This window comes from Theobroma cacao, chromosome 9 (genome assembly GCF_053813885.1).
Source record: "Theobroma cacao isolate CCN51 chromosome 9, ASM5381388v1, whole genome shotgun sequence".
Lineage (NCBI taxonomy): Eukaryota > Viridiplantae > Streptophyta > Magnoliopsida > Malvales > Malvaceae > Theobroma > Theobroma cacao.
In genome coordinates this window covers 40,706,913-40,779,001 of record NC_142647.1, presented here as the reverse complement: position 1 = coordinate 40,779,001, position 72,089 = coordinate 40,706,913, and the positions used below count along the sequence as shown (strand labels likewise).

At 32.3% G+C, this 72,089-nt stretch overlaps 3 protein-coding genes across 7 annotated transcripts; 2 read left to right on the top strand and 1 right to left on the bottom strand.

The window, feature by feature from the left end:
- Positions 1–28,367: 28,367 nt before the first annotated feature.
- LOC18589820 (Tetratricopeptide repeat (TPR)-like superfamily protein) lies at positions 28,368–31,475 on the bottom strand. Its single transcript, XM_007014963.3, has one exon. The coding sequence runs from the start codon at positions 30,818–30,820 to the stop codon at positions 28,595–28,597; it is 2,226 nt and encodes a 741-aa protein (XP_007015025.3). The 5' UTR covers positions 30,821–31,475; the 3' UTR covers positions 28,368–28,594.
- Positions 31,476–39,336: 7,861 nt separating this feature from the next.
- LOC18589817 (xanthine dehydrogenase 1-like) lies at positions 39,337–54,795 on the top strand. Of its 5 annotated transcripts, XM_007014956.3 has the most exons (15): positions 39,345–39,503; positions 39,648–39,810; positions 42,263–42,362; positions 42,477–42,585; positions 43,266–44,771; positions 45,235–45,477; positions 46,557–46,871; positions 47,839–48,078; positions 48,392–48,676; positions 48,766–48,987; positions 49,931–50,092; positions 50,852–50,986; positions 52,312–52,548; positions 53,132–53,305; positions 54,311–54,795. In XM_007014956.3, exons 2-15 carry the CDS (start codon positions 39,675–39,677, stop codon positions 54,551–54,553), a joined length of 4,107 nt encoding a protein of 1,368 aa, XP_007015018.3. In that variant the 5' UTR covers positions 39,345–39,503; positions 39,648–39,674; the 3' UTR covers positions 54,554–54,795. The 5 variants fall into 5 exon arrangements, with proteins under 5 accessions (XP_088665921.1, XP_088665920.1, XP_007015021.3 ...); XM_088809795.1 differs by lacking the exons at positions 52,312–52,548; positions 53,132–53,305; positions 54,311–54,795 and adding an exon at positions 51,083–51,294 and having other exon boundaries at positions 39,337–39,503; positions 50,910–50,986; XM_088809794.1 differs by lacking the exons at positions 53,132–53,305; positions 54,311–54,795 and having other exon boundaries at positions 39,338–39,503; positions 50,910–50,986; positions 52,312–52,484.
- Positions 54,796–66,524: 11,729 nt separating this feature from the next.
- LOC148760968 (uncharacterized) lies at positions 66,525–68,026 on the top strand. Its single transcript, XM_088810130.1, has one exon. The coding sequence runs from the start codon at positions 66,593–66,595 to the stop codon at positions 67,571–67,573; it is 981 nt and encodes a 326-aa protein (XP_088666256.1). The 5' UTR covers positions 66,525–66,592; the 3' UTR covers positions 67,574–68,026.
- Positions 68,027–72,089: the final 4,063 nt, after the last annotated feature.

The window sequence follows — 72,089 nt, the reverse complement described above, 5'->3', positions numbered from 1 at the left end:
CGAAATTTGTGTTATGAACATTATTGAGATATAACGTTTTTATATTATCTCCATCTACTCGGCTTTAGATGCTTTTGATGGTAATTGTTTACTCACTGAGATTATTTAATCTCACCCCTCTTCCTATCTATTTTTCAGGCTCAAGACAGTTTGTTGATAGTTGATTAAGACGAGAATTAATCTCGAAGTTGCATCATAGGAAGTAAGGGTTCGTAGCTCTACACCTTCTTGGTTAGTTGGGGGCCCACGTGTCACTGTAAACGAAATTTCATACTTTAATTATCTTTATTACTATATGAATAAATTTATTTTACTCTGACGCTACAAAAGTTATTTTAGGAAGACTTTGAAAATATTGTGTTTTAAGAAAATAGAATATTTTATTTAATGTTTTTATTATATTCAAATAGCTATAATTTTACTTTAAACGAATGTTTTAGACTTCAAAATTTAATTTAAATAATGAAATACGTGTTTCCACTTACATATTACATTTTTACGGATTTCAAAATTTCAAAAAAAAATGACGAAAATGCCCTAGTGAGCTAGAAAATAATATTTTTATTGTTTTGAGTTGGAAACAACTTATGATTACTTGAAATGCGAGATTTAATAACTGTCACTCACTGGGGAGATGCGGAAGTTGATGCTAAGCCTTGCGGGGTTTCGATCGACATTCGGGGTAATGAGTGCTTATCGGGACGTCACGGCGGTTGTCACGGGCCCGATGGGAGTTCCGGGTCGTGACAGTACCTCCAAGTTACATGATCATAAAAAAGTTTCGGAGAAACACCTAGAGTAGGAAAACCCATTTTACTGCTTCAATTTTGATGCTACGGTGAAATAAATATTCCCTACTATTACATTGATAGTGAAAATGATAGTGTAATGACATTGTTTATATAATAAACAAACGTATACATCTTTCAATGTAAAGAATTGTTTCGTTTCATAATATAACTATTCAAATAATTGTTTCCTTTCATAATATAACTATTCAAAGAGTTATATTTAATAAGGTAACTATTCATAACTCTTCAACCACAATTTTTAATTAATAAGCATATGGTTTATTCAATCTAAAAATTAAAATAATAAAAATTAATTCTTTATTAATATTTTATTTCAAGAGTCCAAATACCATCATTTTCAAACTATCTAACAATCTCTCACTAGTTTGAAATGTTAGTTTTTTTCTATAAAATATATTTTTTATTTCTGCCTTTTACACAAACGAATACTACGCATATAAGAAAGTATCTCTCGATTTGAACCATCAATTAGCAAATGCATCTCAAAACCCTAACGAAGTAAATGGTGTCCATAGATTGAACGTTGACTCCTAGAGTTAGAATTGAAGGTACACTACACATAGTATTCATTTATATTTCTATAAATGGTCATTCACTTTTATCACCATAACGACCATGTGCTTATCCTGTTCATAATAAATATTTACAAGAGAATCTCCTAAATTCTTCTTGTTGAAGCAGCACCACTCCTTATGTTTATGTAGATAGAGTTTTCATTAATGTCCCTATTGCTTTAGACATTTTCTTTCCATAATATAATATTCAAACTCCATTAAGATTATAATGTCAACCTCTATACGCAATGGACTGCACTATCTTTAAACAAGATTTTGAGGAATGGGTTATATTAGTGCATCATAGACACATAGTAATAACTTGTATTTACCCATTGAATTCTGTAATTAGAGGTTACTACTTAAAAGTTAGGTTTCGGCTATTGGTGTCTAATAGGGGTCTTAAACCCATCCTTTTATAGTACTACTCAAATCCCTTGGTAAACCTTCTATTAAAGGATTTGCCAAATTACTTGTAGGTTTAACATATGTTATGGTCATTACTCCACTAGAAATTAATTCTATAATATAATCATGTCTTATACTGATATGTTTAGATTTTCCATTATAGACATCACACACACATAACAATAACTTGTTTTTACCCATTGAACTTTGTAATTAAAGGTTATTAATTAAAAATTGGGTTCCCACTATTGGTGTGTAATAGGGGTCTTAAACCCATTCTTTTTGTAGTACTACTCAAATCCCTTGATAAACCTTTTGCCAGAGGATTCGCCAAATTGCTTGTAGATTTAACATATGTTATGGTAATTACCTCACTAGAAATTAATTCTCTAATGTAATGATGTCTTATACTAATATGTCTAGATTTTCCATTATAGACATCACTATATGTTCTAGACATTGTAACAATATTATCACAATATAAGGAAATGGCTCGCATCGGTTGTGGCCAAAACTCTATATCTAATAACAAAATTTTCAACCATTCAACTTCCTTTGTTATTGCAGTTAAAGCTATAAACTCAGACTCCATTGTTGAATATAAGATGCAAGTTTGTTTCTTAGATACCTAACTAATGGCACCACCTTTTAGTGTAAATATCCATCCTGAAGTGGACTTATTATCAATTGCACTGGTAATCCAACTTGCATCAAAATGTCCTTCTAACACTCCTAGATAGTCTGAATAATGTAAGCCAGAATTTTTAGTTCTTTTAAGATATCCAATAACTCTCTCAATGTCTTTCCAATAAATTTTACTAGGTTTACTTGTATATCTTGATAATTTGCACATTGCAAATGCAATATCTAATCTAATGCAATGCATAGCATACATAATGCTTCCAATAGCACTAGCATATTCAAGTTGTGCAATTATTGTCATCATTCTCATTTATTTTCCTACTTAAGTCATAAGGAGTACTAAATTCTTTTATATTAAGATGTTTAAATTTATTAATCAATTTCTCAATATAGTGACTTTGATTAATAACATAACCATTATTATGTTTCTTAATTTTAATACCCAAAATAATATCCACCTTATTCAAATCCTTCATTTTAAAAACAAAGCTTAAATATTTCTTTGTTTCATTTATGCCAATCATATTATTGCTAAATGTTACAATATCATCAACATAAAGACATATTATTACTCCATAATCTTTGGTAAATTTTGAGTACACACACTAGTCAACCCCATTATGTTTAAAACCATAAGACAATATGGATGAGCCAAATTTCTTATGTCATTATTTAGTAGCTTGCTTTAGCCCAAAAGTTGTTTTAACATCCATTTGATGTATATGCAACTTATAAATCGAAGCTAGTGCTATAAGTATTTTAATGGATGTCTTTCTAGCCACTAGAACATATTTTCTTCTAAAGATCCATTTATATCCAATTAGTTTAGAACCTAAAGGTAAATCAACTAAAACCCATGTATTATTAGACATTATTGAGTCTATTTCATCATTTACAACTTTTTTCCAAAAGGTTACATCTCTTAAAGACATTGCTTCACTAAAAGTTTTAGGGTTTTCATCTATACTTAGTAGAATTGGTGTTTTATTTAGTATATTAGTTCTATCTCCTTCAACTAAAAAAACGATTGTGTCTAGAAAAACATAACAATAATCTTAATGTTTCTCTTTTTTCAATCTTTGACTTCTTCTTAAGATTCATCAATTTCTTGTCTTTTTTCATCAATTGTTGGAGCCATTTTAACTCTCTTTTCCTTTTCAAAATTAACCGAGTAATAAACAAATTTATTTTCAAAAAAATCAACATGTATAGTTTTGACTATAATATTAGAATTTAAATCAAGCAATCTATATGCTTTTGAATTTTGTGCATAACCAATAAGAATACTTTTGATGCCTCTAAGTCCTAATTTCATCTTATGAGGATTTGTGACTTTATAATAAGCTATACACCCCATACTTTAAAATAATTCAAATTTGGTTTTCTGCTACTTTTCCATAATTTATATAGTGTCATAAGTAATTTCTTCAAAGAAACTCTATTACTTATATGACATGCTATCAAAAGTGCTTTTCCTTAAAGATTAAAAGGAACCTTTGCACTTAACAACATATTATTTACCATATTTACCAAAATTCTATTGTTTCTTTATGCTAATCCAGTATGTTAGGGTGCATAAGGAGTTGTTCTTTGATGAATTACTCCATTCTCTTTACAAATGGAGAAAATGAGTCTGAAAAATATTCTCCTCCTCTATCATTTCGAAGAATTTTAATCTTCTATTCTTTTTGATTTTCAACTACAGTTTTAAATTCCTTTAATTTGTCAAATGCTTCATTTTTTGTTTTCATTAAATAAGCATGAATGAAGCGAGAATAATCATCAATGAATGTTATAAAATACCTTTTCCCTCTTCTTATTAGTAAACCATTTAGTTCACAAATATTAGAATATACAAGTTATAATAATTTTGATTTTTTTTTCAACTTTTAAAAGGGTTTCTTAGTTATTTTTGTCTCAACACAAATTTCACATTTTTCAAAACTATCTTTTTGACATGAAATATAGCCATGCTTTGACATAAATTTTGAAGATTGAAAATTTAAATGACCTAATCTAGCATGCCATAAATCAAAAAAATACTCAATAGTATAAGCAAAAAAAGTATTCATTTCATTGATACTGAGTTTGAACATTCTATCACAGGAATATCCTTTTCCAACAGATACAACATTTTTCGATACTCCAACCTTATTAGATTCTAGTACAATCTTAAAATCACTCTTACATTATAGATGTGTGGATATAAGATTTTTTCTAATTTCAAGAACATGGAATATGTTAAGTAAAGTTAATTTTTGCCCTAAGATAAATTTTAACTCAATTGTTCCTTTGCCTTGAACTTTAACAGGAATATAATTCCTCATTAGAATTTTTTCTAGTCTCTTGAGTTCTTCATTACTCTGAAACTGCCTTTTGTCATTGCAAACATGAATAATAGCATCTAAATCTAGCCACCATTATGAATGTTTTGTTACAGTAGTCATGTACACTTCGATAATCATTCCAATATACATCTCAGTCACCATCACAACAAGTTCTTTGACATCATGTTTAATAAGGTTTACTTTGTTTCTAGAACTACAAGTAGCGATCTTTGTTTTCAAGATTTGTAAAATTTTTAAACTTGCACTTTTTGATAAAATTTCCTTTCTTTCCATAATGATAACACATTTTATCACTTTCAAATTTCTTGAACTTCTTGAAGTCATTTTTCTAGACTTTATTTCTTTTCATTTTTCTAAAACCCTTTTCTTTTTCACAGGCGAGGTTTACATTTTATCCAAGAATGAGTGCATCTTTAGCACGAATTTCTACCTCAATATGAAAACAAGTTTAAAACTCATAAATTGTAAAACTTTTTGGAGAATGAAAAATTTTCTTCCTATATCTATTCCAAGGAGGTGAAAGTTTGGACAGAATTGCTCCCACTTGAAGTGAATCAAGGATTTTGATTTCCAGTTCACTTAATTTAAAAGCCATAATTTGTAATTCATGTGTTTGATCCATAATTGGTTTGGTATCCGTCATGGTAAACTTAAAGTATCTCAATGCAAGAAATTTATTCATACCTTTTTTTTCTTTTTTGTATGTTTTCTCAAGTGCAATCTAGATTTCCTTTGCTGAAGTTTTATGTCTAAAAAGATCATACAATCGATCAATAAGAGAATTAAGAATGTATTCATGACATATAAAACTCATCATGTTTTCGTTTCTCCATGTTAATATCAGCAGTGGTTGTGGCAGCAGTAATGGTTGTAGTAGTTGTGGATGGAGCAGCAATTGTAATTGTTGTGGTTGCGACAGCAGCTGTTGTTGCAGTAATGTTTCTATAAGGTATTATCTGTGTTCTTTTTGCTAACATGATCTTTTCTAAAATTGATGGTTGATCCATCCCAAAAACATAATAAATCTTTTATTGGTCCCAATGGAGTGCTAGAGGGTGGGTGAATAACATTAAAAAATTTTCTTAAAGGAAACTCCTATGTTTGAAAACCTTTTGAATAAATTTGAAAAGGAGAGTTTGAAACTTGTTGAGGTTAAAAGGCACCAAGTAAAGAGAAGGTAGAGAGAAGTAGACAAAACACAAATATTTATAGTAGTTCAGTTCTTTTAACCTACATCCACTACTTTGATCTCCCAATCAAAGATTTTCAACCCAACTTCACTAAACCAGTGAAATTAACAACTTTCACCAAGTTTTTACAAAGTGAGCTTGTAACCAAGCTCTAAACACTTACAACAATCCCTAAGCTTTTCCAAGCTTAGTTTATTCTCTAAAGTGTCTCGCACACTCTAAGAAACTAACGAATTAGAATAAAATGAAATACAATTGATCACCTAGCTGATTTAAGGTGTACAAGTTTAAGCTCAAACACTTTTACAGAGAATAGAACTGAAGTACACTTGAAAAGATAAGTTTTTGGCTCTTCTTGGCTCAATCTAGCTCTTAGGTGTTTCTTTAATGCATTTATGGTCGTTTGAATTCCTATTTATACTTGGAGAGTGAAATTTGATTGTTGAAAATAGTTTAGGAAGAATCTGGTTGTTATTTTGTCTTTTAGTAGTTTTGAATTCAACTCTGTTTGGCCTTTTAATCGATTATAATGGATTTAACTGATTAAAATCTTTCTGTCTATCTTCCTATACTTCAGGTTAATCAATTAAAGTTGGCTTTAATCGATTAAAACCACTCGGTCTAATCCCATTACTTCATTTTAATAGGTTAAACTTATCTGTAATCGATTAAAAGCTTTCTGTTTCCTCTTTAACTTATTAATCTGATTATTTATCAATTAAAATCACATTGGGATCAAATTTCTTCACTTGGCACCCTTTAATGGTCAACTTAAATTTGAATCTTCACTTTTTGGCACTAAAGTACCTTCTCTTTTAATTTTGATTGATTAAACCCTATGGTTAATCGATTAACATTATGTGCAGCATCTTCCAATACCATTTTAATTTATTAAACCTTGTGTTAATCGATTATAATCTCTTTGCTTGTCTCAGTATGCATTTTAGTGTTGTTTTACTCGATTAAAATCTTATGTTAATTGATTAAAACCTTTTTGTCTTTCTCAAAGTCCATTCCAATGTTATTTTAATCGATTAAAATGTAGGTTAATCGATTAAAATCTTTTTGTGAAACTTTAAGTCCTTCTTTTTTGACTTGTTTGATTGATTAAAATGATATGTTGATCAATTCATCTTTATGGAACATCTTTTATCTTCTTTCAATCACTTTGTTTGGACTTGGGACTTATCGTGGGGAATTTGAGGTGTGAGATAAACAATAATATATCAAATTTACTGCTACACACTCAAGTAACATGGTTAGACTCAAAAAATGAAGAATGTTTTGTGTTCATAAAAAACACATGGTATCAACATCTTTAATGTGGTTGATAGGAATATCATCTTATCCCTCTATCTAGTGAAATTAGTTCCATTGAATTTGTCCAGTTTGATTACTTCTTGATTTTAGAAATGAACTTTCATACTTGAATCCTACCAGTCTCCATCATAAAACAATTGCGAAAAGTTTTAGATAATACCTTAAGAATGTTAAAAAAAATTTAGAATAAGAAGAATATGACTTTAAGGGCGTGAATAAACACTTTCCTTAAGGTATTTTTAAAACTTACAAGATACAACAAAATCCTTAACACACTTATCAGAATCGTGAAAATGACAGTGTAATAATGTTGTTTATATAATAAATGAACGTAGACATCTTTCAATGTAAAGAGTTGTTTTCTTTCATTATATAACTATTCAAACAGTTGTTTTCTTTCACAATATAACTATTTAAAGAGTTATGTTCAATAAGGGAACTATTCATAAGTCTTCAACCACAACTTTTCATCTTAAAATAATAAAAATGAATTGCTCATTAAATTTTATTCCATGAGTTCAAGTACCATCATTATCAAACTATCTAACACTTTCATCTTAGGATTTTTCTAAGAGTTTGGCTTAGTGGCTTAAATATAGAGGTAGTTAAGAAGTCCTTCTCTTATAACCTTTTTCTGAAGTATAAGTATTTCCTCCTCTTACCTTGTTCTCTTGTACCTATTCACGTACACATTTTTCTCTTAACTTGTTCTCATATAACTTTTCACGTATACCTCTTCTCTATTACCTTCTACTAAAAAATAAGTCTTATTACACCCAATTACTTCAATGGTCACATAATGAGTTTCCAACTGTTATTCATTAAATGCAATAAAATCATCATTTTAATATCCACAGAATGGGTTACAGTTGCTGCGATTCAACCTCATGCTCAAATAAGAAAATAATCAAAAATTAAAAATATAACGCAACGAAAAAATAAAATAATATTTAATCAGAGAAATAGTCGAATCCTACAGAATCAATGTTTGTGCTTTTATGTAACTTTTAAATTAATTATAAACACTCATAAGTTTAATAGTTGCATACCTTACTCTAGATATCGTAATCAAGAGCCAATTAAATCTAAAATATTTGCTTCTTCACCTTTAGGATTTGTCAAATCTTTAGCCACCTAAGTGTTTCGCCTCTAACAGTAATTCACACAATGACTAAATAAGACCTTCTCAAAGGTAGGATTTTACTTGTGCTAGCAAGTTTTGTTTCTAAAACCAAAGACCAAAAGTTTTTGCCAAATCTTATTGTTGTCAGATAAAGAAAACTATTTTTTCTTTTCTTATTTTATGGAACAACTGAGAATTGGTTGGAGGCTTAGAGTTTTAGTTTTCTAACATAACATATTTGTATAGTCAAACTAATTTGTAACCCTAAATACAATAGTTGTATTTTAATTTAATTAAGTCTCTAAGAACTTAATTAATTTCCCACTTTATTTTGTTTTTTTCAATTAAGTCCAACTTAATTAATTATCCTTATTTAATCTTAATTATGTCACTTAATGTGCATGACCCATTAGGCTTCCAACATGTTAGCAATAAATATAAATCATAATCAAATATCAATTTGATAATTAATTTATATTTATAGATCATGAGCAGCATCTAGCAATACATCATGACCACCCAAATGTTAGAGAGTCAATTAAAGAATTTGACAAAGCCCTTCAGTGATAAGCCTCTCAGTGCAAGACGGTCCTTTCATTAAATATCCTGGATATGTCATTAAGTATGGCTCAGTGTGCGCTTATGACATTCCATATTAGTTTTCATACTTCATGACTAACTTTAAGAATTTACGAAACTAACTTTCCTCAAATTCATCATGCTTTGGCCAAAGATTTTATACAAGTTAATCAAGAATTAAGAACAAGTGAGATACATCCCCTCATTGGGGTGATGAACCCTCTCTTGACCACTCATTCACCTTCGCATGCTTCATGGCATATGCAAAAATACCTTGTTTAGGCATCTGGTCACCTCCAGACCCGTAAGGGCGAAATCAAAGTATGTCATTCCCCATACAAGATGACCTAGTGTCTCAAGTCCAAGCACTAGTTGCACGACTATCACATGAGAACATTTTCCATAGACACTTGAGTGAAATACCAAAAGGAGTTCTCATAGCGGGTCATGTTTAGTGAACTTGTTCTTTAACAAGCACCTACATGTTATCCTCAAGTATCCCATATACTTCAATCTATGAGATTGATTGCTTACTTCCCAAGTAAAGAGGCTTAACATGTACCAGTCTTTGAGTATTGTCAATGCCCTATCTTGACAATACAATGACTCTGAACAATTTAAGGAATATGGCTTTGATGCATAGTGATCTCATGATTGTAACAACTTTACGATTCTCTTGCAAAGGCTTTATGTTCCATGGGCTTCATCCAATTAGTACTTAATAACTCCTTATTATTGTACTAACATGAAGGAAAATCTCTATCACATATAATTATGTGATTAAATATGCATTAAATGACAATATATATTCCTTGATCAATCCAATTGGCTCAAGGGCATGTACCAACAATCTCCGACTTACACTTGAGTCAATTGCTAACATATCCAATATCAAACTCTTTCGCTTGGCAATTGTGTCTCTACTAGGACAACTCAAATTGCAATATTTGAGAATATGTTAACTTATATGTTTGACAATCTCCATTGTCATAATCGAAATATTAATTTAGATCATAACGAGACCTTGATTCCATTATTATGGCTCTTGTTCTTACTTTAACAACTCAGAATCATTTATTGGTTCATTAAACCAATGATCCAAATATCTCTTCTTTTATAGCCTAAACAAAATATTTGTATCCGATTATAGATATAATAATGCAGTTATCTCTTGTTTTGGAACTGGTCCAATAAAACTACTCAATCATGACTTTATATCACTTTTAACATTTAGGATTTTGTCTATGTTAAACTCCTTTAACATGTAATCCTAAATTCTTTTGTTGAATCCCTTTTTAGGCTCTATCTCTTTCGTCCCATTTTGTTTTTCTTAGACTGGTAAATGTATCTTATACACTTTTAATGAGTAACTTATCTTACTCCCACTAACCTTATGATGTGCACAAAATATGTTTATCTTTTTCAATGTATTCAACTATTTTGAATTTATTACATTGAATAGAGATTATTATCCAATCATTCATGTTGGATTGTTTAATAGACTCATTTTACATGAGTAGTGGATTAATATGCATCTTGCTAATGGCTTGTATTTAATGGATTTATCTCATGAATTATGCATCTTTATGCATCCTATTAAATCAATTTTTGTGCATAGATCTTATCTATTGGATTTCATAATTTCATAACCTTTGACTTTTAAAGTGTCATTAGCTCCCACTATTTCTATCATGTATAGAAATCTTGCCAAGTAAACTTATTTACTTTCCTTTGGGGTGTTATATCCATAACTTTTATGTATAGTTACATGTCATTAGTCATTCATCATTGGTTATGGGATGAAATCCTCTCAAAGGTTAGTTCATGATTTTAATTGGGTTTGGAATGCTTTGTGATTCATCTCTTATGAATTCAATATGACAATCAATTGCTATTTAGTTCTAAGCAATCTCAATTTAGATTGAAGATTTCATTAAGAATGCTCTTTGACTAAATATGTTCATAATCCTATTATGAATTCATTGAGTTATGACTCAATTTTATCTAAGTCAACTCATTAATTTCTTTTTTGATTAATAATCAAAAGAAAAATAATATCACAATAATCTTATCATTATGACTTAGTATTGATTGTCATCTATGCAAGATTATACTTAAGGATAAAAAATTTAGAACAATTCAAAAATAAAATGAGATGTAATGTAAATATATAAATATATATATAAGCTAAGCATCTTATACTAGCAAAATATAAATCTATGTTTCCTAAACATAAAATAAAATATTTAACCATAGGTCCAAAACCAAAAACATCTCATCTTGACAATCATGCCATGAAAACATTCAATGTCCTAAAATTATTTATTGTTCCACAATCTAATTTAGGTCGACAAGCTTAATCACCATCAACTAAGGTGGTCACCTTCACGGTTCTATTCTTCACTGCTCCTTGTCATTTGCTCCTTCAATATGTTATACATATTAAAACCATTAATAAAGAGTAAGGTATCATATACGAAGTAGTGAAAAATAAATCATCATATGATTCATACCTGATATGGAAGCTTCCTTTTGTTTCTTCCCTTTGATGGATTCAAGAAAATCCTTGCAATTGTGCCTCCAATGCCCTAGTTTGCCGTAGAAATGGTATTTGTCGGTGTCCTTGTCCTTCTTCACTCCTCCAGTAGGCTTTTTACCTTTTGAAGTTGATGCCTTTTCATCTTTGTCTTTCTTAGAAAATTTTTTTTTAAAGTAGGAAACTATTTCCTATGAATTTTTCAAATTAAAATACTATCCTTAATTTTAGGAATTTCTTTTAAAGTAGGAAACAATTTTCTATTTTTTTATGAATCACCCAAAATTAAATTCTATCCTTAATTTTAGGAATTGCTTTTAAAGTACGAAACAATTTCTTATTTTTTATGGATCACCCAAAATTAAAATAGATGGTATTTAAGTGCTCTTAAAACTCCATAAATCATGAGTCAAACTCATGAAAAAACTGTTGAAAATTTTCAGCAAGTGTGTTTAACAATTAAACATAAAATTCATGAAGAATTAAACCACCAAAACCGATCATAGCTGTCCAAAATTTTCAGCATTGAATCTTTGTTGTTTTGGAACTTCAAAACATGATTTTTATGAACTTTTTTCATACTAAATCAAGTTTGGCCGAAACATGCAGTAATTTAATTTGATAAAACTAATTTTTAACAATAAAAAACTACTCATAACATTTACCTAATGTTAGTTAAAAAATAATTGGCACATTAGTCCCCAAAACATCTCAAAACTATTTAGTTTTAACTTGGCTTCGTAAGCCTTTTAATCCATTTATTAATTATTCAACTAAACATGATTTTAAACCTTTTAAAACATATTTTAATGCATTAATTACATGCTGTCCAAATTTAAATTAAAGCAAAAAAAAATTTAAAAAACCCTTTAAAATTGATATATACCAAATCAACACACAAATCAATCTTATTGATTATCATCAAGAATCAAGCATGCAAATTACATGAAAAATATCAAACAAAGTGTTGGTCCCAATTATATGTGCTAGAGGGGGGTGAATAGCACAAATCAGCTCTTGACAAGATGAGGAACTAATTTTCAGAACAAAGAAAATAAAAACAGGGTAGACAATGTGCAGGAATTTAGAGTGGTTCGGTCTAAGACCTACATCCACTACCTAGATTATCCAACCAAGGATTTTCCAAACAATTCCACTAAGAACCGGTGAAATTCACAAGCTTTCACCAAGCTTTACAATGGCTTTTACCAGGCTCAGCCAAAACCTTTCACAATAGTTTTTCACTGGCTAAACTAAAACCCAACACCTAACTTTTCGAGGCTAAGTTAGAACCTTAACACATTCAAGCAAACCTAGCTTGAAACAATCACTTAGAGTGACTCCCTCACTCTAAGAATACAAGAAGAGAAGTAAAAGAAAGTACTTATGATCACAAGATTGATCTAAATGGTACAAGGTTGAGTGCAGAATACAAATACAAAAGATTGGCGTTTAAGTGCAGAAAGGTGTAGAGAAGATTTTCTGGTTTTTTAGCTCTATATGACTCAAATCTCTTCCAAAACTTCCAAAGAACTAATTTTTAACAGTTGGAAGACCCTTTTATGCTTGGAGAAACAGCTCTGATGGCAGTTTGGCAGTTTATGACTGTTGAAAACAGATGAGAGTTGGTTCTAACTGTTAATCTATCTTCTAGTGCTCTAGTTCAAATTGTAGACAGAGAGCATTTAGTCGACTAACTTACATCTTGGTCGGCTAAGTTAGTTTTGTCTTGAAGTCCAGATTTTGGCAAAGAGCATCTAGTCGACTAACTCACATCTTGGTCGACTAAGTCAGTTCTGTTTTTTAATATTCTTCAACCCGCCATTTCTCCAATTTAAATCTTAGCCAACCAACATTCTTTTTTATTCAACTAAGGACCTTCCTTCTCATTAATCGATCATGTCTCCTTATTTTTATCCCTTTTTTTTTATATACACTTTGAAAGATTGATTTATTAATTCATACATTATTTGTCCTGCACACTCAAGTAGAAAAATTAGACACAAATAAATGGGAATGTTTTATTATCATCAAAAACTAATGGAGCCAACAATCTCCCCCTTTTTTATGATGACAAAACATTCCTTGATTAACAGCACAGTGTCCTTATATTCTTTTTAGTATCTGTAGAAAATGAGGATTGCTCCCCCTAAGTATGTGTTCCTCCTTAATGTGTGCATATTTTGCTTATTTATTTCAGCAAATTTTATTCATGTCATATAGAAAATGACACTGTACATATTTATATGTAGAACTTTAAAGTGATTTACAGCAAGAGAATGTTGACAGATTATCATAAAAAATTCAGCAGAGTCTGTCAACAGCATATTGTCATCAAATTTTGTCTATACCATTCATGATTCAACTGATACACTATACACAGCATCCATATTTATTTCTAGGCACAATTTATTTACAATGTCATAACAAAAATAAGTTTTCAGCATACAATCCCAACATCAAATTTTTATCAACAGCAGTCAAAATATCATAGACAGTAAAATATCAGCAAATATTCAATTTTCAGCAGTCAAATACCATAAACATATCAACATCCATTTTTCATACAACCATATAATCAATAAAATTAAATTCAAGTGTTCAAAATGCCATCATGGCACAAATAGCACATAACCACAAATTTATCAGTTGATGTTCTGAAACTGCCTTTATAGAGTTTTTACTTCCTATCTCCCTAAGTTTTCCATAATTTCTCCTCTAAGATCCTACCATTTCCTATTTATCCCCCTACTACTATCTTTTAATTCTCTCCCCTTTTTTGTCATCATCAACCTTTAATCTTCTTCATATGATGAAGTTGAGGAGGAGGATTCTTCAGTGGCGTTTTTGAAATCTAAGGGTTGAAGAGAAGATTCTGGAGGTAATTCTTGGGTAAGGGGATCAAGCAAGGGTGTGTCAGACACTTCAAGTGGTTCTTGTGGAGAAGAAGCTGTTGTTGGCTTGGACTTTTCTGCCAATTTGGAGGACTTCCTTCTTTTGAGGAATGTTGTTTTTGTTGCCATTATTTTCTTTTCTTTGGCAGGTGGTTTTGTCTTTGTTTGTGGTGCTGTAGTGATTTTTTCTTTCCCTTTTCTAGATTTTGCTTTCACTCTAGGGGCTGGTGCAGATGTATCTTGCTGAGCTTCTACCTTGGCAGCTTCTTTTTCAGCCTGTTCTTCCCTAACCATTTGGTGGACGACATCCATAATGGATATCTCTTCTAAATTTGGAAGGAAGGGCTGTTGTTTCTCAGGTTCTGAAGGAGCATTTTCATCCGGTGAACCTAGCACTTCTTTTCCTTGTTCTAATTTATCTTTGCTTTGATGTTTAGGTGATGGGGCCTTAGTTGGTTGATCAACACCAAGGTGAGAGTCCTCTGTCTAAAGGACAGTGTTGGCAGTTTTGTAAATGGAGCCTTCAGCTTGAACACCATAACTTGCTCCATGAAAAGCAAACCCTTCAGCTTGCAAAGCTGAACCCTCAGCACCTTGTTGTGCTGGTGCAATACTTGGTGTTACAGAGGTATCTGCAGCAATAGGTTTTGATGACATTTTTCCTTTTCCCTTCAGTTCATTTTCCAGTTCAACAATTTTTTCTTTAATTTTCTGCATTCTAGCTCCTTGGTCTGTGAGCTTTCCATCAATTCTCATAAGGAGATTGAAGATTACCTCATTCGAGAATCGGGATGGTACTCCTTCTGGTTGAGTAGGTAAGGTGGATTCTTTTCCTAAACCAGCCTTGGGGGTTTTAATGAATTTTTCTTCATCAAGCTTGTACCCCATTTTGGACAAACTACCAAAGTAAATGGATTGGTCTCTGGTCTTTACCATGTCCAGTTCATATCTTTTGGACCAGACTCTTTTTTTCTGCACTAAGGATGTGATACAATTTCCATAAGGCAGATTAATTTTCTCAAGCTTGCATACTCCTCTCATCTTTTCAATCATGAATCTGCCTAAGTTCAGAGCAACCATATTAAAAGCATGTTCCATCAGCCAAAGATCCTAAAGGCTAATGTAGCTTAAACTCCCCCTTCTGCCATGGATATTTGCTACAACAAAGTAATGCATAATTCTTATCTAGGGACTGGTTATCAAACCAGCATTGCTCTTTGATGAGTGCTTCTCTTTTCTCCCAATATGATTTCCCACAAAGAGAGTGGGTTATATTTTCCTGGGAATTCTAACTCTCCCTCATCACATTCAACTTTCAACAAATTACCAAGATCATTAGCAGTAACCACAAATTCTTTACCATTCAAAAATACATTTAGTCCATTTTCAATGTAGTCATCAAAATCATCTAGTTCTTCCTCTCCTAATGCTATTCTAGCATAAAATTCTTTCACCAAGTTGGCACTGTAGGATCTATTCTTAAATGTGCTATACTCCTTCAGTTTCAATTCATCAAAATAATTTGATAGACTAGTCTAAATTTTTGGATTTTCATTAAAACTTTCCTAGTCAATATATTTCCCGCAAGTGATAGGAGCATTCTCTATTTTCCTAAACCTCTCTTCATGTATTTTATTTCTGAATTTAGAAGAAGAGGTAGTACCTTTCTTGGGCGTTGTATCCTCGTTCTTCTTCTTCTCTGATTTCTGCTTCTTTTCTTTCTATGATTTCCTAGATTTCTCAGTCATTGAAGCAAACATAATTTCCTATTTCTTCTTCTATATTTCTGCTTCTAACCCTTCTTCCAGTGGCCTTTTTCCTTTTTTCTTTTCAATAATTTCTTCGCTTTGAGAGGTTTTTGCCATTTCGATTTGAGAGATTTCTGATAGAGGTTTTGAGGTTCTAAGTGGCAAGGATTTCAGTTATATGAGAGTCGGTTTCAGAGGAGAAAATGTAAAGGAAATGGGTTTCAATTTTCAGATGATCAATTTTTAGAGGAGAGAGAAATTGTCAGCAGTTTTATTTCCTCTTAGAAAATTGTCCGCCTCCCCCTTAAATATTGCCTCATATCATATGCTTAAAATTTCAAAAATTCCCTCTAAATTTTGGTTATTCACTTAAGCAGTTTTTCTCTTTTCTTTATTACCCGGTAAACACATTCTTTTCATTATTTTATTCCTTCTTCATTTTATTGACTGAGTCTTACTATTTAATGCTAACAAAACACTCTTAGTTGACTAAGATTCACCTTAGTCGACTAAATGCATTCTTTTTTATGTGCATGAGCCAAAAATTTCCTCACAACTCCTACAGACTAATCATTCTTAAATTCCTTCTAATTTCATAGAATCTATCTTTATTTAGAGGTTTGGTAAAAATATCTACAAATTGATGCAAAGTATTCACAAATTCAATCTTAATATCACCTTTCACTACATGGTCTCTAAGAAAATGGTGCCTAATCTCAATGTGCTTAGTCCTAGAATGCTGCATAGGATTTTTTGAAATATTAATTGCACTTGTATTATCACAATATATTGGTATGTTATGCATTGATAACCCATAGTCCTTTAGTTGTTGTTTAATCCATAATATTTGGGCACAGTAACTTCCTAGTGATACATACTCTACCTCTGCTATTGATAAAGCCATTAAATTTTACTTTTTGCTGGACCATGACACAAGCATACTACCTAAAAATTGGCAGGTTCCACTAGTGTTTTTCCTATCGATTTTGCTGCTAGCAAAATCAGCATCCGAATATCTAACTAATCTAAGGATTGATTCTCGAGAATACCATATGCCTAAAGTTTGAGTTTCTAAGAGGTATCTAAAAATTATCTTAATAGTTGTTAAGTGTGATTCTTTAGGCTGTGACTGAAATTTAGCACACAAATACACATTAAACTGAATATCTATTCTACTTGCTATTAAGTTAAGTACTGAACCGATCATACCTCTATAGAGCTTTTGATCTACATTCTTTCCTTTTTCATCTAGATCAAGTTTGGTGGATGGACTCATTGGTGTGGATATTGGTTTTAGCTTCAGCATATCGAACTTTTTGAGCATATCTTGAGTGTATCTTTCTTGGTTAATAAAGATTCCTTCCTTACTATGCTTAATTTGAAGACCAAGAAAGTACTTTAACTCTCCCATCATGCTCATCTCAAATTCACCCTGCATTTCTTTAGCAAAGTTATTGTATAAAACCTCATTAGTTGCACCAAATACAATGTCATCCATAGATATTTGTACAATAATTAATTCATTTAAGTATCTTTTAATGAACAATGTAGTATCAATATTGCCTCTAACATAACCTTTTTCAACTAGAAATTTTGAAAGCCTCTCATACCAAGCTCTAAGAGCTTGTTTTAATCCATACAAGGCTTTATGAAGTTTGAAAAAATGATCAAGTTTTTCAAAATCTTCAAAACCTGGTGGTTGTTCAACAAACACTTCCTCTTGAATGAATCCATTTAAAAATGCACTTTTTACATCCATTTGGTACAATTTGAAATTCATGAAGCATGCAAAAGCTAACAATAACCTTATGGTTTCAATTCTAGAAATCGGTGCAAAGGTTTCATCACAGTTTATTCCTTCATCTTAGTTGTATCCTTGGGCTACTAACCTAGCTTTATTTTTAACTACATTTCCTTGCTCATCTACCTTATTTCTAAACACCCATTTTGTGCCAACAATAGGATGATTTGAAGGTCTAGGTACTAGTGACCATACATGATTTCTTTTGAATTAGTCAAGTTCCTCTTGCATGGTCATTATCCAACTTTCCTCTTTTTCAGCTTCTTCAAAGTTTTTAGGCTCAATTTGAGATATGAAAGCTGAAAAATCAAAAGTCTCTCTTGTTACTCTCCTAGTTCTAACTCCTTGAGAAATGTCACCTATGATTTGATCTTGTGGATGGTCTCTTACAAATCTCCAACTCCTTGGAAGGTCATTATGCTGATTTTCTGTTCTTTGCAAATTTTCTAAAGGTGGAGTTTCATTTTCTCTTCTAGGTGAGCTTTCTTCATTATTCTTGTTGTTTTCTAAGCTCATTTCTTCCATTTGTTTTTCTATGATTTCTACATCATCATCATCAACATGAATTTCCTTTTATAAAGCATTTGACTCATCAAAAACTACATGGATTGATTCTTCAACAGTTAAAGTCCTTTTGTTAAAAATCTTATAAGCCTTTGAGTTTAATGCATATCCTAAAAAGCCTCATCGCTTTTTGCATCAAACTTTCCTAAGGGCTGTTTTCCATTGTTCAATACCAAAAATTTACAACCAAAACTCCTAAGGTGAGAAATATTTGGTTTCCTACCCTTGTAAAGCTCATATGGTGTCTTAGATATCATGGGTCTTATTGAGACTCTATTAAATATATAAGCTGTTGTGTTCACTACCTTAGCACAAAAATATTTTGATAGGTTATTCTCACATAGCATAGTCCTAGCCATTTCTTTTAAGGTTCGATTTTTCCTCTGTACAACTCCATTTTGCTAGGGTGTTCTAGGTGCAGAGAAATTGTGATCCAACCCCTTTTCATTGTAAAATTTCTCAAATTCATCACTTTCAAATTCTCCTCCATGATCACTCCTTATGCTAACTATGGCTAGTCCTTTTTTCATTCTCTACTTTCCTATAATGACTTATAAAAGCTAATAGAGCATCATTCTTATGAGCAAGAAATAAATCCAAGTATATCTAGAGTGGTCATCAACTATTACAAAGCCATAAGATTTTCCTCCTAAGCTAGTTATACTTATTGGACCAAATAGATCAATATGTAACAATTCAAGAGGTCTAGATGTTGACACAATCTTCTTAGTCTTGAAGGATGTTCTAACTTGTTTTCCTAGTTGACAAGCATCACATATTTTGTCACTTTCAAATTTTATGTCTGGTAGTACAACAACTAAATTTTTCTTGATTAGTTTTGACATAGTATACATGCTTACATGTCCTAATCTCCTATGCCATAACCAACTATCATTTTCAGCATTTGCAACAAAACATATTTCACTATTTATTTCAAGATCCTCAAGAAAAACAATATACATATTCTTCAATCTCTTTCCTATAAATGAGACTTTGTTTGTACCTATATCTATTACTTCACACTTATTTGAATCAAAACATACTTTAAATCCTTTGTCACATAATTGACTAATGCTCAATAAATTATGCTTCAAACCCTTAACCAATAACACATGTCTGATTTGAGTTTGGAAGTTTTTACCAACAGTACCTATCCCATGAATTCTACCTTTTGATTCATCACCAAAGGATACGGTACCTCCCTTTCTTTTGTTCAACTGAGCAAATAACATTTCATCTCCTGTCATGTGTCGTGAGTAGCCACTGTCCATGCACCAAGGCTGTTTCTTCTTAAGTTGAGCTCTTGAACATGTCTCATTTAAGTGCAACTCAATCTACAAAACAGATTTTCAGTTTTTCTTTATAGGTACCCATACTTTGATGGGTCCTTGAGTGTTAGTTGCAATATAGGATCCTTTTGGAACCCAAATTTTTCTAACTTTCTAAATGTTACTTTTCTTAAAATAGTCATATGACAAATGTTGTCACGACTCGAAACTCCCATTGAGCCTGTGACAACCACCGCGAAGCCTCGACAAACATTCTTCCCCCGAATGCCTTTCGAGACCTCGCAAGGCTTTTGTACCAGTTTTTCCATTCCTCTCTTTTTTTTTCTTTTTTTTTTGAATAATAAAATAAAATAAAAATATTAATTAAAATAATCTATTTTAATGTAAAACAATATATATATTTGAAACATCAAAAATTAATTTTTTGCACATAAAAAAAATAAATTTATACATACTGTAATATAGAAAATTGGAGTATGTAATTTAAATTACAATGACACGTGGGCCTCCAAATAACTGAGAAGGTTTAAGTCTATAACCTTGCTTTCTAGGATGCAACTTCGAAATTTACTTCTCGATACAATTGACAGTCTACTACCTATTCTGAGGCTGAAAAATGTATAGGAATAATGGGTGAGATTATAAAATCTCAATGAGTAGACAGACATCATCAAAATAATCTAAAGCCGAGTAATAGAAGACAATTAAAATAATTCATCCCAACCCATATAAATAATTGGATTTCATCCAATTACTCAACATGGCTTATGTACTTTTCAAAAACTTGGCCCTTGCCAAAAATCCATTCTCGGGGATACCCCGTGAAGGCATCTTACCGAGACCACCAAGGCTGCTTATTGTCACACACACAAACACATTTCACCTCTAACAACACAACCGTTCCTCGACGTTGGTTGAGTCCCAGTTTCACGTGCTGGCCAGCGTGAAGTGTACTCAAATCCTACTTCGAGAGTTATCCTACGCGCCTCTCCAATCGAGATAAGCTCAATAATTGAGAACCGTGCCCCTCTAATTAGGCTGGCCCATGGAACCCCCGTCACTGCAGTGCCCACTTTATAATCCACCAACTAATAAAATCACAATAGTATGACATGGCTCACTTAACACATTCAAAGCAAATCAAAGCAGTTCACATATTTTTTAAATCATAAAAATAACCAGTCATACCCACATTTATCATAAGCCATTTAATATAAAATCATGGATAAACAACACAATCATAGTATAGGTCTCCAATTACTCTATTTTTGAAATCATTATTAAATTTTCAAAAATTTTATAAAGTTATTTTATAAAATCTCATTTTCTCATAAAACACAATAATTTTCCAATTAAACCATTTTTTCATAAAATCACACAATTAAATAAATCTACTCTAGATAATTAAGACGATAGTAAGTTTACTCACTGTACTAGGAGTAGATATACTCCTATTCTCGATCCTCGAGTGTAGTCTTTTACCCGTATTAGATAGCTCACCACCTATCCACAATACATGACACAAAAAATTCAATAATTTGTGTCAAATCAATATATATTATTTCAAGCTCTTATCCATACGTATGTACTAGATAGGGTGTGAAATATTTGGACAATCGCTTAATCACAGTGTCCGACCTAACTCGCCTATACACGGTGTAAATTTCTAAAATCTCCAATTCAACTCCAATTCCATCCATTTCAATTTCAATTATCCAATTATATCCACAATACCTCAATGACTGTGAATGTGGTCCAGTTATCAGTTCGGACCATAAATTATGCTTTTACCCCTAGTGGGCAAAAATTTTAATTTTTTTGCACAAAAAATTCCCATTTAATTTCTAACCTCATAATTCATCATTTTTCCATCTAATTCTCTTAAAATAAAGTCAACCTCATCCTCACACACCATTGGTTAGATTCGGTCTAGAGAAATTCATGGAGAAAATGAATAGTTTTCTTCTTGTTTTACTCATAAACATGTTAAACTAACACTAAACACTAACATAGTTCAAAATCAAATTAATCTAACAACTTTCTCTCTCTAAACCCATATGATCAGATTTGAATCCATCATCAAAACACATAATTTAAACATGGAAAATAAGGAGAAATGCATGAAAATGATAAATCTTAAGCTAAGCTTGAAAAATCATACCTTTAAACACTTGATTCCTTGAAAAATCACACTTTTTCTTTGAATTTTCTCACTCTAGGGTTTGTTCTTATTTCTCTCTCTCTCCTGCTGGTTTTAGCTGACCCTCCCAATGAAGAATTCTGGAATTTTCAAGCCTTTTAATAGGCTTAATAAAATATTATTATTTTATTTACCTTTTAAATATTTTATTATTTTATTTTTTTCTAGCCATCTTTTTGACTTTCTTTTTCTACCACTCAATCCTCTTCACTTATACATGTCTTCCATGAAATTTTTAGACTTTTTCAAAGTTTTGGTGAAGCAAATTTTTAAAAATTACACTTTTACCCCCGTAAAGTGAAAAATTACATTTTTGCTCCAAAAATTGAAAAATTGCCCATAGACATATTTTTCATCCCTTATACTCATACCATTCTCCAATTTGTCAAATGTGATCTAAATTCTCTCAAAATCTCAAATTTTGTCCGTAAGTGGAAAAATTACGATTTTGCCCCTAGATAGTGAAAATTTTGGTTTGACTCGGAATTGATCATCGAACTCTGAATTACCATTTTGAGTTATCCCTGAACTGTGAAACTCTTAATTTCAGCTTAAAATTCCTATTTGAACTAGTTCGAGGCTTAATCCACTCAATGATACCATTAGGGGCAATATCTTCTTTTAACGATTTCTTGAACTTCCTAAATATACAAACATTCTATCGAGCATGTGAATGACATTATAATTATTTTACAAAGTAGGGTTTGACAAATGTCCATGTTTTCCACAGCTATAACATCTAGATGAGGCATTACGGGAATTTTTCCTAAAATATGAGTTCTTACTTAATGTTTCCCTTTTTGAACATTTGAGAGTTGTGTTTTCATCAAGTGTTTTTTACAAAGCTTCAAATTTATTGTCCAGCTCTAATTTTAAAATTTCAAAATTTGTTTTTGAGTGTTCTAACTCAATTTGTAGAAAATTTATTTGCTCAAAAACAAAATTGAACTCTTGTCTCATCTTTTAGAAATCATTTTCAAGAAACGCAGCCTTTTTCTTTAATGTTTTGTATTTTGAAAAAAGTTTTTCAAATTCATCATCAAGGTTGTCATACTTATCTTGCAAATCATAAATGGTAATATCACAAGGGGATGAGGTTACCTCAGTTTCATCATCTTGTGCCATCAGACAAAGGTTTGCTCTTTTCTCAGATTTTTCATCTTCAGCTTCAGAGCTTGATGTGTCACTGTCCGATCATGCAACTACCACCATTGCTTTCTTGGAGTTCTTGTTTTTCTTTAGAGTCTCATCTTTCAACAATGGACATTCGGTCTTGAAGTGGCTAGGTTTCTTGCACTTGTAGCAGATCAACTCTTTCTTTTTGTTAGAGTCATTTTTGTTTCTGATTTTCCGTGAAGCACCTTGATCTTTTCTGAACCCTCTTCTAGCTAGTCTCCAGTTTCTTCTACCCATAAGCTTTTTGAATTTTCTTGCAACCAGAGCTAACTCTTCATCATAATCACATGACAACTCTTCCAGCTTTTCTTCAAGGATGTTCGCTTTAAGTGCAATGCTCTTTTTCTTTTCCTTTGCTTCCCTCCTATCTACTTCTTCTTCTTCTTTAAGCTCCAACTCATGAGTAAGGAGAGAACCACAAATATCATCTAAGGTAATAACATTTAAGTCCTTGGCCTCTCGGATTACAGTCACTTTAGGCTTTCAATTTTTTAGTAGGCTTCTAAGAAGTCTTTTAACTATTTCATGCTCGGGTATTGGTTTGCCTAGCTGACTCAATTTATTTGTGATGCTTGTGAATCTATCTAGCATGCTAATAATGTCTTCACCAGGCTCCATTTTGAACATTTCATAGTTATGTGTCAAGAGGGCTATTTTGGATTCATTGACTTGAGAAGTCCCTTCATGGATTATTCTAAGTTTATCCCACACTTGTTTAACTGTTGTACAGCTTGAGACTTTGTTGAATTCAGTTGGAGTCAAGGCACAATGCAATGTATTAATGGCCTTAAATTTTGTTTGGACTCCCGGTCCATTCAGACCTTGGTTTAGGCATCAACTCATTGGTTACTACATTCAAAGTTGAGGGAATAAAGGTTCCATCAGTTATAATGTCCCACATTTCATAATCTATAGCTCTAATGTAAATTGGCATCCTAGTGCTCCAATAAGGATAGTTAAAGCCATTAAACAGAGGTGGTTTGTTTGTTGATTGTCCCTCAGTAACAAAGGATTTTTGAAAAGCCATTTGGATCCTCCCAAAGGGTGTTAAACCTTAAGAACAGGAAACTAGCTCTGATACCACTTGTTGGTCCCAATTATATGTGCTAGAGGGGGGTGAATAGCACAAATCGGCTTTTGACAAGATAAGGAACTAATTTTTAGAACAAAAAAAATAAAAACAGAGTAGACAATGCGCAGGAATTTAGAGTGGTTCGGTCTAAGACCTACATCCACTACCGTGATTATCCAACCAAGGATTTTTCAAACAATTCCACTAAGAACAGGTGAAATTCACAAGCTTTCACCAAGCTTTACAATGGCTTTTACCAGGCTCAGCCAAAACCTTTCACAATAGTTTTTCACGAGCTAAACTAAAACTCAACACCTAACTTTTTGAGGCTAAGTTAGAACCTTAACACATTCAAGCAAACCTAGCTTGAAACAACCACTTAAAGTGACTCCCTCACTCTACGAATACAAGAAGATAAGTAAAAGAAAGTACTTATGATCACAAGGTTATCTAAATGGTACAAGGTTGAGTGTAGAATACAAATACAAAATATTGGCATTTAAGTGTAGAGAAGATTTTCTGATTTTTCAGCTCTATATGACTCAAATCTCTTCCAAAACTTTCAAAGAACTAATTTTTAACCATTGGAAGACCCTTTTATGCTTGGAGAAACAGCTCTAATGGTAGTTTGGCAGTTTATGACCGTTGAAAATAGTTGAGAGTTGGTTCTATCTGTTAATCTGTCTTCTAATGCTCTGGTTCAAATTGCAGACAGAGAGCTCTTAGTCGACTAACTTTCTTCTTGGTCGACTAAATTGGTTCTGTCTTCTTATCGCAGATTTTGGCATAGAGCATTTAGTCGACTAACTTACATCTTGGCTGACTAAGTTGGTTCTGTCTTGAAGTCTAGATTTTGGCATAAAGCATCTAGTCGACTAACTCACATCTTGGTCGACTAAGTCGGTTTTGTTTCTCAATATTCTTCAGCCCGTTATTTCTCCAATTTGAATCTTAGCTAACCAACATTCTTCTTTATTCAACTAAGGAGCTTCCTTCTCGTTAATCGATCATGTCTCCTTATTTTTATCCCTTTTTGTTATATACACTTTAAAAGATGGATTTATTAATTTCATACATTATTTGTCCTACACACTTAAGTAGAAAAATTAGACACAAATGAATGAGAATGTTTTATTATCATCAAAAACTAATGGAGCCAACACAAAGGCTTTGATACCACTATTGGGATTCAACCTCATGCTCAAATAAGAAAATAATCACAGATTAAAAATATAATGCAACGAAAAAATAAAATAATACTTAATCAAAGAAACAGTCGAATCTTAGAGGATCAATGTTTGTGTTTTTCATATAAATTTCAAATTAATTACAAACACTTATAAGTTTAATTGCTATACACCTTGCTCTTGATATCGTAATCAAGAGCCAATTAAATCCAAATTATTTGCTTCTTCACCTTTAGGATTTGTCAAATTTTCAGCAACCCAAGTGTTTGGTCTTAATAGTAATCAACACAATGACTGAATAAGACATTTTCAAAGGTAGGATTTTACTTGTGCTAACAAGTTTTGTTTCTAAAACAAAAGACCAAAAGTTTTTGCCAAATCTTATTTTTGTCAGACAAAGAAAACTATTTTTTCTTTTCTTATTTCATGAAATGGTTGAAAAGTGGTTGGAGGCTTAAAGTTTTAGTTTGCTAACATAACATATTTATATAGCCAAACTAATTTGTAACCTTAAATACAATAGTTGTATTTTAATTTAATTAAGTCTTTGAGAACTTAATTAATTTCTCACTTTATTTTGTTCTTTTCAAGTAAGTCCAACTTAATTAATTATCTTTATTTAATCCCAATCATGTCACTTATGTGTGTGACCCATTAAGCTTCTAACATGTTAGTAATAAATATAAATCATAATCAAATATTATAGATCATGAGCGGCATCTAGCAATACATCATGACCACCCAAATGTTAGAAAGTCAATTAAAGAATTTAACAAAGCCTTTCAGTGATAAGTCTCTCAGTGCAATATGGTCCTTTCATCAAATATCCCGGATATGTTATTAAGCATGGCCCAGTGTCTACTTATGACATTCCATATTAGTTCTCAATTGCTCATAATTCATGACTAACTTTATGAATTTAGAAAACTAACTTTCCTCAAATTCATCATGCTTTGGCCAAAGACTTTATACAAGTTAATCAAGAATTAAGAACAAGTGAGATACATCCCCTCATATCACTTGGAGTGATAAATCCTCTCTTGACCACTCATTTACCTTTGCATGCTTCATGGCATACCCAAAAACACCCTGTGTAGGCATCTGGTCGCCTCTAGACCCGTAGGGATGAAATCAAAGTATGTCATTCCCCATACAAAATGATCTGGTGTCTCAAGTCCAAGCACTAGTTAACGACTATTAGATGAGAACATTTTTCATAGACACTTGAGTGAAATACCAAAAGGGGTTCTCATAGCGGGTCATGTTCAGTGAACTTATTCTTTAACAAGCACTTACATGTTATTCTCGAGTATCCCATATACTTCAATCTATGAGATCAATTGCTTACTTCACAAATAAAGAGACTTAACATGTACCAGTCTTTGAGCATTATCAATGCCTTGTTTTGACAACATAATGACCAGGAACAATTTTTGGAATATGGCATTGATGCATAGTGATCTCATAATTGTAACAACTTTACGCATTGATGCATAGTGATCTCATAATTGTAACAACTTTACGATTCTCTTGCAAGGCCTTTATGTTCCATAGGCTTCATCTAATTAGTACTTGATAACTCCTTATTATTGCACTAACATGAAGGAAAATTTCTATCATATATAATTATGCGATTAAATATGCATTAAATAACAATATATATTCCTTAATCAATCCAATTGGCTCAAGGGCATATACCAACAACAGTAATGGTTACTGACATTATAGCTTTTCGTAATAATGTCATTCATTACATACATTAAAACCTATTCTTAATTAACAGTCACTTTTGACACTATATATAAAGACTTCACAAATCATTTGAAGGATTCTTTTCCAAGGCTAGAACATTTTCACCTAAAGCTTTTCTCTCAAATTCTTTAATTATTTTGCTTGCTACGACACTCAGTATTTTAAAAACTGCTCCGATCTTCCTCTCCATCGCTTTTTGATGCATCTTTTTTACTTGTTTGCAATGCTTTCTCTCCCTATCACAATAACCCCTTTACAAAGATCACGTTGAACAAAACAGCGCAACTAAAAATGTCAAGTTACAGATATGTTTAGAAAAATTATCAGGATTAATAGATTTTGATGAAAGTTGAACCCAATCCAAGATAGGATTAGATAACGCATTGCTTATTGGATCTTACTTCTCTCTCTTTTCTTATTTTCTACATTTTTTAATTTTATGTTTTAAATTTTCTTTTATTTTCTAAATTTTTTAATTTTTAATTTTTAATTTTATTTTTTTATACATTTTTTAATTATATAAAAATTTTAATTCCAAAATTAATGAAAATCGGACAAAATAAAGTGTCCACAATCATCATATTGAAACAAACTATAGTGTCCTTAATTATTGAAGAATAACATCTTTGTAGTATGACTTCAAGGCTCATACCTTTAAAGAGCCATCTCTAAACATATACATAGTAATTGTGGATTACGAATTAAATAATTCTTATTAATTTTTATACTAAAAATATTTAAAATGAGTGTTTAGATATATATATATATATATATATATATATATTGAATAAATATGCGCAAGAAATAATTTTTAATAAAAGTTATTTAATGTTATTAAAATTTTTATTTGGCAGATGACAATTTAGAACTTGATTTGAATTTCAAATATTATGTGATGTTACTATGTACAATTATTTAACATGGTAAATTTAGAATTATAATGAATAAAAATGTCCGACTTCGTTAAACAAAAAGTTTTTCAATATCTTTACTTCTATATATATATATATATATATATATATATATATTAAGTAATTCATTTTTTCCATAAATAAATTTGAATATTATATATTATTTCGGATTAGTTAATGAAAAGCTTGAATATTAGAATCTGTAACAAATATATAGTACAATCTGAAACGGATAATTACCATTTCAAATTTGAGGAAGAATTGGAAATGGAAAACTTTTGTTTCAATTTGAAAACGAAATTTGAAACAGAAAAGCTGCGAGCAGCTCTTCACGGACGGAATTTCCGTTTCAATTGAGTAGCAGTGCATCCTTTGGTTTCAACCCAATCTGCCACCACAGTGCAGTTTAATGCTCTCACAGAGTGAGAAACATGCAGGGTGAAAAACTGAATCAAGGCAGGTGTGTTTAATCGACTAGTGCTAGTTTGTCACCAATAATCATTACAAGAGCAGACCTTATTTTTAAAATGGTGGAAACGATTTGAATCCCTGACAATAATCTCTTTTTGAAGAAGATCTGACGCTAACTTCATGAAGTTATGGCAGTCAACACAAATTCGGATGTTCTTCATAATCCTTATCACACTCCCACGGCAATGCAAATTCCCTTCATTCATTATGGCAAATACCAATGCCATCTTCTCACTGTGGTGGAATAATTGCTCCTGTTTGTGCTCCTCCTCTATGTCCTGCAAGGCCAAGCTTATTTCTGGTACATAACCAATCTCCTTTAACCGCCCAATCAATCCCTCAAGCCTGGTGCATATAGCCTCTCTTTGAGGATGATGTCTGCCTCCAGAGGCAAACTCATGCACCTGGTTTCCAACCTCAATCCAGCTTAGACCAGGTTCCTTTTTAACTCCTGACCCATTCATTTCTTTTCTAATTGTTCCTGCTTCATTGAAACTGCCACCTGAACTATATATATTTGACATTTGTACGTAACCTAATGAATTTTTAGGCTCCATCTTCTTCAGTTTAGCTGCAGCAATTTTAGCCAACCGGGTTTCACCATGCTTCCTACATGACCCAAGTAGTGCACTCCAAACCACAGAATCAGGCTCCATAGGCATTCTACTTATAAGCTCCTCAGCCTCAATGATTCGCCCTGCTCGTCCAAGGATGTCTACCATGCAAGCGTAGTGATCTAATTGAGGAATAATGCCATGATTCTTGAACATGGAGTCGAAGATTCTGATCCCTTCTTCCACCAGTCCAGAATGACTGCAAGCCGAAAGAAGAGCAACAAAGGTAGCAGTATCAGGTTTAACGTCCATTTGTGGAAAGAGTTGCAGCGCTTCCTTAGCTTTTCCATGCAAACCATAGGCCTTAAGCATAGAGTTCCAAGACACCAAATCACGACATCCCATTTCTTCAAAAACTTGCTTAGACAAAGCAACGGAGCCACATCTTGCATAGGCATGGATCAGGGCATTTTTTAGCACCGTTTCATCCTCAAAGCCAGCTTTAATCACTTGTGAATGAATGGCCGACGCTTGGTGCTCAGTTACAAAGCCTGCAGAAGCTTTTAGTACAATTGAAAAAGTATACCAGTCAGGAGTCAAGTCCTCCCGAAGCAATCGTCGGTAGAGGAAGAAAGCTTCAACTGGGTCATGTTCTGCAAATGTTGTGATCATGCTAGTCCAGAAAACGATATCTTGACCGCAAGTTGTCTCCAAGAAGAGTTGATAAAATTCAGAAACATCTCCTCCAAGATCTGAATAAGCTTTCATAAATGCAGTTGCCACTTCAACTTCAGAAATAAACCCAGTCTTAACACTGAGACAGAACAATTGAAAACAAAACTTAAGACCCAAATCTACATCAATGCCACTGCTTCCACATAACGAAGAAAAGACACTGAGCAGTGTGGCACGATCAAAGCCAATGCCCACGTCATGCATTTTGGCAAAAACACCAATACCTTGCATCCCGAGCTTTGCTAACTGAAACCCAGCGATCATTGAATTCCAAGAAACTAGACTCCAATAGTGCATACTCTTAAACAATGTCCAGGCCTCCTCTATCTTATAACTCTTGCTATACATGGTAATAAGAGCATTTGCTACGTAAACAGAAGCGTCCAATCCCATCTTTGACTCGAGTGCATGCACTTGCTTACCACGAAAGCAATCACACGAACTAAGCACGCTTGTAACCGCAAATTCATTTGGCCGACACTCAACCAACATGCCCAAAAAGAGACGGAAACACTCCAGACCCCTACCGCGTTGCGCATACCCTGAAACGAGCGCTGTCCAAGAAACAACATTCCTTTCACGCATTGCATCAAATAGTTGCTGAGCATAAGATAAGTAGCCACATTTTGAGTACATGTTGATGAGATGGTTAGCGACAAAGAGGTCGGACGTGTTGTTGGGAAAATGGGCAAGCATGAAATGATGCAAATGAAGGCCTTGTTGAAGATATCCATGGCGAGCGCATTCGTGGAAGAGACTGGCATATGTTTGTCGGGAGTGAAGTTCTGGTGGTGTATTGTAGAAGAGTGAGAGAGCTTCCTGGAGTTGGCCGCGCGATGCCAGCAAGCGCACCTTGTTGAGAAGATTGTTGGGTTCGTTGCTTGCTGGGAGAAGATTGGAAGAGCTCAAGCTTCGGAATGAGATAAAACACGCGCGCGTACTTGGGCATGACATCACATAATTGGAAGAGTGACTGAGTTAACAACACTAAAAAGTCTATTGTCACCTTGCATAGAGTAAATTGGAAACAAGTCTATGTTCACTTTAAAGCTGAAAGGCGTGAAAACCGCATTGCAAACTGCAGTATTGTTGATCAGTACACGTAACGTAAAAATATGCTCACGTTTTATCAGTAGGAAAAAAATGCATTTGCTTCGAGAAAAACTCAAGGCATGGAAAAGACCGAAACATCTCAATCAAATGAAAATTAAATAGCAAACGAAGCTCGAATTGGGCCTTTGTTTCTGGGACATTTGAGGAAAAAGAAATTTTTCAGATGATCAATAGTTGAATATAAACAATTGGCCAATTAAAACACTTTCCTTGTATATATATGCTAGAATGCTGCACTTTATCCAATCAATATTGCCATCTAATTATCCTGCAGTATAGGGTTTCTTGGCTACTTTAACCATGACTCTGGCTCTGCATGTCTACGTACCGTAAACAATGGACAGCTAGCCTAGAATCTAAAGTGCAAATGCTGGCCCGGACTGTCAGAAAAGGTCGAGAGGCGGCGCATAGAGATGGGAGAATGATGAACAATACTCATTACCAAAGAAGGAAAAATTACATTATGTATACAAAGGTATAGCGCTAAAACAGAGAGAAAAAATGGGTTAGTCTATAACTAATTACTGATTAGACTACTTTACTAACTTTTTAAAAAATTACTTAGAATGCTTCCTACGTTTTGTGTTAGAAAATTATTATTTTACAGGCATTGTTCGAAATATTATATAAAAGATTATCATTTTCTTAAATAAAAATTTAATTATTTATTTGATGTTATTAGAAGAATATAATTGAACAAATTGTTGACTTTAATTATGTAATTAATGTTATCAATACAGCATAGCTAACTAAGTTATTGACATTAAAGTATCCATTAATGGTCAGAAAAAGTGTAATATTCAATGTAAACAAAAAAAAAAAAAAAAGTTAAGTATGCTATATTGAATCAGTGAATATTTGAATAATTGGTAACTAGAGCATTGTATTTTTTTTTTTTGGACTGAAAATACTTTTCATTAATTCCACAATTGTCATATACAATGAGATAATCAAAATTAAACAAAGACAAACATCCCACCCCTTTCGTTTCTCCTCTCATGGATTTGAGCCTCATTAAAAACCTCATTATAGTAAACCTTATCATAATAAACCTTATAGAACAAATCTCTAATAAGAAAAAAAGAGTACTCATCTATCATGAAATATTACAATCTCTTATACAAATTAAAATTAACCCTCATGTCTTATAAACTTATTCCTATCATTATCAACACCTTTTTGGATTAACACTAATAATTTTGATAAATCTTTCCATTCTCTCACCTCATCCACCATTCTTTTAGCTACTTGGGCAATTCGAATGTGCTGTCCGATTAGTCTCTCTTGGGCAGAAATCAATGGCTTGACAGTTTATCTTCTCCATAAAAAATGCACAATCTTCAATTAAATGACCCAACGCTCTAGTAATTTGCTTTTTATTTATCCATCCTATAATTACCTACGTGGTTGTTCAGATAAATATCAATAAGCATAATATGTTCTTTATTACAGTAAATTAAAGCCCAAATCAGAGCTCATAACTCAGCTTCCTCCACACTTGCACAATACTGCATTTTCCTTCCAGCGGCACAAAGAAAACCACCATCCAACCTTCTTGTGATAAATTATTGTATTGTATAAGAAAAAATTATTTGCTTGTATTTGAACAACTTGAAAGTCCTAGCTTAGAAATTCTTTAAAAAACCAAACCTATTTATACCGGTAAAAAAAATTGTCAAAAAAATAGTTAAAAAATTTGTTGAAATTAGAAAATAAAATCAAATCGCAAAATCAAATTAAACATCACAGAAAAGAAGAAAAATATAAAACAAAAACAAAAAATTCACACAACATTAAAGAAAAAAAAATTTCCAAAACTTATTCCAAACGAAACTAAATTTCAAAGACGAAGACAACAACCTAAACAATAATTAAAATGACAACAAGATCAAAGAACTAAGAGACTAAAAAAACCCAAATAAAGTGAACTCAGAGAGGAACACAATGAAAGCAGCAATAGAAATCAAACACACAAAATATAGGAAATAAAACAAAAGAACAAACCAAACCAAATCTGAAACACCTAGTAAACAACCAAGCCAGGAAAATAATAAACCAAACCAAATACAAAAGTCAAGAATAGCACCAAACCACATATAAAAAGAGGAAAAAATTACAAATCAAAATACAAAAAAAAAAAGAAAAGAAATAAAAACAATCACCTCAACGAATCAAATAGCAAAGAAAACGAACCAAAAAGCACTAAAAGAAAGAAAGAAAGAAAACCAAACAAATTCAAAAAATGAAAATAGCAGTGGAAAAAGAGGAAACAAAGATGAAAAGAAAAGAGAAAGTAGGAAATGAAAGAGGGCGGAGAAACCTAGAAGGGAAAGGGGATAATCTAGAAGCATAGCACTGAAAACGACCAAAACAACATGTAAACAAATTGAAATTCCAAAACCATCCTTAAGACAAAAGAATGATTGATGGTGAAAAAAAATAAAAGAAGACTAAAAAATCGCACAATCACCAAAGAAGCCACCCATTGAAAAAAAAAAAAAAACTTGCAGAAAGCCCAATTGAAACCTCAATGTGAACTCATTTTTAATATATAATATAGATGTTAACAAAACGGTGTGCTTTGTCTACACCTCTAATATCTATTCTTCTTATTAAAATGGTGCATCTTGATTTCTCTTTGTAATTCTCTGTCTTGTCCCCAAGCATTATTGAAACGCTGCGTTGAGGTCTTTTTATTCTTGTGGCTATCTTCCTCATGCGACTACTTTGTCCATTTGTGCTACTTATCAAGTTCTTCCGCTCTTCAAGTATCAATTTAATAATCCCCCTTTTAAGAGGGACTGTGAACATTGTGAATGTTCATCTTGCTCAAAAGTTTATGAAATTGATTTGGTTGCAGTGGCTTAGTGAAAATATTTGCAATCTGTAGATTAGTTAAGGCATGTAATGGCTTGATCAATCTAGCTAAAACCTTTTCTTTGATGAAATATGACAGTTCATTTATGAATGTTTAGTTATCTCATAGAATACAGGGTTTTTGTTGATGTAGATTGCAGATTGACTATCAAAGTAAAGTTTGCTTCATCATGACTGATTTCACACTCTACCAAAAGGTTTTTAATCCAAATGATTTCACAACATGCTAAAGCCATTGAATGATACTTTGCCTAAACTGAACTTTTGGCCGCAACCAATTATTTCCTTGACTTCCAACTCACCAAAGAATCCTTGATGAAAATGCTGAATCTTGTGACTAATCTTCTAGTATCTGGACATTCAACCTTGTCACTGTCAACATAACTTGATATCTTTAAATCGAACTCTGATTTCATCAATATTCCCTGTCCCGGTAACCCTTTCAAGTATTTTAGAATCCTATGAGCTGCAATAAGATGTTTTTTCCCTAGGTTGTCCATGAATTGTGATAGGACCTGCAATAGAGGAAATGTCTGGTCTGCTGAAAGTTATGTATATCAATTTCCCAATTAATTGCTTATTCCTTGTAGAACCTAATAACTTTTCTTCATTGTTTAGCTTTGTGAGTTTATGATTGTAATCAATTGGTGTGCTCACTAGTTTAGCTCCGAGTAGTCCATTCTCTTCCAAAAGATTGAGAACATACTTCCTCTAACATATTGATATACCTTTTGGAGATCTAGCAATTTCAAATCCTAGAAAGTATTTAACTGTTCCCAAATCTTTGAGCTTAAAATGTGATTTCAAAAATTCTTTTACCTTGTTTGATTCCTCATGAGAATTACTGCCAATCAAAATGTCATTTACATAAAAAATGAGTGTTATGAAATCTCCATTATCTTCTTTCATTGTAAACAATGAATAGTCCAAAGCTAATTGTTTGAAACCATATTTTAAGATTGCTGCAGTAAGCGTAATATTCCACTGCCTTGATGTCTACTTCAAACCCTACAAAGACTTGTGTAGTTTACAAACCATCTTTGAATCTACAAAGTACTCCCCCTTGATAAAATAACCTTCTGGGAGTTCCATGTACACTTCTTCTTCTAGGTCCCCATTTAGGCATGCATTGTTTATGTCTAGTTGTGACAATTGCCAATTACAAGCAACTGTTAATGCCAAAAAAACTCTTACTATCAATTGCTTTGCTACAAGGCTGAGTGTTTCTTGATAATCAAAGCTTGGTTTTTTATTGTACCCTTTAGCAACCCAATGTGTTTTGAATCTCTCTACATCCCCATTTGTATTTAGTTTGACCTTGTATACTCTCCTGTAACCAATTACATGACTGTTTGAAGGTAGATGTACTATAGTCCATGTTCCATTATCATTCAAAGTTTGTAGTTCAGAAGTCATAGCCTCTTTCCAATGTGAATGAATGACTGCCTCATGATAAGAACTAAGTTCTTATATGTGTGACAATGTTGTAGTAAAGGATTTATGGTTAGAAGATAGTTTTTAGTTAACAAATACTTAGTAATTGGATATGAGGTTACACTGTATGTTAGTGATGGTAAGTCTATATAATAAGCATCTAAGTACTTGAGGGCATGTTTGATTCTGGAACTTTTCCTAACTGGTATGGATGTATTAGTATTATTGCTTGGTTCAGGCTTATTAATATTGTCTGTAATAAGTAAACTGTTTGTGGAAGGTGAATTTGTGTTGGAATCATTGGTATTTGAAGTGATGTGGTTCAATTTAGGTGATATAGGTTCAAGGTGTTTTGACTCAACATGTTCATGGTCTTGGTGAGAAAATTCAACAGGGTTATAATCAAAATGACCAAAAAATGTGTCATGCACAATAGGTGTTTGATAAAATGCAAGTAGTTGTATACCATTTTGTTTTACTTGAAATGAAAATGCTTGCTCATGAAAAACCACATTTCTATATAATAGGACTTTTTGAGCAAAAAGATCATAAACCTTATATTTCTTAATGTTATTAAGATAGCCTAGGAAGATACATTTGTTAGCTCTTTTATCTAATTTATTTCTATTCTCACCAATGTGGACATAAAGCATAAACATCAATAAACTCTTAAATGATTATATAATAGGGGTCTACGATGCAAAATCTCTTATGGTGATTTGTTATGAAGAATTTTAGTTGGTACCTTTTGGATGATGTGTATGGTTGTCAGGACAACATCCCTTCAGAAGTGAATAGGTACCATTGACTGATGCATTAGGCTTCTTGCCACCACTAATATATGTTGATGCTTCCTTTCAACAATTTCATTTTGTTGATGAGTTTCAACACATGATAATTGATGAATTATTCTAGTTTTAGTAAAGAAATTAGACATTTGTAACTCTTAAGCATTGTCTGTTCTTAAACACTTAATGTTAATATCAAACTGTTTTTGAATAAAAGTATTAAAAGATGGAATTATGGTTAAAGATTCTAATTTATTTTTCATAAGGAAAATCCAAGTAAAACGTGAATAATCATCCACAATTGTTAAAAAATAGTGTTGACAAGATAAAGTGGGGTGCTCATATGGCCCCTAGATATCAATGTGCATTAATTCAAAAACCATCTTAATATTCTAAACATGCGCTGGAAAGGGAAGTTTTCTTTGTTTTGCCAAAAGACAAATTTCACAAGTAAATTCTTAGAACAACTAACATTTGCACATTATTGATGTATTACACTAATCCTTTCCAAAGGAACATGACCAAGTTTAAAATGCCATAAATCAAAACTTTTATGTCCTGTATCATAGGCATTGACAAACAAAAGATTTGAAAATTTGACAAGTTTTGTCAAAAGTGTATTTCAATAATTCCTACTCATCTTTCTTATGTTGCATCACATACAATCTTGAAGAAGCCTTAGCTACCCCAATCATTGTCCATAAGAGAATGTTCTAAACAACATAGTACTTGTTAGTAAAGAGAACACAATTATTTTTAGCATTAGTGAGCTATCTTACTACAATGAGATTAAACTTAAAACTTGGGACACAAAAAACATTTTTAAAAGTCAATAATGATGTCAATCTAACTAATCCTACATGTGTGACAATGGCTTTTCTATTGTTTGGTAATTGAACAAAGTAGTTGCTGACAAGCCTAGCTGAAACAAAGTTATCCAATGAATATGAGATATGATCATTTCCTCTTGAGTTCATAATCCAATAATTTGGTTTTATCATGTTAATATTAACATTTCTATAACTGAATGGCATGTTGTTAACTGTATTAAAGCATAAGTGGCTTGAAATAATACATGCGAAAGTTGAGTTCACTAAAGAAGGATTTTTCTATAAGGTATTTGGTGTGAAGTTCTTACCATTAGAGTTGGTCAAGCCATTCTTATTCAAGAGCTCCATTAACTTACTAATTTGTTTCTTGATGATGGACATCTAAGACATGAACCAATCCCTCCAGACTCTTCTTCCTGATTAAGTTGATTCTCCATAATTGATGAATCAATCACTGTTGAGACATTGTTCACTATGGCCTTCCCTTTTCTGATATTATTCTTCCTTTTTATGAATTTGAAGTCATCAGGGAAACCAATAAGCCTGTAACACTTTTCTTTCACATGTCCCTTTTTGCCACAATTGTTCCAGGTTATGTTCTTCATGAATTTCTTCTTGCCATCAACTACAGTAAACATTGCAAAGGTCTCTAGTGCTAGTTGTGCTTGAAACATCATGTTTCTTTGTGCTTCCCCTCTCAGTACAAGACAATAAACCTTGTCAAGCGCTAGAATAGGATTCATGAGAATTATTTGGGATCTCATAGCAAAAAATGAATCATTTAAGCCATTTAAAAACCTGAAGACCATATCCTTCTAGTATTAGTCAGTGTACCTTTTGAAGTAGGTCGCATTGCATTTTCCACACTCGCAATGAGTGAGGGTCTGTAACTTCTTAATTCCTCCTGAACCCCTTTTTAACTTGATGAAGTATATGTTTGTTGATTGAGTACCTTGAGTTATGTTTCTTAAGGTATATGGCGGATTACACACCCTAGTATCTTTTGGTTATGCAAAGTTCTGCTTTAGAGTAGCCTAAATTTCTAATCTAGAATCTATATAGAAAATGGTTAAGGCTATGGGTGGTGAGATTGAATCTAATAGCCAGACAATTTTTAATTATTACAACGGGTCCTAGAGGAGAACAGATGATCTGTTGTTTCTAGTTTGGGAATAGTTTCATTAATAAACCTTTGTTTCTTATTGAAAGAGCTAATAAGAATGACCTATTCCATGCCACATAGTTATTTGTGGTAAGGTTGGGGTTAATCATAGCTGAGCTTGGATGATATGCGTGGTGAAAGTAATAAAGTGATTGAGGATCAACTATTAGTAAGTTTTGAGCCTGAGTTTGTGTTTAAGTTGAAGCCTGATGCCTGCTTTCACTTGATTCAAACATAATGGTTTGTGAATAAGATTCAAAGCAAAATGAATGCTTAAGAGAAAAGTGATAAAATAAAACTTACTAATGAAATATGTTAATCAAAAGGCGACAAAGGACAACAACTATTGATGAATTTACTTCGACCAAAAACAAAAGGTACAGCTCGTAGAAATTTGAATCTTGCTTTGATACCATGTCAAAAAAAGCTAAGAGGGGATGCGTAGAGATGGGAGAATGATGAACAATTCTCATTACTAAAAGAAGGAAAAATTACTTCAATATATATACATAGGTATAGCTCTAAAACAGAGAGAAAAGAATGGGTTAGTCTATAACTAACAACTGATTAGACTACTTAATTAACTTTTAAGAAAATTATGTTAACAAGACGGTGTGCTTTGGCTGCGCCTCTAATATCTACTTTTCTTATTAAAACTATGCGTCTAGATTTCTTTTTATAATTCTTTGTCTTTTCCTTGAGCATTATTGAAACGGAGTGTTGGGGTTTTCTTCTTCTTGCCGCTATCTTCCTCCTCAACTATTTTGTCCATTTGTGCCACTTATCGAGTTGTTCAGCTCTTCAAGTATCAGTTTAATACGTACCTCATTTTCCATCCAATGAATGAGTTGTAGTCATTATTATCATCGAGACACGAAGATTATAAAGTATTTAAATATTTAATTCATTAATTAAAATATAATTTTTTTTGTTTAAAAAGTAAAATTCGAAGCATCACTCTTTTAATTATAAAAAAAAATCATAAAATAAATTTTTCAAAGAAATTAAAGTGTACTGTATTTAAAGATATATTTAAGGAGATTTTTGTATTTTACTCAACAAAATTGTATTAGTTCCCTAAATCACTAATAAAGCCTAATAACTGAGATAAGAGCCAATAGAGATAAAAATATCAAATACAGAAAAAATCTGCCTAACGACAAGACCGAAGAAACTCTTTTTTCAAATAAACAAGCGCAAATCACGTGGTTAAATTCGTCTTTACAACATAATAATTCTTATTCCACAGCCATTGCTAATTCCACTTAAAAAATTATCTTAATCAAACATTTATCAACACCCCCACACACCAGGCTCAGCCGTTTTTTCTTCTTTGTTTTTTTTTTGTCATGTCCCTAGAAAACTTATCCTCAAGCTCAAGCGGACAGAAAATCTTCTAAGGATTAAGTTGACCTGGAGCATGTGTAATAGAAGTACGGTTCTGTCTGATAACTGAAAAGTTTTATGTTCTGACCCTGATCAGTCAATTGAATTGAACCCGATTAAATTGATTATTCTGTTCAAAGTTTATTTATTTTTCTGATCTTGGGTTGATATCATTTCTGGGTTTTCTTTAGAAAATCAAAAGGAACAATCCTTATCAAATGGGGTCTTTGAAGAACGAAGAAGAGATGGAGCAGATTGTGGAGGAATCCAAGGAGGCCATTTTATACGTTAATGGAGTCCGCAAAGTGTTGCCTGATGGATTAGCTCACTTGACATTACTTGAGTACCTCAGAGGTAATAATATTTTTGTTGGATTTGTTTGATTTTACCTGAATATATTGTAGGAGAAAAGGATCTCCTTTTCTAAATCTTGAAAACTCTGCTTACTTGAAGTTTGGATAGTTTGTGGGTCAAACTTACTTTCGGTTTTTGTGTTGTCGTTTATTGATTTTTTTCAGTTATTTGAGAGATAGGTTGAACTTATTTAAGTTCACTATTTTATAGGTTAGCCTTTGAGCTGTTTGGCTTAAATTTTTTTTTAACTTAAAAGTTATTATTAAGTTTTTATGAAAAATAATAATTTTTAAAATTAAATTAAAATTATTTGATAAATTATTTAACAAAATAAATTATATAAGTTCTAATTTTGATTAAAATTAACATAAAAAATATTCATATCATCTTCAATCACTTAATAAGTTATAATGTAATGCTTCAAATTTATATATAATTTCAGATGTTAAAATCAAAAAAATTAATAAAAAAAAAAATAACTATCAAACTTATATAGTAGCAATAGTATTAGATTTTTGTTGATCTAATAACTAATCGGACCATGATGTTTCAATTTCAAAGAAAGAAGAGAAAAGAGAAAATTATGTATTTAACATTAAAATCTTCTTTAGTGAAAAAGAGAGAAAATCTTTAAATAGTTTCTTAATGCAGTTTTGAATTATAGATTTTTTTTCCCTTAATCTTTGTAAGAACAAAAAATTTTAGATTTTGATATTTTGTTGTTGGGTCTTCTGTTTTTTTATTAGTTTTTGTAGATAAAGGTAGAGAAGAGGGAAATCGTGATTTACGTTGAAGAATGATAATTTGTAGAGGGAAGGAGAGTATATGGAGATTAATTGAGAGAGGGGTATTTTTTGAAAAATTAATGTGTTTTTAAAAGAAGAGAAGAGAAAGCTCATTTTTGGAGCTTTTTTTTAAGCTTTTTTTTTTAAATTTTGTTCTTAAAAAAAATTATTTTTTTAAGAGTTTCTCAAAAGATAATGTTTGACTTAACTTTTGCTTTTAAGAGATAGATAAGCTGAAAAAAAGCCAAGCCAAACTGGCACTTTGTCAACGAATCCATTAATCTTTCTAGTATTGTGATTGAAGTTTGATTGTTTTATTGCAATATTGAACCTTATTTACCTTTTTAGGAAATGTAGGAAAAGGAGTGAAAATGGAAAGTTAGTTTGAAACTTTTTTGTCCAGATGGATGAATAAGAAATATTGAACTTTGTTTCAACTCAAGACATGTTGTTAGTTTCCAAGAAATAGAAGGAATTGAAAGCAAGGAAGTTCAGAAAGGTATAATGTATTCTGATTGGACTCATGCTCTAGAGTGGAGTTAATCATAAGATAGGTAGGGCTTAGTTAATCAATCTACGAGTTCTTTTATAAGAATTAGTTGTTACTTGAATCAAGCTTGTGAATGTTTTTGGTCTCCAACAGCATGGGGTGAAAGAAAATCTTGGAAACCTTGCTACATTCAACAGATTTGGCCATTTGGGGTGGACCTGCTTGGCTTTACCAATTAAGTAATCAGTCTTTCTCACTTTTTCACTTGAAAATCTGCATGTGGTTCATGAAGAATGTTTGATTGCCTATAAATTGGAGTGAGAGAGAGATTGAAAATTAGAATATGTTTTGATTCTATAGTTACTGACAAACTAAAAGAATCTGGCTGGCATTTTTCTTTATATTATATCTGTAGATTTTTTCCTTCATTTCAAGTTATCAATGAAGTCTTTGTGCTATGTATACTTTTGATTCTGGTTCATTAAGCATTATATAGGGAAGTTAAGGTTTACACTTAGGGTTTATTTCCCCAAGTCGATATTCTGTTTTCTTTCAGCAGAGAACTTATTGTTCTGAATGTTAATGGTTCCGTAATTTGAGATATGTATGGTTTTTCATTTTTAAGTTTCAACTTTTACATATTTCTAATGTTAAGTTTGGCTCTTTTAGTGGAACACAAACCAGTTCAACTTTGGAACCTTAATTTACTGAAGGAATCCATTTTAGAAATTACATAATTCATTTTCTTTTTGGGAAGTTATCATCTGAGATTTAACTTTAGTTAGTGGTTACTGCTAGCTTTATGTGAGGTGCTTTATATAAATTATTGGAATGCTGAGTTTGTTTCTTTCTGTTGAAGTCATCGAGTTTCTTTTTGCCTAATTTTATATTATTCTCTGATTCAACTTGAAGCTGAAGTTATTTGGTGGCAAACGTTTATTGTTGGTTTTCCTATTCTTTTTCTGTTTAATTGAACATTAAATGGACGTGAAGACTAGATATCTGAGTAGAATGTGCAAGATTTGTTATTTTCAACATCAGTTATAAGTTTCTGGTTTATCTTATTCATTTTTTTCACCATTCTCTCTTCTTTCTCTATGTGTTTTTGTTTTAGTAAGTGTTATAACCAGGTAGTAGAGTAGCGGAAAACTAATATGGGTTCTTTTTGTTGGTAAAGACTTTGGATTGACAGGGACAAAGCTTGGCTGTGGTGAAGGTGGTTGTGGGGCTTGCACTGTGATGATTTCTCATTATGATAGAAAGCTGAAGAAATGTGTGTGAGTCTTTCTCTCCCCTTCTTTGTTTCTAGAATTTTAGTGTGCTATAAGTTAAATGCTTTCCACCATTTCTCAGAATCTGCATAAGATAAATGTTTTGTAAACTTATTTCAGGCATTATGCTGTCAATGCATGCTTGGCTCCACTTTATTCAGTAGAAGGAATGCATGTTATTACAGTGGAGGGAGTTGGGAACCACAAACGTGGCTTGCACCCTATACAAGTAATATATGTTTCTTCTTCTGTGGCTTGCTCTTAATGGTGCCTTTTTTTTTTCCTTTTAAATATGTACCATTGCCTTAAATTGTGAGGAACTCTATTTTGTTTGTAATCACTCGTGGATGATATTTGCAGAGTGAACATATATTTTGTTTGCTTGTATAATGTGAGACAATATTTCATATTTATCTGTTGTCTTGGGTGTACATTGTGCTACTCTTCAGATTATGACTTGAATTTTTCTTTTGAAATCAAGATTGCTGATTGTATTATAATTATAAATTTACATAAGCTATTTATGAAAGTTGAATCTTATTGTTTATTTCATTGGACATCTAATTAGATGTAGTATAAAACCATGATGCTTCTACATTCCGGTTTTCCCTAAAACCTATATGTCATAAAAATATTGTTAAGGTCATGGGGAAGGTAAGAATGATTATATGTCCGGTTCAAATGATCTGAACTTAAATATGAAATATGCTCTGAAAACCAGCAATAATCCTTCAAGAAAAGAATGTCAACTATTTGTCTCTATGAGGTAATGCAATTAAGTTAGGCTTCTTTTCGCTCTTAAAATTGACTCCTTGCTTCATAATATTCCTTTCTTCATTTTGCAGGTCTTATGTTGTGTTGTTCCTTATATGTGCTCATGATGTTATGCCTTTCATATATTTCTTGCAGAAATCATTGGAACGTTATCATGGCTCCCAATGTGGATTTTGCACTCCTGGATTTATCATGTCATTGTATGCATTGTTGCGGTCAAGTCAAACACCTCCTACTGAAGAGCAAATTGAAGAATCTCTTGCGGGAAACTTATGTCGTTGCACTGGTTACCGACCTATTGTTGATGCATTTCGAGTTTTTGCCAAGACCGATGATGCATTATATGCTGATATATCTTCACTTAGCCTTCAGGGAGGTGAGTTTGTTTGTCCTTCAACGGGTAAGCCCTGTTCATGTGGATCGAAAACTGTAAATGATATAGACACCAATGGCCAAAGTATTTGTAGTGCTACGTATAAACCTGTCTCTTACAGTGAGGTAGATGGAAGCACATATACAGATAAAGAACTTATTTTTCCTCCTGAGCTGTTACTAAGAAAATTAACTCCTTTAAGTTTGAGTGGATTGGGTGGGCTTAAATGGTATCGTCCCTTAACAGTTAAATACGTGCTTGAGTTGAAGGAGAAATACCCAAATGCGAAATTGTTGGTAGGTAATACTGAGGTTGGTGTTGAGATGAGGTTGAAGAGAATTCAATATCAAGTTTTTATCTCTGTTACACATGTTCCTGAACTCAACATGTTAAATGTCAAGGAAGATGGTATAGAGATAGGTGCTGCAGTAAGACTGACTGAACTCTTGAATTTATTAAGAGAGGTTGTAACTCAACACCCTGCTCACGAAACATCCGCATGCAAAGCCTTCATTGAACAGTTGAAGTGGTTTGCTGGGACTCAGATAAAAAATGTTGCATCTGTCGGAGGAAATGTATGTACAGCTAGCCCAATTTCAGACTTGAACCCTCTCTGGATGGCTGCAAGAGCTAAGTTTCGGATCATTAATTGCAAAGGAAATATTAGAACTGCTCTGGCAGAAAAATTTTTCCTTGGCTACCGTAAAGTGGATTTGGCAGGTGATGAAATATTATTGTCAGTATTCTTACCTTGGACTAGGTGCTTTGAGTACGTCAAAGAATTTAAGCAGGCACATCGAAGGGATGATGATATTGCCATTGTGAATGCTGGAATGCGTGTTTGTCTGGAGGAAAAAGGTGAAGAGTGGGTTGTTTCAGATGCATCGATTGCTTATGGTGGGGTGGCACCTCTCTCTTTATGTGCAATTAAAACAAAAGAATTTCTAATTGGAAAGAAATGGAACCAGGATGTGCTACGGGGTGCTTTGAATGTCCTACGAACTGATATTTTGATCAAGGAAGATGCTCCTGGTGGGATGGTGGAGTTTCGAAAGTCTTTGACCCTTAGCTTCTTCTTTAAATTTTTCCTTTGGGTTTTGCATCAAATTGAGGGAAAGAAACCTATTAAGGAAAAAGTATTGTTATCTCATTTGTCAGCTATAAAGTCACTTCACCGCCCACCATTAGTAGCAAGTCAAGACTATGAAATCAAGAAACATGGAACATCTGTAGGGTCACCAGAGGTTCATCTATCATCCAGGCTTCAGGTATGTAAATTCCAAAGCTATACTCCTTAGTACTGATATTGTAATTTCAAGGATATTTTAAGCCAGTTATAAGTGGAGAGTTCAAAATTAAGGGTTCTGGTTATTTGCCTTTAAAGTTATGATTGTTTCTGCCTTTTTGCTACTGTTCACATGTGTGTATCTCTTCTGTTGATATTTGCATGCTTAAATCTACGATTTGAAGTATTTTCTTGTTATACTGGATAAGTGCTGACTTGATCGCCTACTATTTCATGTTTTTGTTTGTTTTCTTTGCTCTCTTGGTTTTTGTACTCAGGCCACTTGGACATATCATTAGTCCTTCTTTCCCACTGTTGCACATCTCCCAAATTAAGTCTTAAATTGTTAACAGATATTGACTAAGTGTTTTTGACGCTTATTCTTTTGTTGAGTTTTGTCTCCAAAATTATCTTCATGACATTGTTCATGCTATCATGTTCTCTAGGTTACTGGAGAGGCAGAATATACTGATGACACACCAATGCCTCCTAATGGTTTGCATGCAGCATTTGTGTTGAGCAAAAAACCTCATGCTCGAATATTAGCCATTGACGATTCAGGTGCCAAGTCTTCACCCGGATTTGCTGGCATCTTCTTTGCCAAGGATGTTCCTGGTAGCAATGAAATTGGACCAGTTGTCATGGATGAGGAGCTATTTGCTTCAGAATTTGTCACTTGTGTGGGTCAGGTAAAAAGCTTATTGGATAATAATTATATATAAATAAAATTTTTCTAAAGTATAAATTTTGAAGTATAAATAATTGGAATATTGTAATATTAATGCTTAAATTATTCAATACTATTAGAATTAAGAAAACTGTTTTTTAATGAAAGTCGTTCAATGCAATTAGAATTCTTTTTTACAAATTAGATCAATTTTATTACTAATATTCATAATAAAAAATATTTAAAATTGTGATTTAGAAATATAATGAACCAAATTCTTTTTTTTTTTCAATTAAAAGTGTTATCAGTATTTGTGCTTTTATGTATATATTATCACTTGTGTGGATCAGGTAAAAAGCTATATGTGTGTGTGTGTGTGTGTTTGTGGATTGAAACGAAACTTCAATCTTTCATTCCTAGAGGTACATTGTATGATGTGCCATCCATGCTTTTACTAGTTGGAGCTTGAGATGACTTCTTTAGTTAAAATGCAATAATCAACTAACCAACTCATCCATAATGTAGATTGACCCAAAAAAAAAGGTAAAATAATCCCACGCCGCCAAATTTTGATTGAAATTTCAAACAGGTCTATTAGTTTTCGAAATAAATACTTCGCCTCAAAAAAAGATCTTCCGCTGGACACATAAGTCCAGCCGTTAGTCAACTGTTAGTGTTTCTATTAGTTTGATGATGTGAAAATATTGAAATAACAATTTTGCCCTTTATTAATTTTAAAAAAAACTATTATATATTTTTTATTTTTTTTAATTAATTATTGTATTTTTTTTGAAAAAAAGCCTCCCTTCAGTGCTTCCCTCCAATTGGTGCTCTTTTTTTTCTAAATATAATAATAATTTTTTAAATTAATAAAGAAAAAAAGGACATTTTAGTTATTTCATAATCTCTGTTAACGGTGTTTACACTTTTGGGGTGGGGTGTTCATTTCAAATACTAATGGATCTGCTTGGAATTTCGATTAAAACTTAAGGGTATGGGAGTATTTTACCAAAAAAAAAAATCCAAAATACAAGAACTGAATAAATTTCTTGATATGTTGTGTGAACACATTGCATAAAACTGCTTGTATAATTTATACAGGTTATAGGAGTGGTTGTGGCTGACACCCATGAAAATGCAAAACGAGCAGCAGGAAAAGTTCATGTGGAGTATGAAGAGCTCCCTGCAATCTTGTCAATAGAGGATGCAGTCAGTGCCAAAAGCTTTCATCCCAACACAGAGAAGCTTCTGAGAAAAGGGGATGTAGATCTCTGTTTCCAATCAGATCAATGTGACAAGATCATTGAGGGAAAAGTTCAAGTGGGTGGTCAGGAACACTTCTACTTAGAGCCACATAGCAGCTTAGTTTGGACCATGGACGGTGGCAATGAAGTTCATATGATTTCATCCACTCAAGTAAGAACACCATAACTTAGAAGTTAATTACCTCTATTTCTTTTATTCATCTGCCCTGGTTTGATTGCATTAGATAAAATATGATAGAACTCATAGGAGAGTTCTATCTCAACTCCGATTGTGTAGAAAATTCAATCTTCCCATTCTGATAGTTACCGATTTAAATTGTTGGAAATATTTTGCTATTGACTTTTTAATGAAAATACTGGGAATTCATATAATCTGGAAGTGTGGATAAAAAATAGATGAAAAGTTCACAAATGACTTGTTATATGCCATTTACTGTAGTTAGGCCATAGTAAATTATGAACCAATGCATAAATTATAATGAGTTAACATCAGTCGATATGCATGGATATTGTTGTTTTGGTGCTCATTACCTTTTGGTCAGCATTGGTCGACCCACTGATGTTGGGTGCAACTGTTGTGCCTATCAACTGACACATAAAACCACCAATTCTCCTCAACATATTTTTAAACGACCAAATTCAAGATGTTAAACTCAGTAGAATCTAGGAATGCTTGTGACATCAGAGGCCTTTCTGAGTTTCCAAAAGATGATATTTCAGATCCATGCTTTGACTAAATGCCATACTGCCATTGTTAGTAACTCTCTATGCCCAGTTTGTGATTCAAAGTTAATTTTTCGCATGTCTTAACTTCACATCATGTACATATTTTATGGGTGTGTGTTTATCAGTAATTTCCCAATGTGTATTTGTTTTTCTTTTTTCGCTTTCAGAATATCTGTGTTCATTATGTGAATATATGTTTTCTCATGTTGACCCTTGTTTATGCCTATTTTTAACAAATTTACTATACAAATCTTATAGTTCCTAACCTAAAAGTTTTGTAGGATGCTCAGTCAAGTGTCTCTATGGACTATGTGCTTTATCTTCTGTATTTTATTTTTATCTTTTTATTATTATTGGAGGGATAATTTAATTTTGTCAGTGTTTGTATACAGGCCCCTCAGAAGCACCAGAAATATGTTTCTCATGTCCTTGGTCTTCCAATGTCGAAAGTAGTTTGTAAAACCAAAAGGATTGGTGGTGGATTTGGTGGAAAGGAGACTAGATCAGCTTTCCTCGCTGCTGCTGCTGCTATTCCATCTTATCTGATGAATAGGCCAGTGAAAATAACACTAGATAGAGATATTGACATGATGACATCGGGGCAGCGCCATAGCTTTCTTGGAAAGTACAAGGTACTGACTACTGAAGTGGATTAACTTGATGGATTAATCTATGGAAATATTTCAATATTGTACTATTTGTTGGTTTATTTATTTATCTATTCGTAGGTTTGTGTTTGTATCTTTTAATTATGAAAAGAAGAGGAAGGGGAAATGCCTTATGGCCTGAGCATCTTTGAATATATTATCAGTTCTTCCTAGCATCAATTTTTGACTCAGCTGACTTCCATCAGTTGAATTCAGTTTGTTTGTTTGCATGTTTATGAGCATGTCTTCCTGTTTATGATGGAATAGTATAACAGTAGAATAAAATTACTTCTTCTAGGTTGGATTTACAAATAATGGAAAGGTGCTGGCTTTGGATCTTCAAATCTACAATAATGCTGGAAATTCACTAGACTTGTCTCTTGCCATACTTGAACGTGCTATGTTTCACTCAGACAATGTCTATGAGATACCGAATGTCAGAATTTTTGGAAGTGTTTGTTTCACTAATTTTCCAAGCCATACTGCTTTCCGGGGGTTTGGTGGTCCTCAAGGTATGCTTATAGCTGAGAATTGGATTCAAAGAATTGCTTTAGAACTTAAGAAGAGTCCAGAAGAGATAAGGGTAAGTTTTATATCCATGTGACTTTGTTGCTCCAAATAGAATTGCAGTTCTAAAATGATGTCATGGCTCATTATTGGAAATTGGATCAGGAGATGAACTTTCAAGGTGAAGGATCAATATTGCATTATGGTCAACAATTGGAACACTGTACTCTGGCTCAGCTGTGGAATGAGCTGAAATTATCTTGTGACTTTCTGAAGGCTCGAGATGAAGTCGATCAATTTAATCTTCACAATCGATGGAAGAAGCGTGGTGTTGCTATGATTCCAACAAAATTTGGCATATCCTTTACGACTAAGTTCATGAATCAGGTAAAAATTGAAACTATCTATTTCCGATTGTTTCTGATGTAGGGCTTTCTTGTCTACGAGGTTTTGCTGAACTATATTTGTTTCAATGATATCTTCTGAGGAATAATGTGTGTGTGTGTTGTTTCTTCTGCCATTAACGTACAGAGCAGGGAGCAGTAGTAGATGGTGGATGTAAAGCACATTTTCAGCATATCTGTTTAATAAATTTATTTATTGTGGACAGCATAATGTATGAGTCCCTGTTGTATGAATCATGAGCGGATCTACTGCTACCATATTCATCATAATTAATAACTTTCAAACACTAATGCTATGGATCATTCAAAGAATCAGTCACTATCTATTTCAACTATATTTCTACATGTTAACTTTTAGGATAGGCATACAACCTAAAACCAATTGACAAGAGGTGCAGAGACCTTTGTTATATTTATGTGCCCAGGTTACCCCAAATTTAAATGATGTGGGATTTTCTTCATCACCACTTTAATACATGCTAGGGAATAGAATTTTATGTGCAGTGCAACATATTCCATAGTTTCTTATTTATTCCTGATAATTTTTTGATTTGTTGCTCAATTTTACATGGAATGATAGAATTTAAGGGCTTATAATATCATGGCAATATGATTGGGTAATCCTGAATTCCTGATTTCAACTGTAGATATTTCAAGGACATGGTAAATCTACAATGGACAACTTAGTTTGTTATCCTGTCTCTTTTGATGTATGCATACATGTATTTCCGTTGCTTGGCAAGATGGGTATGCTTTTCTGCTTAAAAAGAAAACGATAAACAAAATAGAGAAAAGCTACAGGAGAGAAAAGATGTGTTTGCTAAGTAACTATTACAATTTTCTCTATCACTAGTTATTTCTTTTAGAATCATGTTATCTCAATGATCAGAATTTTGGTTGTATAAATTTTTTCTTAATCACTGTAGGCAGGAGCTCTTGTTAATGTCTACACTGATGGAACTGTTTTAGTTACACATGGAGGTGTTGAGATGGGGCAAGGTTTGCACACAAAAGTTGCTCAAGTTGCAGCGTCTGCCTTCAATATCTCTCTCAGTTCTGTCTTTATATCAGAGACAAGTACTGACAAGGTAGTAAGCTAAGATTGGAATGTGGCGCTTCTTTCTTTTGATGATTTTCTGGAATTTTACCATTTACTAAACATTTGGTAGAAACATTGCCTTATTATGACTGGCTGGTGTTCACAAGGCTTTTAATCAATGTTTTAGAGAAGTTGCATATTATTTTGTGTTGCCCTATATTAACCTCACTTCCTTCTAGTGATGGCCTTTCATGGTTCCTTGGCCTCAGCAAGTCAATAAGAGAGCTGTGGAATAAAAAGTTACCAAGACTGAATCTAATGCAATTTATAAGGCATGTGTATATATGTGCTGGTGGCTGTCAAAATTGCAGATATATTCTAAGAGAGGTCAATGGTGTCATCTAGGAATTGATGATAAAAATCTTAATTGCACCCTAATATGAAGAGAAATTTTTCTAGTTTCCTCTACTTGAAATTTTTCAGGCTATTTTTTGTTGGTCCATTCCAATAGATTATTAAGTCCTTGCATCACCATCAACTGCCAGATATATTTTCATCATCAGTTTTCTAGTTGAAACATGAAATGATATATTAAGAAGTGGGTTACTAACTAATCTAGCAAATTAAAGCTTGCATTATCACTTTTTCAGAGATTACATAAAAGATCGGCGTTTCAGTTAAGAATTGTGTTCTTTCATCATTAGATGATATCAGATTCTGTTTATGTTAGTAATATATCTTGCATTAAATAGCCATTTTTCTGATAACTATTGTCCCTGTCTTGTTGCTCTGTCTCCTGCTGGTTAAGGTTCCTAATGCTTCTCCAACAGCAGCTTCTGCTAGTTCTGATATGTATGCAGCTGCAGTTTTGGATGCATGCGAGCAGATCAAGGCACGGATGGAGCCTATTGCTTCTCAACGTAATTTTAGTTCTTTTGCTGAGGTATTGTTTTTTCTGTAATTCTGCATATAAATTACTGCAAGTTATTGTCTACATTCTACTAATTATATGCATAACTTTTTTTTACTCCTATTTTAGTAGTGGCAAGCATTAATGGAGGAAGGTTATGGAGGAAGTTGATATTTTAGTTTCTTTTCTTTTGTTGCACTGTCTAGGAGTAAATTATTAATAGTACAGAGTTAATAATATAGACTTTACTATGATTTGTATTTGTTAACTTTGGTACAATTTAGTTGTTTCTGTAGTTATTGAGACCACAAGATAAGCTGCAATTATTATGTCCACAAGGATTTACTTTGTAGCAAAAGTTGATGGTACAATTTTTTTTGCTTTCATTTTTCATTCCACAAATTGCACTGAGCATTCTCTTATCCATATGTATGTTTAGAATTCTATAGCCCTATAATAAACCAAATAGCAACTACATCAAAAACTTCCTTTTAGAAAGAGGGAAAGATCACTCCTAAATGCAGCCTTCCTCCTACTTATGATACCACCAGACTCTATGTAACTTCCACTTCTGAAGCTTTTGAAAAAGTATGTTATGTATGCGGATCTAATTCCTCTCCCGGGCTCCCGCTCCGCACCTTGCTAATAGTTTCTTTAATAAAGACTCTTACTTTCCTATTTGGAAAGAGAAGTAAATGTCCGCTTTAGCCTGAGAAAGGTTCCAATCCTGATTATAGATTGTACGAGATTCCAGTATAGTAAGAAAGAAGGGGAAGAAAGTGCCTTTATCCACCACCAATTGTAATGTAAGGCAGTTCACTCTTTCTAGAGTAAGTAATTCCCTTCCCATTTGATAACCCTCCAATCCCAGGTTAGTAAGTCACCCTCGTGCTCATGCTATTAGTTCTATTATAAGTAATTCCTTACTTAAACTTCTAATCCACTCTTTAACCAGCTAACATTGGGATTTATAATTACTTTCAGTTAATTAAGGTTTATTTGGTAAGCTTAGTGGAGGTTGGATGACACAGTTATTTAGTAAAGAAATGCTAATCAGTATTTTGAGGTGGTGGATTTTTAGAAAGGAAACTGGGGTAGTGACAAATGCTTGATATTTTTATAAAAACTTCCAGTGTACAACAGGGCTTCAGTGTAGAGATAATCACAACATAGGTTATTGTATTTCCAATTTAAATAAAATTTAGTAAAGGCTGGCACATTTACCATGACACAGATTGATGACTTTCCTCTATTGATCACTCAGGTTTTCTATATTTGCAAGAGTATGATAGGTTCCTCTGTAGTTATGAGCATTGATTGTGACAATATTGTTTTGTTTTTCTTTTAATTGTACCTAGCTGGCCACTGCATGTTACTTGGAGCGAATAGACCTTTCTGCCCATGGATTTTATATTACGCCTGATATTGGCTTTGATTGGAGCATCGGTAAAGGAAAGCCATTCAGATATTATACCTATGGGGCTGCGTTCACTGAGGTTGAAATCGACACATTGACTGGAGATTTCCACACAAGAACAGCAAATGTTTTCATGGATCTGGGATATTCTCTGAATCCAGCAATTGATGTTGGCCAGGTGTGTTCCCTTGGTTCTCCTTTTTAATTAGACTGATGATTTGAACTTAATTGTACTTTTCAAGTGGTAATGTTTGTTCGCCATGATAACTGCAAGAAAAAAACTATAATATGAGCATCACTTGAGCTCTTCTTGGATAAGTAACTGTTCTGGGATTCTGAATCGTCATGTCATTAATAAAATATAGCTTTCAAGAAGTAATTTAATACATACATAGATTTTATATGATTGTATTTATTTATATAGATTTTTATATGATTGTATTTATTTATATATAAAGAGAAGTAATAGTGATAACAGTGATAATAGTATTCTATGTGCTTCTTTTTTATTAGAAAAATTGGTAATGTTGTTTCTCCTGAAACAGGTTAACGAAAACATGGTGTTCTAGGATAATAATTTCTAAAACAAGAAGTAACTGGTAGCATGAAATCCCTAAACAAAATAAGAAAGGAGAAAGTAGTAATCTGTTTGGAGCATGAGTATCTGTTTCACTATAACTTCCTGTCTATTATTTTTTTCTTGTTACTTGTGAAATATTGACAAGCTAATGGTTCTCTCGTTACACAAATTTTTAATGCAGGTTGAAGGAGCATTTATACAAGGTCTGGGTTGGGTTGCCTTGGAAGAACTTAAGTGGGGAGATGCAGCTCATAAGTGGATTCCACCTGGCTGCCTGTACACATGCGGGCCTGGAAGTTACAAAATTCCTTCTCTAAATGATATCCCATTCAATTTCAATGTTTCTCTATTGAAGGTAATGTTGCTGCCAGCAGCTTCTAAAGTAGTCACCCTTCCTGAATCTGTCAAATATGAACTGCTATATTATTATTGTTCATTTGTTCCTCCCAATCCCTCTCACTCTTGCTGATTTTTTGATTTGAGTTACTTATTTTGAGCACCATCTGTAATCATATAGTATAAGTAAGATATTGGGGAAGAGAGCAAGTACATAATCAATTTAAAATGATGTGAGAGTGCAAGGTATGAGTTGCAACTGAAAACCAAATTTTCCATTAGAAATGAGGTAAGAGAAGTTGTTACTCTTAAGGATGCTAGTCATCACCAAAAGGTTAAAGGGATGGTAGAACTAGTGAGAGTTGTCTATCTGAATTTAACTAGATTGTAGCCCATGACATAATGGCTAGCAATGGTAATTGTCATTGTTACACAAAATGAGATATTGTTAGAGCCATATCGGGGATGCAAAATTCTCGGTTTTTAAATAAACTTTATTATTTTCTTAGGGTAATAGATGGATAATAAAATAAATAAAAAAACTACTTAGCTGATTCAAAATATCCTAAATATCAATGGTTCATATAGATGAAACGTAGAGGTTGACGGAGGAGAGGAGGAATTAATGTTTTGAGCATGGCACACAGAATAGGACTTCTAAGATCTGAATAGCATTCACAGTGATGTTCTTACATACAGTAGAATGGAACATTAAGCAGAATAGCTAAGAAGAAAATAATGTAATTCTGGCTGAGCAAAGAAACTTCTTTTGGCTGAGGAACTAAAGTTGCTCTGTTTCAACATTTAGCAATATTTTCATCTTCTGCTAAAATAGTTTAACAAGTTGATCAATGCCCTTCCTGAGGGGCAATGCTGTTTATTTAGGTAATTGGATGGGCATTACTTATTCCATTTCCAGCTGAACTTTCGTGCTTTGCGATTTATTATATTGAATGAGATGTTCTTCATTCAATTTTGGATAATTTAAAGTCTTTGGGCTTATATGTTTACATGCAATAAACAGGGTCATCCAAATGTTAAAGCCATCCACTCATCTAAAGCTGTTGGTGAGCCTCCTTTTTTTCTGGCTTCAGCTGTGTTTTTTGCAATCAAAGATGCCATTATAGCTGCTAGAGCAGAAACAGGGCATACTGGGTGGTTTCCGCTCGATAATCCTGCGACACCTGAAAGAATTAGGATGGCTTGTCTAGATGAATTCACAGCACCATTCATAAGCTCTGATTTCCATCCCAAGCTTAGTATTTGATCTGCTAGTCGCAGCTGCTATTCATATGTACCGTTACAGGCATAGGGTTTTAATTTGCCCTTGATGTGCATTCTTCTGTAATTATATTCTAGTTTCATGTGAACAAGGCATGGAATGGAGTGCTTAATTTGAAGCCAAATAAATTTCTGAGATGTATATGAACAAAATACTATTGCACATCCAATGATCATTGGATTTATCAACTGTATATAGAAAATACAAAAGGGAATATTATTGTCAAATATTCAAAGTTTGATGGACAATCAGATAGTAGAAGTTGATAATATGATATGCATATATTTGTTTTCTGGAAGGAAATTGCGATTACCAACTATGGTAACAAATTTGCCTTGACTTGGCAAGTGGCTAGGTGGAGCTTTTTGGTGAAGAAATCTCTGCTTTCATTTTTCTTTTCCCAAAAAGGTAAGGAGATTTAGTGTTAGCCTGAATACTTATTTTATTTGAAATTTGTCAGCCAGTTTTCATTGGCTGTCTGCAACATGTAAATAGGATTTGTCTATGAACCATGTACTGTAAAAAAGAAAAAAAAATGCAATTCAAGTTAGGGTACCATTCAAGTAAAAGCACAAATGTATATATATGACTTGAGTAAATTGAAACAAAAAAATCCTTATGTTGAAATTAGAGGTGGCAATGGATACCCAGTTACAGGGTATTTGCGGATACCCGATTCAATTTTATAGGGTTAAGGTACCCTATTAATATGATGATATTAATATATTTAAATTAAAAAATATTAGATTGTTAATTATGTTTAAATAATATGAATATCATATCATATTATAAAAGAATATAATTACTATTATACATATATATATACACACACACTTTTAATATAAATATATTTACTTTCTATGTGGTGTTAACATTACAAAAATTATGACTTATAAAATTATTAATTATAATATTTATACCATTGTTTGTATAAACTTAAAGAAAGTTTTTGAGATTATTATAGTTTTGGAACCTAACTATTTTTTTTAATTTCATGAAATTAAGAACAAATCTATATAATTAATTAAATTAAGTCATGAAACTAATATTATTAATTAACTTGTAATGTCTTTTAATATATATAGTTTATATATTATGTAAATTTATAAAAAATATAATTACTATTATATATATGCTAAAATATTTTTAGTATATATACTTTAAATATAAACATATTTACTTTCTATTTTGTATTAACATTACAAAATTATAACTTATAAAATTATTAATTATAATATATATAACTTTGTTCATAAAAATATATAATACGTAAATTTTAAGAGAAGTTGTGAGATTAGAATAGTTTTGAAACCAAGTTATGTTTTTTTTTTAATTTTATGTAATTAAGGATAAATCCGTATAGTTAATTAAATTAATTCATAAAATTATAATTATTAATTAACTTGTAATGTCTTTTAATATATATACTTTATATATATTAGATTCATTTATAAGGAATATAATTACTATTATATATATACATATATTAAAATACTTTTAATGTGTGTGTATGTATATGTACTTTAAATATAAATATATTTACTTTCTATTAGTTATATTTGAGATATTTGTTTTTGATTATTTAAATTTAAATTTTATTATTTGTGTTTTTATTAATTTAATCATTAGTAAATTATATAGAATATGTAAGAGAAATATTATTGTATGTGAATATAAGGTACGGATTTGGATATAGATTCTGGTAATTAGGTACCCATGAATAGTATTTTAATAATTTTTTTACATAATAAAGTTTTTAAATGAGTTAGGGTAATTATAGGGTAGTTGGGATGTATTAGTATTATGGTTAGGGTAGTAATTTTAAAAAATATTGGAGTAGTTAATAAGATGTTGTCGTAACGTGCGGGTCTCGGAACCCGACCCCTAGACGCGGACAAAAATTAAATGGTGTTTAGGAGTCGCCATCGATATTTTTTTTATCTAGGTGTGATTGGCCACCTATTAACCCGATTCTAATTGACGAAGTCTTAAATTAATTTTAAATCCGTTGAAAAAACGAGAACTGATTCACGTTTTTTTTTTTTAGGAGATGGGTTCGGGAGTGCGGTTATGCACGGAGAAGGGTTAGCACCTCCGTAGCGCCCGTTCCACGAATGGTACCATTTAATATTAAGTTATCCTATTATAGCCTACTTTTGATTTAATCCCTGCTTATTAACTAATTTTTTATTAAATTGGCCGACTGATTTTTTTTATTTGGTTTTACGTATGCATATGATAGATTTGTTTATTTTAAATAATGGGGTTGACAATTTTTTATTGAAAAATTATCCCAACGCTTTGGTGAATTTTCGAAATTTTCTCATCTAGAGATATCCCCGGAAGAACTCGTCTCTACAAGCTCCTCGGGAAAATCCCATCATCGAAATTCCCGCCCTTTCAATAAAATAAATATGGCATGCTATAACAGTATAAAATGATGATATCTACATGACCATGTTTATTAATTAGTTGGTTGGTAATAATAACATGTTTAATAATTTAAGGTGATTTATTACGTTATTTATATATTTATTATTATTATTTTTTTATGTATATTATTTTAAACAACAATTATTCGGACTAATGAGTATCGGAGTATAGAATTCGGATTTATCTCGACGCTTCGATGAAAATCCGTCTTGAACTCCGCACCTAAGAAATCCACTGGAAAGAGGCAACTCTTTGCCCTTTTTAGGTGAAGTTCTATCATTGGATCAACTCAAATTAATCGCTTGATTTTTTTAATATTTGTAATTTAATATTGTATTGTACATTATATATATTTATAAATAGCTAGATGAATTTTGTAATATAAACATTTTATTTTCTCTTGCCTTTACAACTAATTATACTTTATTCTCATTTTTTATTTCTTTTCAGTTTTTTAGACCAATTTCTATTATTTATTAATTATTTTATACATATTTCAAAAAAAAATAAGTACTTTCTAATCTTTCATTTAATTAATTATTTTTTTTACCTTGTTCATTCACCTATTTTTTTGTTATATGTTTATATATATATTTATACATGCATGTCTATTAATTTACTACATCTACTATCTATTGTATTAAAGATTTTCATTTTTAGCTTTCATATGTTTTATTTTTTATATGCATAAATTTCAAACAACACCAAAAATAATAAAACTATTATAACACTTAAACAAGAAATTAAATAACCACTTTCAGGAGCTAAAGCCCAAACCATTATTTAATGAATAAGTCCAATACCTATTGGGTTGTAACTAACTCACTGCTCCAAATGGGTTCAAGCTCCACTAGGCTTTAAAGGCCCCCTCCAATTCGGTCTGGGCCCAAAGGGTCTGATGCACTTATTTTTTTTTCTGATTTGGGCTTGAATAGTCCAAGAATGCCTTAGCCCAAGGAGGAAATCAAGCTTGCTGCAATAGTCCACTTAATTCTCTTCAATGTGTACCGTTTTTGGCTTCCAAAAATGCTTCAAAACGTCGTCGTTTTGATCTCTTATACCTGGGTATAAAAGCTTCTTTTCTTTTCTCTCTTCACTTTCCTCTCTCACTTTCTCTCTCTTGCCGCCACTCTCTCTATCTTCTCCTTAAGCTTTTCTTTTTTTTATTCTTCTTCTTTCTTTTTTTCTTTCTTTCTTGGCTAGCAGATCTCCCTTCTCTCTGTTTCTCCCAGCTTCTTCCCCTCTCTTTTGCCATGACGTCCCTTCTCCTCCACCGACCAGATCTGGGTCTCCAAGACCCCTCTTTTTTTTTTTTTGCTTTCTCCCTTTTTACTTTTTGTGTCTTTTTGTTGTGATTTTGGCTTCTTTAGTGCTTGTGGTTAGGTGTTTTGGCTGGTAGATCTTAGGATTTTTTTTGTTTCTGAAGATCTGTGTTGTTTTTTTTTTTTTTGTGTTCTTGATTGTTGGATTTTTTTGAAGATGGTTTTTTTTTTTTGAATCCGATTTTTTTTCAAAATCCTCCTTTGGCTTTCAAAATCTTTTTGGTTCTTATAGAGTATGGTTGTCCAAATTTTTGGACAACCAGAGGAAGCAATCATGCTCTGTTCAGCTTGAATCCTGAGTGGCCTTCAAGTCAAAACAAAATCTGCACGGAGGAGCATTTAATGCTCCGTTTTTGTTGACTGTGGAGACCAGGTCTCTAGATTCTTCTTCTTTATTCTTTTTTTTTCTTTTATTTTTTATTCTTATTAGATTTATTTGTTTTTATTTTTTTTATTTTTATTAAATGGGTGTCTACAGATTCGAGTAGTTTATTTCTTATAGGGTTACAGTTCGGTATCTCAAATTAGCGAGTACCTTACAAGTTGACAACCCTAGCTGAAATTAGTTCATTTTGCACTTTTTCCTTATGCCTATTGGATTAAGCCATCTACTTGCATTACTGAACAGTTTTTAATTATACTTTTCATTTTGATATGTCAGAATTATGAAGAAAGGTTTATGTGCTAATTTTTTTTTATATATATTTATTAGTTTTTAGAGACCCAAAATTACACTTAAATGATCCAAATCAAGAATAATTTCATTAAATTAGAGACAAATATTGAAATAAAAGTGTTAGCTGCAAAGTCACAACACGATATCACACAATTAATTTATTTTCACTTGAATGAAAATGGGAGTATCATTATCATATTTCCATGTCCATTGTGGAGCTCACATGTTTGCCAACTTCAATTGGGATTTAATTGGACGGCACTAAGACCAGACAACGGAACTTAGTGTTGACTTAGCATTTCCAATGTAAAGAAAAATTAGATGCCTTTGGCTAATGAGACCTCCCTAGATGACCAATTCATTTTCTTTTAAAAACGTTGAACTGACCCAATAAAAGCAAGGAAATCGAATATGCAACTCTAACTTGGAATTTTCGTCAAAGACAAAAAATGCAAAACATATACTAAATATTAAAGACAGTTGCAGACAAATTTATACCCAATTACACGTATTTTGACTTCACAATTTAGTCCTTATTAAATTCATCTCTATTAAAGTTAAATGCTCTTAGTATGATTTATATATATAAACACACACAACGTGATTACAGCAAATATTTTTTCTGTTTTTCCAATTGTAAGACTTCAATGAATATATGTTTCCAAATGTCAAGAATTATTCCTCTGATGAGATTGAATATTCAAGAATTATACCTTAGTACACTGGCCGGGTGTCTCCTTCAAAAACTATATTATATTTATAGTTTGGGTAGAATTAAATTCTAAAATGCAACTGCTCTATCTTGCGACCTTTGAAATGTTGTAATTAATTTCCGTATTGATCAAGTTTGCTGGGAATGGTCCATGTACAACTTTCTCTTGACTGCGTCAAGTTTTGCAAAAAACTAGCGGGATGTCACTATCAATTCCTCAACCAAAAATGCTGAATGTTGGGCGAATATAAGGTTAAAGTATTAGGTCTGTTTTAAGAGTTTGGAAGCTTCATTCAACGTTAAACAATTCAAATAATATCGAAGGGATCACTATATAAACTCCAGGCTATCCCTGCACTTATTCACAAAAGAGAAATACATAATCTCTTTATCTGCGAAGCATTGAAGTGCACAAGTTGAGGAAGTTCCAGCGCGTAGTTCTGCCCAGAATGACCAATATTTGGCCTGGCCTAGCGTACGCCTTGGCATTGTGCCTTATCATAAACAATGTAGCTGCCCACGATGATGAGCCTTACAATGCACTACCACCTTACCATCGTGAGAAACCACAAACACCAACTAGCTAACATTTTTACCAAGCCATTAAATAAGAAAGCATTTTACAAGATTAAAGGAGAGCTAGGACTAATGCCTTGGTTAAATTCCATGTTTTTTGTGTTGTGAAATTTATTGATTGAATAATGGGTTGAGTCAATATGTGTTGTGTTAATTAATGCCCCATTATATGATTTTACATACCGCACATGCATACACACTTCACACACATAAGGCATCCAATGCTAAGCCTCATAAATTCCATTCATCCCTTCATAATTTCAAAATCACTTGTACAAGTTCAAGAGTATGCTTTTATACGTATTTAAACTAAGCCTTGAATTTTAAAGCATTTTTAAATTGATTCTTGAACCCTTGCACTTGCTTTTTAAAACCAAAATTGTGAAGTTTTTTTCTTTGAAAGTGCAATGATCGACTTTTCCAAGTGAAAAGATCAATCCCTGACACAAGAGCCTCATTAAATTCCCTGGGTAGCAAGGATTGAACCCTTGATATGGAAGTGCTGACCCTCAGGCAAAAAATTCGCCTAAGGACATAAGCTACCTACCAAAGATTGACTTCTTCTAGTTGAAGGTCGGTCCTCTATCGGCGAAAGCAATTTTAAAGAATTCCCAGACACGGGGCTTTACAAGGATTGACCTCTCGAATTAAAAGGTTGATCCTCAATGCACAATGTTGATCAATGTCCTTCCTGAGGGGCAATCCTGTTTATTTAGGTAATTTGATAGGCATTTCTTATTCCATTTCCAGCTGAACTTTTGTGCTTTGCCATTTATTATATTATTTGAGATGTTCTTCATTCAATTTTGGATAATTTAAAGTCTTTTTGCTTATATGTTTACATGCAATCAAGAGGGTCATCAAAATTTTAAAGCCATCCACTCATCTAAAGTTGTTGGTGAGCCTCCATTTTTCCTGGCTTCGGTAGTGTTTTTTGCCATCAAAGATGCCATTATAGTTGCTAGAGCAGAAACAGGGCATACTGGATGCTTTCCGCTCAATAATCCGACAACACTTGAAAGAATTAAAATGGCTTGTGCTGTTTAATTTTCTACTCATGCAAGTATGCGTATTGCAAAAAGAGAATTGAATTAATTTGTATTATTAATTACTAAAATTATACATCCTAATTTTATCCAAACACTAAAAATTAAAATCAAAAAGCAAAACTTAAAAACTAAAACTTGTCTAAATTTACTTAGCAAAATTACTTGTCTAAACTTGATTAATTTTTCGACCTAAGATTATGATATCTCTCAATACTTCATCTGAATATTCTCTCTCTCTCTAAACTTAGTTTAATGGATTAAGTTGCTAACCTAGAGTCCTAAATTATTTACAAGTTTCTGTTGAGTTTTTCATAGAAATACCTCTTCCAATTAATTTACTATATATCTATGTAAATTAAATTAAAGATAGATTCATTATGTTTGTGCTTTAATTTTGGTTACATATGGCTTATAGATGTATGTCTACCTTATATGCAAATCAAATCACCTAATCAACTAAGTGTATTTGATCATACACTATTCTATTCAAGGTTTACCTAAATCTCTTTCGTCAGGTTTAAACTAGGTTTCTAATTCGCACCCGAACATTTGGCTCATTGGTTGGTGCATTATCTTCCTGCCTATAGAGCAGGGTTCGAATCCCCCCTCCACCAATTATAAAAAAAAAAACATAAGTTTCTAATTTAATCTAATTGGTGATCAGACAATTAGAATCGTTAAGAACAGAATAAAATAAACAACTTAAATCCATCAAACATAAGCAAAAGAGAAATAAATAAATCAGACTATGTATTAAGTTCAATCATAATCTTAGATAAATGAATTAGTTCCTCATCAAGTCATACATCACCATCAAATAAAATTTAAACATTAAAAACAAAACCAAGAAAATAAGAGACTAACAAAAAGATAGAAAAACTCATGAATTGTATTCTTGATCTCCAAATCTTCTTGAATTGTTCAAATTCTTCTTAGCTTCAATGATTTTGTGGCGTGACTTTAGCTGTCAATCTGGTGTTTCGTTCTCGTTCTCTAAAAGGTTGTTTTTATAGGGCTTTGAAGTTAAGCCAAGTTGGGTAAAGAAAGAAGTCAATTCCAATTAGGATTTCCTTATCAGATTATGTGGGCTACGGCCTACCTCCTTCAAAGCCGCAGCCTTGACCATTTAAATTGCAGAAATCATAATTGTTTTAGGACTGTTGTAGTGCTCCAACTTCAACAAGATTTTTGACTACCTTCCATGCTGGACAAGGCAAAGTGGTGAACATGAAAGTTGTAAAACTTTCTTTTATCTTTCCAATGGTTTAAGGATAATTTCATTTGGGGCTTTGTAGAGATAGTTGTAGTTGAAATACCAAAACATGTGCAGTGGAAGTCTACACCTCAAAATTACTCTCCTTCTTCCATTAAAATTCTTCCTTCACTAAACACCTACAAAAGCACATATAAACCAACAACAACCTATCTTAATCACATTAACACCAAATTAAGCATAAAATTAACTAAAATTAGATTGACTCACCTAAATGAACTAACTTAAAATAATTTAAATAAAACTTACTAATTTATATACATTACTACAAGAACTAAGCTAAATTATTATTAAAATTAAGTCCGAATAACTTTATATCAAAGAGTTATCAGCTTGTCTAGATGAGTTTACAGCACCATTTATAAGCTTTGATTTCCACCCCAAGCTTAGTGTTTGATATGCTAGCGTAGCTGCTATTCATATGTTTCGTTACAAGCACAGGGTTTTAATTTTGCCATGATTTGCATTCTTCTGTAATTATATTCTAGTTTCATGTGAACAAGGCATGGAATGAAGTGCTTAATTTGAAGCTAAATATAAATTTCTGAGATATATTTGGACATAGGGGCGGCTTAATAAGTTCAAAAGCCTAAAGTGAAATATTCGTATGAGGCCTTTTTTATATTGAAATTAAAAAAATTATTAAAATTTTATTCTTCTTACTTTTTGAGATGTGAAATTTTTAATTAAACTTTTATAATCAATTTCTTCTAATATTTCTTTTTCAATTGATAATATAGTCAATACATTTAATCTTTCTTGAGACATTGTTGATCTTAAATAAGATTTTATTAATTTTAGTTTTGAAAAACTTCTTTCTTTTGGAGTTTTGAAAAACTTCTTTCTTCTGGAGCAATTAACATTATTCTAAAAGCAATATATGCATTTATCTTCATTCATGTGTCTCCCCATTTGCCAACTTTTGAATATAGTATGTAGCAGAAAAATGTCTTAAAAATTCATCTTTAGGAAAATCTAAATCATTAACTTTAATTGGACCTTTTTCTATTAATAAATCTCTTAAATTTGTATCAATATTTGTCCATTGACTAGGATCATAAAATTTTTAGGAATGCAATCATTTAAATTGATAGGTTGATCCTCTTCATCATGATTTTTATGATCATTTTGAATCTCTTCATGATTTTTATGATAATTTTGAATCTCTTCATTAACTTCTTGTTCTAGTATTTCATCATCATCTAACTCTCTAAGGTTATTAACTTGATTGTTTAAGGGACATTCATTAATAATTTTTAATTCATTGTTTTTATTACTTGTAAAAAATCTATCAAGTGCTCTTTTTTGAGATTGAATTAAACTTTCAATTCTTCTTTTTTTAGAACTTTGAATATGTAGATCCATATTTTCGATTTGACATATTCAAATATTTATAATCAGCTACAAAAATGTTTAGTTATTATAATTATCTTATATGTTTTAAATAGCTAATATAAAATCAACAATCAAAATTTATAATCCAAATAAATTAACTTTCACATAAAATAAAGATAATATAACAATATAATATAAATTCTAAATTAAAGTAAAAAAGTTTGTAAAGATTAGAACAACAGTATTTAATTGTTAAATGCTTATTGCAAATTGCAAATGAAGCTTACGGCTTTATAAAGATAAAAATGTAATAGACTTATTGTGTATTATTTGGAGGAAAATTAAAGTGAAAGGAAGAAAGAGCAAATGAAAAAAGAAGAGTTCAAAAGTAGATATTATGCATTGAAAAAAAATAGTTGTTTTTATATATAGGAAAATAATAGTTGATGGAAATCTTTAAATACATATGAGAAATAAGTAAGAAAAAAATAGCTGTTGGAGATGATTAAATACATATGACGGTCAGTTGATTGAAAATAACAGAATATAGTTGAGAATTAATAGCAGTTTAGAAATTACGAAGTGATTGAAAATTGAAAATTATTAGGCATATAATTAGAGTAGTGAGAGAATAAGTAATTTTATTAATTATATTTGACTTTTATATTTTTTTAAAATTTATATATTTTAATATAATTAATTATATCATAATTATTATAAAATTATAAGATCTCACCAAATTTGAGCCTCAAATTGCGAGCCTAAAGCCCTTGCTTGGGTGGCTTCACCCAAGGCTCGGCCTGTTTGGACAAAATATCCATGCACATCCAATGATCATAGGATTTATCAACTATTTATGAAAAATAAAAAAGGGAATATTATTGTCAAATATTCAAAGCTTCTTGGACAATCAGATAGTAGAAGTTGATTATATGATATGCATATATTTGTTTTCTAGAAGGAAATTGCGATGACCAACTATGGTAACAAATTTGCCTTGACTTGGCAAGTGGCTAGGTGGAGTTTTTTGGCGAAGAAATCTCTGCTTTCATATTTTTTCCCAAAAAGATAAAGAGATTTACTGTTAGCTTGAACACTTTTTTTATTTGAAATTTGTCAACTAGTTTTCATTGACTGTCGGCAGCAATGAAATTCAAGTTCTCTAAGTTATGGTACCATTCAAGTAAAAGCACAAATGTGTATATATATATATATATATATGACTTGAGTAAATTGAAAAAAAAAAAAAATACCTCGGTTTGTAGTTTATACTGAAATTAGTTCATTTTGCACTTTTTTTCTATGCCTATTGGTTAAGCCGTCTACTCGTATTACAGAACAGTTTTCAATTGTATTTTTCAATTTGATATGTCGGATTTATGAAACAAGGTTTAGTGTTAATTTTTTTTGTGATATATATTTATTAGTTTCTTATTTGTGAATTTTTAGAAACCCAAAATCACACTTAAATGATTCAAATAAATAATAATTTCATTAAATTAGAGACAAAAATAAAAAAAAGTGTTGGCTGCAATGTCACAACACGATATCACACAATTAATTCATTTTCACTCGAACGAAAATGTGAGTATCATTGTCATATTTCCATCATGTCCATGTGGAGCTAACATGTTTGCCAACTTCAATTGGGATTTAATTGGACGACACTAAGACTAGACAATGGAACTTAGTGTTGACTTAGCATTTTCCAAAGTAAAAAAAATTAGATGCCTTTGGCTAATGAGACCTCCCTAGATGACCAATTCATTTTCTTTTTTAAAAAGGTGAACTGACCCAATAAAAGCAAGGAAATCGAATATGTAATTCTAACTTGGAATTTTCCTCAAAGACAAAAAAATGCAAAACATATACTAAATATTATAGACAGTTGTAAACAAATTCATATCTAATTACACGTTTTTTGACTTCACAATTTAGTCCTTATTAAATTCATCTCTATTAAAGTTATATGCTCTTAGTATGATTTATATATATACACACACAACATGATTACAGCAAATATTTTTTCAGTTTTTCTAATCGTAAGAAGCTTCCTTTCATTGGAGGGAGATATACCCAAAATCGTACAAGACTTTTATTTTTTTTTTTGAGGGAAATAATTATATAAGACTTCAATGAATATATGTTTCCAAATGTCAAGAATTATTCCTCTGATGAGATTGAATATTCAAGAATTATACCTTAGTTCACTGGCCGGGTGTCTCCTTCAAAAACTACATTATATTTAAAGTTTGGGTAGAATTAAATTCTAAAATGCAACTGCTCTATCTTGCCAACCTTGAAATGTTGTAATTAATTTCCATATTGATCAAGTTTGCTGGGAATGGTTCATGTACAACTTTCTCTTGACTGCTTCAAGTTTTGCAAAAAACTAGTGGGATGTCACTATCAATTCCTCAACAAAAATGCTGAATGTTGAGCGAATATAAGGTTAAAGTATTAGGTCGGTTTTAAGAGTTTGGAAGCTTCATTCAACGTTAAACAATTCAAATAATATCGAAGGGATCACTATATAAACTCCAGGCTATCCGTGCACTCATTCACAAAAGAGAAATACATAGTCCTTTTATCTGCAAGGTATTGAAGTGCAGAAGTTGAGGAAGTTTCAGCGCGGAGTTCTGCCCAGAATGGCCGATATTTGGCCTCGCCTAGCGTACGCCTTGGCATTGTGCCTGATAATAAACAATGTAGCTGCCTACGATGATGAGCCTTACAATGCACTACCACCTTACTATCATGAGAAGCCACAAACACCTTTCAGAGTACCACCACATCGGTACCCTTCACCTTTACCTCCATACTTCTACAAGTCACCTCCCCCACCATCTTCGTCACCACCACCTCCTTACATTTACAAGTCACCCCCTCCACCATCTCCCTCACCACCACCTCCCTATGTATACAAGTCCCCACCTCCACCTCCATATGTTTATAAGTCCCCACCACCGCCATCCCCATCACCTCCACCACCATATGTCTACAAGTCTCCACCTCCACCATCTCCATCACCACTTCCTCCTTATGTCTATAAAGCCCCACCTCCACCATCTCCCTCACCTCCTTCTCCTTATATCTATAAATCACCACCACCTCCACCACCATATATCTACAAGTCTCCCCCTCCACCATCCCCATCACCATCCGCTCCCTATGTGTACAAGTCCCCACCTCCACTTCCATATGTCTATAAGTCCCCACCACCACCATCCCCATCACCTCCACCACCTTATGTTTACAAGTCTCCACCTCCACCATCTCCATCACCACCTCCCCCTTATGTTTACAAGTCCCCACCTCCACCATCTCCCTCAACCCCTCAACCTTATGTCTACAAGTCCCCACCTCCACCTTATGCCTACAAATCTCCACCTCCCCCATCTCCTTCACCGCCTCCTCCTTATATCTACAAGTCTCCACCCCCACCATCTCCATCACCACCTCCTCCCTATGTCTACAAATCCCCACCTCCGCCATCTCCCTCACCACCTCCTCCTTATGTCTATAAATCGCCACCGCCTCCATCTCCATCACCTCCACCACCATATGTCTACAAGTCTCCTCCTCCACTATCTTCATCACCACCTCCTCCTCCTTATCACTACACATGACCACCACCACCCTACTAAGCCAATCACTAATTTTTCTAGGTTTAAAGAAGTCTAAGTCTAGTATTTGGAAACATTTTCTCTCCTTGATTTGATGTTTCTCACTCCTTTCCTTTATTTGATATTAATGTGGATGCGTTGCATGTCACATTGTTGAAAGAATAAACAAAAAACGATTATTGTTGTGGGAAGTCATTGGATGGTTTCTAGGGTGTTTTTGAATAATGGATCCAATTCTTAAGAAGAATTCCTCTTCGAAAGTTGGGTTATTACGTTGTAATATTATTACTTTACAATATATTTTCAACATTTCATTTACTTTATATTGGCTTGATTTGTGATGTTTTTCTTCCTTACGTTCCTTTATTGTTACTTATGTTTTGTGAAGAGCTAACAAGCGAAAATATTGGAGTGTAAAGATAGTTAAATAATTTAATATACCCTTTCTTTATTAAATTCCTCCCACGGTTCAACAATTGCCAATAGCGATAGTATTTGACACATTTTTATTGGAGAATTCTAGATAAACTCAAAACTACATGTAAATACTTTTTAGAATTTTGAGCAAGTAATAAAACATAAGCAAGCCAAATTAAAAAGCGCTTTAATGGGGTGGACAGAGTTTTCCATGTTTCTTTTAATTTCCTTCTCATAGCATTTCCATTTTCAGTTTCAAATATCTCAATAATTTAAAGAGTAAATTCTATCATTCAAGAAAAAAATGAATAAGCATTTACTCATTTCATCTTTAAGAGTGCTTTTTTTTTTTTAAAAACAAAAAGGACATTTTAATTTGGTTTTGTGGTTGGATCTAAAGGTGTTTTCACAAAGTACTTTACACCAAAATAAACTAGTTTCTGTAATGAGGTTAAATGTCTAAGAATATTTTTTGACACCTAACTTAATGCTACATCTCATTCAAAAAAAGTTGATTGAGTTAAAACTCGATATGTGGTTAAATGACTTTTAAGGTCAAAAGCTATTCTTCACCTTTGTGGCAATGCCAAGCAACTTTGATGCTAGAAATATTTTTGGCTTTCGAGCTTGAGAGTTGCTTTTGGATTTTGGAAAAGTGTTTTATGAGGTAAATTAATCTTAAACCCCTATTTTATTTTAAACAGGATCGATGTATTTGAAAATTAAACTTGTGTTCTATATTTATTGTTTGTTGAAAAAATGCAATCACGACTATTGCTAGTTCGAACATTGAAATCTCTCTTCTCTTTATGTTAAAACACATACTTGAAAAATAATATATGTCTTATCAACCAAAGAAATCTACTTATAATAATTATCTTTGAACTTAGTGGTGTTTTGGATGCAAGTAGGGTGAATATAACTTCTTGAGGAGAGTTGGAAATAAATGAAAAGATTACTAAATATGCTTTTTCCTTTTTACCTTCTACTAAAGAATAGGTCCTATCACGCTATTAATGGCCATAAGAGACTCATTACTTCAATAGCCACTCATTATATAAAATAAAACCATTACTTCAATTGCCATATAATGGGTTTTAGTAACTATTACTCATTATGTACATTAAAGCTTTTCTTAATACTATTACTCATAAAGTGCATTAAAGCCTGTTCTTGTGTAATTGTTTCCTCTGGTGTTGTTAGCTTTAAAATTGAATTATGTTTTGAGTTGACAAAACTGAAGTGATTAAGATTTGCACACAAGCATTTGAAATGATTTGATTCATTTAATTAACTCTCTAAGGTCTTAGAAAATGTTTTTGGCAAGTCTTTGACATCTAAAAGAAATCGAAAACTTTCAAAATATTGAGTTTTCAGTTGTGAAGATCGACCCTTATAGTGAAGGGTCGGTTCTAGAGGGAAACAGGAAACAAACATGGCTTCTAGACATAGTAGGATCAACACCTTTAAATAGAGTAGGTCTATCCTAGCAAAGCACAGAAGAGAAGGAAGCTATTGGAAATCATAGGATTGACCTTCCATAACATCAAGGTCAATCCCAAGTTGAGACATAGAATGAAGTAGCTATTGGAAACATTTATAATCGACCCCTTATGGCTTGTAGGTCGATTCCAAGACGGAGCAGAGTGTAAAGAGGCTACTAGAAGCTTGGAGGATCAACGTCCCAACAAGGAGAGGTTGATCCTAGGAAGAAACAAAAGAGAAGTAAAGCTTCTAGATGTTTAAAGGATCAACACCTTTACTTCCAAAGCTTGATCCTTGAAGAAGAAAGATGGAAACAATTCAAACACATGGAGTTAGGATTGACACCCATGCTTTAAAAGCTCGATCCTATAGTGTACATTAAAGAAAAATTTTAAGCCAAGATCAACACCCCCAACAACCAAGGTCGATCCCAGATTCGCGACAGAATAGCATTTAAAAAGTATTTTTCATAGCGAATTTAAAATTCCATAGTGAGTTAAGAGAGTGGACGTAGGTAAAGGGGCCGAACCTATATAAAAATATTGTGTTCTTGTTTTTACATTGCTTTGATTTTTATTGTTCTAATTTTTCTCTAATATTGCAAAGAATTTTCAAAAAGGCCAATTTGCCCTATTCTCGAACTTTTACATTTGAGCTTATTGCACTAACAATTTGTATAAGAACTAGAGCTCAATTTAGAGGTTTAACAACCTCAAGTGATCCAAAGGTAAAGATCAAATCAGCAAGATGGAGATAACCACAACCGTACTTGGTGAAAGGCAATCAATTCAAAGGCACCCACTCTTTGTAGGTACAAACTATCCCTATTGGAAAAAAAAGATGAAAATGTTTATTCAATTTATAGACCTCGAAGTTTGAAATGTGATTTTAAATGGTCTTTATGTAACTTACAACGAAATAGATGGTAGGATAGTCATTAAAACTAAGAGAGAATGGGATGTAAAAGAAAAAAAAATTGATTCAAGTCAATTACAAAGGCTATAATACCCTTCTTTACACCTTAGGTTCTAGTAAATTTAACAAGGTATCCATGTGTGAAAAAACAAAACAAATTTGGGATACTTTAGAGACCATTTATGAGGGACTAAACCAAGTTAAGAAATTCAAAATAGGACTACTTACACTTGATTATGAATTGTTTAGAATGAAGGAAGGTGAATCCATAAACTAAATGTTTGAAAGGTTTACAAACATAGTTGGGGGACTGAATGCCTTAGGAAAAGAATTACCAAATCCCCAACTAGTTAAGAAAGTACTTTATAGCCTACCTAAGACTTGGAGATCAAAAGTAATGGCCATAGAGGAAGCAAGAATCCTTAACACTGTTGTCGATTTTGCACACTCAAGTATATGTATCGAACAAATAATATAGTGATGAAGTAGAGTATCATTTTCACAGATATTTGTTTCTAAAGTTTCACTAAGTACTAAAATTATAAAACAAATTAATCTTATTTAAGTAATCCAAAAATTGAAGAAAAATTAATTAAAAACAATTAAAAATCAACACTAAATAAACGAACAAACTAAATAAGTTGAGAAAAGCAATCTATTAAAGACCTAGGATTATGGGTTCATTCAACATTTCATTTGATACAAGTTTTTCTTGTTACTTATCTTTCCTGGGTGGTTTTACTAACCTAGAATCTAAAGATATGGATAAGTCTCCGTCGAAATGCTTGTACAAATACTTAACTTAATTAGTTCACTATATGTCTATAGGAATCAATTAAATTAAGTTCATTAAGCAAGTGTCCTAATGTGGCTATGTATGACAATTGGCATATGTCTACCGGAATCGCGAATTAGATCACCTAAGCGACATGAACATACACTATTCAAACCTTAGTCCAATCTAAAATCTCTTTGTCGAGTTTCAATTAGATTCATAGATCAGTTAATTGTTGGCCAAACAATCAAAAGCATTAAGAACACATTTAAATAAGTAAAACTACACCCATTCATGACAAATAAAAGAGAAACTAATATTCAAACTACATGTTGAAATCCACCACAATCCTAGAAAAATAGTTTAGCTCATAATAACTAATAAAAACAACATCCAAAGAAATTAGCCATGAATCCAAGTCAAAGAAAAAAAGAAAAACACAAAAGTAGAGAAAGAAACTAATTATTAAAGCTTTGCAATCTCAATTCTCTCTCAAATTCTCTTGTTTTCTTGCTTTGTTCTTGGCTCCAAATCTACAGAATAGTTGGTTACTGCCTCTTTTCTAAAACTTTTGAAAAAGGTCATTTAAATAGGCTCAAGTAACCTAATTTCCAAAATCCAATCAATTTTTTATTTTTGAAATATTGCCCAGCGTCGCGACTTTGATTTCTTGGTGCCGTGGCACTGAATTTTTGCTACCGTAGTGCTGCAGTTCTACTTCTCCAGCTCTGTGGTGTTGAGCTCTCGAGAAAATGTATGATGAGCTTCCTTTAACTAGCATTGCAGCCTTGTTCTCCTAGTGCTACGGCGGTCTATCAACTTTGAACGTGATTTTCACCCTGATCTGGTCCGAACTAGGAAAAGTGGCAAACAAGAAAGTTTTATTCCTGTCTCTTAACTTTTCAATGGATCAAGAATCATATCAAT

Coding starts and splice junctions, on each gene's coding strand:
- LOC18589820 (XM_007014963.3), bottom strand. CDS start 30,820: ATGTCATGCCCAAGTACGCGCGCGTGTTTTATCTCATTCCGAAGCTTG.
- LOC18589817 (XM_007014956.3), top strand. CDS start 39,675: ATGGGGTCTTTGAAGAACGAAGAAGAGATGGAGCAGATTGTGGAGGAA. Junction 48,079..48,391: donor GCTTTCTTGGAAAGTACAAG/GTACTGACTACT, acceptor TACTTCTTCTAG/GTTGGATTTACAAATAATGG. Junction 48,677..48,765: donor AGAGTCCAGAAGAGATAAGG/GTAAGTTTTATA, acceptor AAATTGGATCAG/GAGATGAACTTTCAAGGTGA.
- LOC148760968 (XM_088810130.1), top strand. CDS start 66,593: ATGGCCGATATTTGGCCTCGCCTAGCGTACGCCTTGGCATTGTGCCTG.